Source organism: Camellia sinensis, chromosome 13 (assembly GCF_055761805.1).
Source record: "Camellia sinensis isolate YWXY chromosome 13, ASM5576180v1, whole genome shotgun sequence".
In the NCBI taxonomy this organism is placed as follows: Eukaryota; Viridiplantae; Streptophyta; class Magnoliopsida; order Ericales; family Theaceae; genus Camellia; species Camellia sinensis.
Window position 1 is genome coordinate 125,837,887 of NC_138973.1, and position 72,089 is coordinate 125,909,975.

A 72,089-nucleotide genomic window follows, 5' to 3' on the forward strand; every position below is an offset into this window, starting at 1 on the left:
GGACTGCAGAGTAAAGTACTGGGAGATGGAGAACCACGCTCGAGCGTAAAAACTCCCGCTCGAGCGGAGAAGCAACAACGAAAAGCCCGCTCGAGCGTTAAAACTTCCGCTCGAGCGTGATGGCAAAAACTTGGGCATCACCTTTTGGTTTCAAAGTGCAACCAACCTGTTTTAAACTTGCCCATCACAACCCAAGACTCAAATACAAAGAGTAAAGGCTAGAAGTGATAATGATACAAAACAAATCCACGAAACCAAGTCTAGAATACAGTATACAAAGGAAGGAAAAACCGGGATCGCTATAGATATCTCTGTAGACAGCTGGCAGCTGTCATTCCAGGCCATACCCCAGCCCATGCCTGGACGTGAGAGTTCTGAGGAGTTGCAAATTGATATATTTCTATATCAATCAAGCTCTCTTACAAAAGGAGGAAGAGATATACAACTTGGAGCAAAAAAAATCTCTCTCTCTCCTTGCATTTTTAGCCTCTCTCTCTAAGGTTTAGGGCTTGTTTGTGCTTAAAAGTGCATTTTCTTTGCACTTTTGCACACAAACACCTAGTTCTCTACTCCCTTTACTGAGCTGAAGTCCTTGGAGGTGATTCTTGGGGTGATTTGAAGCCCTTTTTGGTCCAAAAGTTGCTGATTTGCTCCTGAGCTTCAAGGGTAAGACTTTTGTCCCCTTTTTACCCCTTTTTTGCAAAGCTTTTTAGACTATCTTGCATTTGTTTTTGAGCTTAGCATATAAAATATAAAAGTCTTGTTTTTGAATGCTCTAAATAGTTGGTTAAGGGTGTTTTGAGCTTTGGGGTTGTTTGACCCCTCTTAAGGCTTGTTTGGCCTTTGTTTTGTGCCATTTTGGTTGAGCTCCGGGGCCATTGTGTTTGGGCCTCCTCACCACTGAAATCTTGAGGGATTTTAGAGGTGAGGATGGTGCCTTGAGATCCTAGGAAGGAGAGGGCCACCCCCTCTCCTTGTTGTCCTTAAAAAGGGGCATTTTTGCCTCTTGAGGGAGCATCTTGTTTAAGTGTATGTTGGCCATGCTTTAACTGATTTTTGTGCTTATTATGTCGTAATATAGCTCTGTTTTCAGTTGGTTTGGACACACCTTGCATGCCTTGCATACATGTCTTGTAATGCCACATTTTTGCCTTAACATGCTTTAGGTGTAGACCCTTGTTCTAGCATGATTTAGGCTTAGCTTTGTGAAGCTTACATGCATATTTTGATGTGCTAAGGGACTTTTTTAGGTCATTTGAGCCATTCATGTCTTGCTTTGTATAGCTACCATGCAATCCCTCTTGAATGCCTTAAGTTTTGGCCTCTCTAGCATGCATTACTTGCATTATTTCAGTGGTTTGGAACCACTTGCCATGTTATTTTAGTCCTTATAACATGCTTGCATACTTGCATTTGATACTCCTTTGTTGCTTTAAAAGGTTGTTGCCTCATGCTCTATGAATGTGCTCCTTTGTATGCTTGCATGTTTGAGCCACTTAGATGCCATCTAGGTGTTCACTTAGCATTGTTTAGGTCTGCCTTAAACCTATTTTAAGTCCTCTTGGCCTTGAGAGGCTAGGTTGACCTAGCCATGGTTTAAGTCTCCTTGGCTTGCCTCAAGTACTTGGACCAATTGCATGCCCTGTTTGTCTTGATTAGATTGGTTTGGCACCATCATTAACATGATTTCCAGAGTTTACATTGAATGCTAATTGCCCATGTTTAGGCTCTTTTAAGTGTGCTTAAAGGTTGCTTGTTTGATGCTTAAGTGTTGGCCCATCAACATGTACATGTGTGTGTGTGTGTTGGCCCTCATTTCCATAGCATTGGCCACTGTTTTAGGCTTGTTTAAGGGCTGCCTAATTTAGTTTAAGTCCACCCTTTGGCATGTTGTTGCATGCTTAGCTTATGACATGTTGTTGCATGTTCAAATGATGTTGCATTTGGCCAGTATTCTCCTCCTTGTTTTGGGTTGCTTAACATGCCATATGTTTTACATGCTTGTGTGTTGACATTGTACCTTGTATGCTCATTTAACTTGCATGCTTGTTATATGCCTCGCATGCTTCCCATATGCTCATGTTGCATGCCTAGTTAACATACTTAGGTTGCATTGCATTTACATGCATCTTTCACCTCTTGATCAAGCCATGATAGAGGTTGAAAGCCCCTTTGTTTGCTTATTTGCATTGCATTTCAATTAAAATCAAAGTGCATACTTGGTTTCTTGAGCCATCATGCATTGAAATGTGTGATTGATGGTCCGAGAATCGAGAACCATGTCCCTTTGAGTCATAAACATGATAGCGGATATGTTGGTGCATACATTTGCTCAAAATACATTGCCATGCCTTGCTTGCCCTCCGCTGCTGTCAAAAACAGATTCAGCAGGAAGATTTGGCCGGCCGGCAGTATTTAGTGCCGACCGGCAAAGAATGTTTGGCCGAGAGCTCAATGGATGGTCGAGGACCACTTAAAAATGGCCGGTGATGATCCCACTCAGCCGGTGGTGTTCTGCAACACTCAAAGAAGCAATCTTGGGAGTTGTGCAATTTTCAGAGAAGCAGAACAGTCAAAGCAGAGGCAAACTTGTGCATGGCAGTGACTTTTCGAGCACAGCCGATCGCGCATTGCATCGGCCCCTCTTCCCGAGGCTGTTTACTGCTTTCATTAGATTAGTTAATTTGTTAATTAATTAATTAGTCTGTAATATTTAATTAGCTTGTAGGTCAATTAATTTGTATTATTCTTTTGGTCCCTCCGAGCGAGGGTGAATTTGTAATAAGTGTGGGTGCGTGTGTGCATGTCTTCCAACCCCCACTTCTTTCTCCCTTTTACTTACCTGCTTTGATGGTTATTATTAGGACATGTTTACTTTAGCATACCTTATGCTATACATGCGTGCATCATTCATCGGTATTGCATGCACCAGGCTCAGCGCATCATACTAACTGCATAAGTATTTCAAATCTAACTTGAATAAATGCTACTTGTGCATTTTCACATGTCATTTATAGACTAGCCGAGCCTACACTAGTGACATTCCGTATGCGTTGCATTAGGCATTTAAACATGGACTTGGATCATGCATGATTGCTAACACGTTCTTGTTTTGGCACGGAGTACTAGGTGAGCTCTTTATGCTTTAGCGTCTCACATGAGTGTGAATGTTGCCATGACAACATGCTTACCATGAGACTACTTGCTTATGTGATATAACTGCTTGAATGCCTGTGGGTGAAGGTTGGATTGTTTGAGTTGGGATAACTCATTGAAATCCGTATTTTAGCCTACTTGTGAGTAGCAAATTCCAAAGCATTTTTCCAAACAAACGGATATGCAATGTTTTGTTCCAATTTAGGCGATTTGGTCTATACTTGTTTGCTGTGCGCATAACATAGTAATTCTAGGCTAATAAATGGAATAAGAACACATAACGTTTTCAAAACTGGATATCATGGTTAGTAGAGGCTGATCTTCGGATCGGGCGAGTGGGGGTGCTCATAGCTGACCTTCCCCAATCGTACCCAAGTTCCCCAACCGAGGCAACTTTGGTGATGATGGACACGTGGCCTTTGGCACCGAGTCAAGGTTTCCTAAATTCCCCCATAAAAAATATTTAGGTGGCGACTCTGTATCTGGCAAAGCAGTCCATGTTTGGCACTTCTTTTCTAAAAATCTATTTTTCTCAAAACGATTTGCCGGATTTGGATTCTTTGGTTCAGATTAAGAACTGTGACAATTTGAGAGTCCTGAACTGTAGTAGACCCACAAACGAACAGAACGGGAGAACGGGACTCATCCTCCCGGGGCGTTCGGGGACGTCTACAGTTTCTGGCGACTTTGCTGGGGATTTAGAGAGCTTGACTCGAACTCGTGATATCCTATTTTGATTTCATTTCTGTGTCTCTTTGCATTGCATGTGCATTGGTGCGCCTAGGACACCGTATTTGCCATCTGCCATTCCTGAACGGTTTGCCGGAGGCTTGACTTTGTCAAAGCATGCCATAAGGCTGACCGGTTGTGGGCTCTGATAGTATGGGAACACAAACCCCGGTTTTACCGGGGCACCCTTTTCGACCATTCGACCTAGTGTATATCGAAATCCATAGTGACCATTCCAAGCTAGGACAGGTTGCTTACCCGATTATAGGTTGTTTGAAACCGCTGCGTGCGTAGTGAAACCCTAGCTCCTGACAAAATAGGACAGGGAAATCCTACCCCAACATAGGGGTGTTTTGGCTCCTATTTGCTTGCTATATGCTGTCAGAGTGTGTCTCTACAGGTTGTGTGTATTAGTTTGCAAGTCTGAGTATCAGGCCTATGGGCATCAGTATTTTGGGGCAATCAGTTTTACCTAAGGGTATCGGTTTACAGGTAGAATTTGGAGCAGAATTTAGTAAAGAGTCAAATCTGTTTTGGCGAAATCAGGCTGAGATGCTGTCTATTTTCTCTTTTGCTAGGTAGTCTAGGAACCATAGCTTCAGAAGGCTCCGATATCCCCCAGGTACATTGGACTAGTGCTGATAGACTTTTTTAGGTCAGAAATTCAATTCAAGGGCAACCAGTGTTCTTTCGCTGAGGCAATGCAAGGCCAGTCGGGGCTCACCAGTCCATCTGATCCGTCAATCGCCAGTCACATCACCTTTGTTCAGACTCAGCAGACCGTGATGGCACAGGGTTCGGAAGAATTTGTGGCCGTGATAGCAGCATTAAATTAGGGAACTACCATGCAGAATGAGACCAGTGTTGAAACGCAATGCCCATCTGGGGCATTTGCCTCACATCCAGCTTTGGGACCCCAGCCGAACTTTGACCCACTTCCGCCAGTTGAAGATTTGCAGTGTCCAAATCCTCGAGAAAGGTTGACTCAAGCTTAGGTGCTCAGATCCCTGGTGCAGCCTAATGAGAGACTTTATTCCTTTGATGTTAATGAGCTCAATCCGACTGCAGTGAAAATTGCGAACCTTGAGAGGCAATTCAAAAAGGCACAGGGCCTTAACTCCATTCCCGACATTGAGGATGGGCACACTGCGGCTGCCGTTCGGCTCCCAGACAAATTCAAAATGCCATATATTGACCGTTTTGACGGTCTGGAGATCCAATGGTACATATCCGACTTTTCTTGGATGTCCTGAAGTCGATGGGTCTGACCAAGCCACAGAAACTCTCCCTCTATGGAAGAACCCTGTCGGGTGTAGCAGCCACTTCGTACGCTAAGTTGGAAGATAAAGTGAAGCAAAACTGGGAAGAATTGGCTGAGGCATTTGTTGATCAGTATTCTTACAATACCCAAGTTGAAATGACCATCCAAGAGCTTGAAGCAACCCTCCAGAATCCAACAGAGCCTTTTGTGGAATTTGTTGCGAGGTGGAGAGCAAAGGCAGCACAGATGATAGATCGCCGTCCTTTTGAGAGGGATCAAGTACAGATGATGGTGTGAAACCTCGAGCATGATATGTTGCAAAAGTTGATAGTCGCTCCACTATTCACTTTCAAAGGTTTGCATGATCTGGGGGTTCAGATCGAGAATGCGTTCAACAGTGGGATCATTCCCAGAACAAGTGAACCGACGAGGAAGGTTTTTGCAGGGAGTACCAATACTGGTAGTAGCGTCATTCCCAAACCCACCGAGATCAATGTAGTCGCCACAGCCAACCCTTTTGCCAAACCAAGCCTACAAACAGCCGGCCCTACCCGAGCTCAGGGCAGAACTTTCACTCCCCTCTATATGAGCCTGACTAGTGCACTAAAAGTCTTGATGGAAAAAGGGCATCTCAAACCCCTTGATCCTCAACCTCTGCCTGACCCACTTCTAGCCAGACATAACCCCTCCAAGTACTATATGTACCATCAGCAGCGCGGTCATAGCACCGACCGTTGCTACCGCCTTCGTCATGAGGTCCAAAATCTCATCGACAACCGGACGATAGCTCCACCTTCAGCCCTCAATGACCAAGTACCTCATCCACATCTCAATCTGATCCACACACTGGCTGTCCCTTATGACCCCAGCGTATACATCACCCCGGCCCATCTACCCAAGCATGAGGTGTTTATCCCGGAAAGCATGGACTTATGCATGATGAGTGCATCTGAACCCCAATCATCTCAAACCCACGAACCCACTACTTCTGAGCTGATGAAAATGATTGAAGACCTTCAGAGAATTGTGGCAGATCTGGCCTTTGGGGTTTTGGCCCCATCATCGACCACATCACGTACCAGGGAGTTCATGTCTAAAGGCTCCCCAACCTTGGGACAAGTTGCATTGGAAGAAGGCCACTCCCTTGGCAAAGTGGAGGCAAGTGGTAAGAACAAGGTAGGGGCAGGCATTGGTCTCCATGAACACCTTTAGTGGGATATTGAGGCTTTGAAAGCCGAAGGGCTGAACAAACAGCAAGTACTCGCAGTTGTTGCAAAAACTGTGGATGACACTTTCGCCACTCAGAATGAGAACAGTTCAAATCAAGGGGCAAGTCGGGAGAAGGGCCGTTGTACCAGGAATGTTCCTTTCAGCTCTAAACCCTCGCTCGGAAGAGATCAGCAAACCCAGTCAGCGCCTACCAATCCCTTTGCCGGTGCATCCAGCAAAACTCCACAAACCTCAAAACACCCACCTCGAGGCCAGAGGGTGTTCACGCCACTGTACATGTCTCTATCAGCGGCCTTAAGGGTTCTGATTAAAGAGGGGGATCTGAAACCCCTGGAGCCGCGACCACTGCCAGATAGACTTCCTCCCTCCCATGATCCGGCCAAGTACTGTGCCTTTCATCAGCAAGTCGGCCATGTCACTGATAGTTGTTTCCGTCTTTGCCACGAAATACAAGATCTGATTGACGATAAGGTCATCGTCGCACCAACTCAGCAAAGTCTATCGTCATTGAATCAGTGAACCTGGGGGATAATGTGATGCAATCAGGGGATGAACCACCTACGGGCGGCGCTCAGTTTACTTCAGATGTGGCGTATGGCACGCACAATTTTGAGCAATGTGCGAACACTAGTTTTTTTACTTTCTGACTTGGGTATTGGGTCAGTTTTGTTGTTTTGTATATGGTCAGTCTTTTTGTACTGAGTCGGTTAGGTCTGTCTTGTTGTATCGAGTCAGTCCTGTTTGTTAGAGTCAGGTGATTCCGGGGGTGTTACCTCGGGCATCACTGTTTTGTTTTGTGTTTGTCTTTTCGTTTTCTTTTGAGTCTGTTTCTGCCATGAAGCCAGTTACACCAACAGTTATGAATGAAACAACAGTGGTTTTTCATGCTTTTGTGCTTACTTCTGCCTTGTGCCAGTTGTGCCAGAAAGTCGAATGGAAGGACAGTGCATTTCACCTGCTTCTCTGTGCTTTTAAGTCATTGCGTTGACCTAAGTTTTTCAAAGCTATTTTTGAACATTGTGATGAAAACGAAGAGGAAGGAATTCCTCGAGTTTTTGCAAAAATTTGATCATTTGAGAGAAAGAGAGGCATGCTAAGCCTTTAATGATCGAGATCATGCTTGTTAATGTGAGTACTGAGAAGGATCTTGGCTTGATCCAGATTGATCTCATACTGTCTTCAGCGCGAGCGACTAGTCGCTTTCTTAAAAGATTTCAAAGAAAAAGTGTTTTGCGCTGTCCTGCGAAGACCTGTGTGGAATCACTCTTGAGATTGTGCAGCCTAGGATCGCTCTCAGCCTCAAGACTCGACCCCATTGTCAAACCTTGGGCTTAAATTTAGAATGTTCAATGGTCAACTACAACATGAGGCCTGTGTGGTCAGATTCAAAGCAGCCCTCGAACAAGAGGCAGGAAAGTCAGATCAAGAAGATCAGATGTCATCAAAAGAAGCTCGCAAAGCTAGATCAGAAGCACCCTTGGAACTAGGGGAAAAGAATTTCAAATGTGCTCGAAGAGCCGAAGATGGATCATTCCATAAATCAAAGAAGGTCGGCAAGAATGCCAAATCCCAGAACGGAAGAAAGAAGACAGTTTCTACTGAAAAACAACTGAGTTCCTATCCGCAACACTAGGGGCAAAATTAGCCCCCGATTGGATGGACTCCTGCATTGTCAGCGAACAACAGCCATTCTCCTGGATTCAGATGACTTCAGGATCCTAAAACTATTTGACATGGACAAAGCTACACTTTTACCCTTGAGAGGCTCGCTGGGTTGAAAACCCGGAAGGGCGACCCAGGCAAAAGTTAGAGCAAGAAAAAAAAAGGAAAAGAAAAAAAAAGAAGAAGAAGAAAAATGCAAAGAATAAAAAAGAAATGAAGAAAAGATGAAAAAAAAAGAAAAGAAAAGATGAAAAAAATGAAAAGAATTGAAAAGAAAAGAAGAACAAAGCTCGCAAGGTTGAAAACCCAGAAGGGCGGCCTTGGCAAAAGTTAGAGCGCAAAAGGAGAGGTTAAATACCCGAGTGTACCTTAACCCTGAACTACGTATGGCTTGATTCCCATGTTTGGGATACGTAGGCAACTTCATCTTGAAGTCCAGCCACATACACTTCGAATTCGATTATGTCCATGTGATGGTTCTGGTCATCTTTGTCTTCTCTGTATCCGAGAATTTGGTTGTGTTCGTCACTCTGAGGACTGACTACAATGTGCTGCGGTGCCATTCAAAAAAGGGGCAACTTTCCATTGCCATTCAATGCGCTGCGGTGCTATTCAAACAAGGGGCAACTTTCCGTTGCCGTGCAGCTCTCTTCAAGCAAGGGGCAATTTTCCTTCGGATCTGAGGTTGTGCATCTCAAGAGTAGGTTCCGTGCTTGTTTAGCATTGGCCGTTTGCAAAAATAGTTTTTGAGAATTTTTACAGAGGTTGACTGATTTTCTCGAAAAGTATTCCATTTTTTTCAAAACTGGACCATTTCTTGGATCCAAAAAAGAAAAATTTTCAGTGCTCATAGCCTGACTTGCATGATTTTTAAATCAAAAATCGAACAAGTATGTTAATCTAACTCTCATATCGGTCAAAATTGTTTTAGCAGAAAGTAAAAACAAAAAAATGGTCAAAATGATGAAATAGGGGCACGGTTGAGTCAGGTGTTCTGTCTTTCTTCCATTGTCAACATACTTGCCAGAAAGGGCACTCTACTTACCGAAAGGGGCACCATATTCGCCAGAAATGGACACCACTGAAGCTGACCGCAAAAGAGTTGAAAGTTCTCTCATCCTCCAAGCAACGAGGTATCAAGCCAAGTGCGAAGCACGAACCGCAATGGGACAAGATATCCCATTCCCTTATCTGGGCAGATCTGATCACGTCCAAACTCCCTAGAAGAGCATCGTCAACCGATGTCAACTGCAGATTTGCTACACACCCAATTGTAGCACAGCCCCTCTGTGGAAGAAACTCACTGTTGTGAACGAGAAGAAGAATCTAGCAGAATACTAGGGGCAAGACCCCGCAACTTTCTGTTTATCCACCAACCACCCAGGGGAGGGATAAAAAAATGAGAGATTGAAGAATAAAGAGATGTGCATTGAGAGAAAAAGTGAGAAAATGGCTTTTATTTTTTATTTTTTTTCTAGAAAAACAGAGATTGAGTGCCAGAGTGATGTGAGAATCACAAATGAGAAAAGGGCGGGAAACACTACCCGGAGAAACTGGCTCCTCGCGAACTGAGAGGTCTCTTGTCTTTGTAACACGTTTGTGTGTCGTGTCTTTTGTTTTGTTTACCTCAACTTTTGTTTTGAGTCTTTTTCGAGTGTTACCCGATGTGTTTAGGTCGTGTACCTTTTGTTGAGTCATAGTATGCTGTGTTCAGTTGTAGGCTCAATACCCGGTTAAGAACCCTTTTCTCACTTTCAAAAAAATCGTTTTGTGCTCAGAGTGCTGTGCCATTCTGCACATTTATGCAAAACAGGATTCTTTCTTTCATAAACCACAAGGTTCAACCCAGGTTATGTGAGAACAGTAGAACAAGGACTTATCTGAAGCTATATAGGTTCTGGACTGCAAAGCAAAAGAAAAGAGGGAAAGTTTGGAGCATCTTAGTCTGTTTCAACTTCTGCAAATTCTGAGACTGCACTCCAGGTGCACCTTCTCAGGCCTCGCCATTTCTCTGGAGTACGAGTGTATCTCGACCCCAAGTGTAAGTCTGCTTCAAGTCAGAATAGCAGTCCAAGCAGCACCGGAGGGTTTCACATACAGATGTTATCTCTTGCCAATATAAACAGGGTGTCCTCTTTTGAGCTGAGCGTATTGCCAAGCCCTCCGAGAGATAAATCGGAGGCACCAGAGTACATGTTTGATGCCCTTCCATTGCATAGAATGTGCACTTTCATATACACTTCTGTTACATGCGTGCCGCGCATCGTTATGATTCATTCATAGAATATGCCTTCTTTCGATTCTGCATAGAATATGCTTTCAATATTGCATAGAATATGCTCCTGGTTTTTGCATAGAAAATGCTCGTATCTTTTGCATAGAAAATGCACTCTTCCATACTTGCGTAGAAAATACACTTCATTTGCATAGAACATGCATTCACTCGCACTGTCTTGTGCACTTACACTTTGTATCTCACTAGCACTGTCTTGTGCATCTTGTGGTTGTATCTCACTCGCACTATTTTGTGCATTGCATATCAATCGCGCTATTTAGCGTATCGCACTGTCTTGTGCATTTCAAATCACTCGCGCTGTTTAGCGTATCGCACTGTCTTGTGCATTTCAAATCAATCGCGCTGTTTAGCGTATCGCACTGTCTTGTGCATTTCAAAATCAATCGCGCTGTTTAGCGTATCGCACTTTCTTGTGCATTTCAAATCACTCGCGCTTTCTTGCGCATCGCACTATTTTGTGCAGCTTATCACTCGCGCTGTTTAGCGTATCGCACTTTCTTGTGCATTTCAAATCACTCGCGCTTTCTTGCGCATCGCACTATTTTGTGCAGTTTATCACTCGCGCTATTTAGCGTATCGCACTTTCTTGTGCGTTTCAAATCACTCGCGCTTTCTTGCGCATCGCACTATTTTGTGCAGTTTATCACTCGCGCTGTTTAGCATATCGCACTTTCTTGTGCATTTCAAATCACTCGTGCTTTCTTGCGCATCGCACTATTTTGTGCAGTTTATCACTCGCGCTGTTTAGCGTATCGCACTTTCTTGTGCGTTTCAAATCACTCGCGCTTTCTTGCGCATCGCACTATTTTGTGCAGTTTATCACTCGCGCTGTTTAGCGTATCGCACTGTCTTGTGCATTTCAAATCACTCGCACTGTTTAGCGTATCACACTATTTTGTGCAGTTTATCACTCGCGCTGTTTAGCGTATCGCACTGTCTTGTGCATTTCAAATCACTCGCGCTTTCTTGCGCATCGCACTATTTTGTGCAATTTATCACTCACGTTTTCTTGCTCATCGCACTGTTTTGTGCAGTTTATCACTCGCGCTCTCTTGCGCATCGCACTATTTTGTGCAGTTTACACTCGCGCTCTCTTGCGCATCGCACTATCTTGTGTATTTCATTACATGCTCTCTCTCATCTTGCATAGAAAATGCTTGTAGCATTTGTCACTACATTGCGTCGCACTGTTTTGTGCACCTTACTTGCATTTTGCATGCATTCTATCACGCTTTCTTGCGCACCTAACTTGTACTTGTTAGTACGTTGCATCGCACTGTTTCGTGCATCTTCTTAGCATTGTTTTGTGCATTCACTCTTCACTCGTACTTTCTTGTGCACTCTCCGGTCTAGGAGACCTTAAATCCTCTAAATGTGCAATTCCTTTGGTGTTTGTCATGCCCGAACGACTTCCGGTGGTCTGGTATAGCCACCTGCCTGTGTTTGCGGTGAGTTCCTAAGAGACCAACTGAGACGGTGGAAATTAGAGTTCGAATGGCTCATACCTAGAACACAAAGGTTCGGGATTTCCGAGACTAAAGTCTGGTTTAAATACCTAGGGGTATATCCTCGGCTTGAAATCTATATGGCAGCCCCATAGATTGAGATAGCATCTGTGTGCACCTCAATTCTGGATACTAAACCAACCTAGTCTGTCACCCTGTTGGAGAATAGGGAAAGTTGCGGCCACAGCCAGGGAGAAAAGTAGTACCTGCAGTTTAACCAAAAGAAGCGGAAGGTCCTCAGCAGCATGAGGTAGGTCATTGCCAATTGCCCCTGTAAGGTACCTTCACTTTCTAGCTATTACATTACATTCTTGCATTGCATCGCATGGCGTAAATCCCCAATTTTCAAACCGGCTTCGCGTAGCGTATAAGTCCAATTTTCAGACCGGCTTCGCGTAGCGTATAAGTCCAATTATCAAAGTCTTCCTGCATATCATTTGCATCCTGCCCCTTGAACTACGCTGGTTTGATTCCTTGCAAAGGGATACATAGGCAGCCTGTGGGTTCAACTAATTACATTTGTATTTTGTTTGTTTGTCCAAGTCTTCGGCCTCGTCAAAAATGGGTCGTCTCTGGGCTTTGACATTCACTTACGTCACTTCTTGACTTTCGAGTTCTGTCAAAGAGGGGCAACTGTAGACGTCCTATTTTTGACCGCCCTCAAGACTTGGGCATTACTGATTGTTTACTTGGTGGAGAAAGGTGTTCAGGGGAAATGTTCAGTTTCTTCGGCAAGGAGAGAGACAAATTCCAACTTCACACCCCATTTTGCACCAAGAGCTTGTGGATGTGTTCCTGAGGGAAGGGGGTAGCCTGTCGACCAAGTCTCTTGCCCACCGGCCACCTTGATTTTCAATCGGCCAAATGTGATGACCGGCCGGCCAATTTGACTGTCGGTCGATCACTTTGATAGCCGGCCGGCCATGTGTGATTTTCAACAGATATCTCTGTAGACAGCTGGCAGCTGTCATTCCAGGCCATACCCCAGCCCATGCCTGGACGTGGGAGTTCTGAGGAGCTGCAGATTGATATATTTCTATATCAATCAAGCTCTCTTACAAAAGGAGGAAGAGATATACAACTTGGAGCAAAAAAATCTCTCTCTCTCTACATTTTCAGCCTCTCTCTCTAAGGTTTAGGGCTTGTTTGTGCTTAAAAGTGCATTTTCTTTGTACTTTTGCACACAAACACCTAGTTCTCTACTCCCTTTATTGAGCTGAAGTCCTTGGAGGTGATTCTTGGGGTGATTTGAAGCCCTTTTTGGTCCAAAATTGCTGATTTGCTGCTGCGCTTCAAGGGTAAGACTTTTGTCCCTTTTTACCCATTTTTTGCAAAGCTTTTTAGCCTATCTTGCATTTGTTTTTGAGCTTAGCATATAACATATAAAAGTCTTGTTTTTGAGTACTCTAAATAGTTGGTTAAGGGTGTTTTGAGCTTTGGCGTTGTTTGACCCTTCTTAAGGCTTGTTTGGCCTTTGTTTTGTGCCATTTTGGTTGAGCTCCGGGACCATTGTGTTTGGGCCTCCTCACCACTGAAATCTTGAGGGATTTCAGAGGTGAGGATGGTGCCTTGAGGTCCTAGGAAGGAGAGGGCCACCCCCTCTCCTTGTTGTCCTTGAAAAGGGGCATTTTTGCCTCTTGAGGGAGCATTTTGTTTAAGTGTATGTTGGCCATGCTTTAACTGATTTTTGTGCTTATTATGTCATAATATAGCTCTGTTTTCAGTTGGTTTGGACACACCTTGCATGCCTTGCATACATGTCTTGTAATGCTACATTTTTGCCTTAACATGCTTTGGGTATAGACCCTTGTTCTAGCATGATTTAGGCTTAGCTTTGTGAAGCTTACATGCATATTTTGATGTGCTAAGGGACTGTTTTAGGTCATTTGAGCCATTCATGTCTTGCTTTGTATAGCTACCATGCAATCCCTCTTGAATGCCTTAAGTTTTGGCCTCTCTAGCATGCATTACTTGCATTATTTCAGTGGTTTGGAACCACTTGCCATGTTGTTTTAGTCCTTATAACATGCTTGCGTACTTGCATTTGATACTCCTTAGTTGCTTTAAAAGGTTGTTGCCTCATGCTCTATGAATGTGCTCCTTTGTATGCTTGCATGTTTGAGCCACTTAGATGCCATCTAGGTGTTCACTTAGCATTGTTTAGGTCTGCCTTAAACCTGTTTTAAGTCCTCTTGGCCTTGAGAGGCTAGGTTGACCTAGCCATGGTTTAAGTCTCCTTGGCTTGCCTCAAGTACTTGGTCCAATTGCATGCCCTGTTTGTCTTGATTAAATTGGTTTGGCACCATCATTAACATGATTTCCAGAGTTTACATTGCATGCTAATTGCCCATGTTTAGGATTTTTTAAATGTGCTTAAAGGTTGCTTGTTTGATGCTTAAGTGTTGGCTCATCAACATGTACATGTGTGTGTGTGTTGGCCCTCATTTTCATAGCATTGACCACTGTTTTAGGCTTGTTTAAAGGCTGCCTAATTTAGTTTAAGTCCACCCTTTGGCATGTTGTTGCATGCTTAGCTTATGACATGTTGTTGCATGTTGAAATGATGTTGCATTTGGCACATATTCTCCTCCTTGTTTTGGGTTGCTTAACATGCCATATGTTTTGCATGCTTGTGTGTTGACATTGTGCCTTCTATGCTCATTTAACTTGCATGCTTGTTATATGCCTCGCATGCTTCCCATATGCTCATGTTGCATGCCTAGTTAACATACTTATGTTGCATTGCATTTGCATGCATCTTTCACCTCTTGATCAAGCCATGATAGAGGTTGAAAGCCCCTTTGTTTGCTTATTTGCATTGCATTTCATTTAAAATCAAAGTGCATACTTGCTTTCTTGGGCCATCATGCATTGAAATGTGCGATTAATGGTCCGAGAATTGAGAACTGTGTCCCTTTAAGTCATAAACATGATAGGGGATATGTTGGTGCATACATTTGCTTGAAATACATTGCCATGCCTTGCTTGCCCTCTGCTGCTGTCAAAAACAGATTCAGCAGGAAGATTTGGCCGGCCAGCAGTGTTTAGTGCTGACCGGCAAAGAATGTTTGGCCGAGAGCTCAATGGATGGTCGAGGACCACTTCAAAATGGCCAGTGATGATCCCACTCAGCCGGTGGTGTTCTGCAACACTCAGAGAAGCAATCTTGGGAGTTGTGCAACTTTCAGAGAAGCAGAACAGTCAAAGCAGAGGCAAACTTGTGCATGGTAGTGACTTTCCGAGCGGAGCCGAGCACGCATTGCTTCGGGCCCTCTTCCCGAGGCTGTTTACTGCTTTCATTAGATTAGTTAATTTGTTAATTAATTAATTAGTCTGTAATATTTAATTAGCTTGTCGGTCAATTAATTAGTATTATTCTTTCGGTCCCTCTGAGCGAGGGTGGATTTGTAATAAGTGTGGGTGCGTGTGTGCATGTCTTCCAACCCCCACTTCTTTCTCCCTTTTACTTACCTGCTTTGATGGTTAGTATTAGGACATGTTTACTTTAGCATACCTTATGCTATACATGCGTGCATTATTCATCGGTATTGCATGCACCAGGCTCGGCGCATCATACTAACTGCATAAGTATTTCAAATCTAACTTGAATACATGCTACTTGTGCATTTTCACATGTCATTTATAGACTAGCCGAGCCTACTCTAGTGACATTCCGTATGCGTTGCATTAGGCATTTAAACATGGAGTTGGATCATGCATGATTGCTACCACGTTCTTGTTTTGGCACGGAGTACTAGGTGAGCTCTTTATGCTTTAGCATCTCACATGAGTGTGAATGTTGCCATGGCAGCATGCTTACCATAAGACTACTTGCTTATGTGATATAACTACTTGAATGCCTATGGGTGAAGGTTGGATTGTTTGAGTTGGGATAACTCGTTGAAATCCGTATTTTAGCCTACTTGTGAGTAGCAAATTCCAAAGCGTTTTTCCAAACAAATGGATATGCAATGTTTTGTTCCAATTTGGGCGATTTGGTCTATACTTGTTTGCTGCGCGCATAACATAGTAATTCTAGGCTAATAAATGGAATAAGAACACATAACATTTTCAAAACTGGATATCATGGTTAGTAGAGGCCGATCTTCGGATCGGGCGAGAGGGGGTGCTCATAGCTGACCTTCCCCAATCATACCCAAGTTCCCGAGCCGAGGCAACTTTGGTGATGACGGACACGTGGCCTCTGGCACCGAGTCAGGGTTTCCTAAATTCCCCCATAAAAAATATTTAGGTGGCGACTCTGTATCTGGCAAAGCAGTCCATGTTTGGCACTTCTTTTCTAAAAATCTATTTTTCTCAAAATGATTTGCCGGATTTGGACTCTTTGGTTCAGATTAAAAACCGTGACAATTTGAGAGTCCTGAATTGTAGTAGACCCACAAACGAACAGAACGGGAGAACGGAACTCGTCCTCTCGGGGCGTTCGGGGACATCTACACGGACACATCTCTTGCCCGCTGAAACTAAAGACATGTGTTACCGGGTTCCAAAACCTCGCCGCAGCATGGAGGAAAGGAAGGTGCAGCGAAGTACGGCTCAGCGTGAATAGTGCATTCAAGCCGAAGCCCCGGAAGTTCAACTTTTCCGAGCCATTTAAAGTAGCAATCCAAGCTATGAGATTTTCGACGAGAAACGCCTCCATTTTGGTGCAAAACTGAGGTGAAATGAATGAGCCACGGAGCTAGGACTTTTAAAGAGGACAAGACACTGTTCGGGGGACACGTGTCAAGAATCTGGTGGTAGCCAAGCTAGGTGGTCGGCCGGTCACCTTTTCTGGTAGGCCGACCACCCCTCTCCCCTCCAATGCAAAAAACTGGTCGGCCAGCTCCCTTAGGTGGTCGGCCATAGAGAGGAAGGTGGCTTTGGTCTTGTTCTAGCTTCTAGAAGTAAGTTCCTAGCATTTCCACGCATTGGGGGTGTTAAAAGTGCGAGTTTTCTTTTGTTTTGGATGCGTTCCGTCACCCAGATCGTCTGAAATGTACTTGCTTATCGAGTTGTTGTTTTGCTTATCGAGTTGTTGTTTTGTTTGTCGAGTTGTCAAGTTTATCGAGTTGTTAAGTTTTGTCGAGTTGACGAGTTGTGTATATTGAGTTGTTACTCTCTATTTAATCAACGTTGTTGTGTCTTGTTTATCGAGTTGTAAACTTGCTAAGGTTTTGTTGTTTCTTAGTAAGTTAAGTTGTTTAGTTTGTTGTGTCGGTTCACTACCTGACTTGGCAAATTTTCAAATGCACAATTCCATTTAATCTCATTTTGTGCAAAATGATGCGATGCGATGCAAGAACATGAAATGTAACACTTTTTGAATAAAAGCTGTTTCATTCCATCATGTTTCCTTTGTTACAACATTTTACAACAAGGGTACAAGTTTTTCAGAAAATAAAACTGCCTAATAATGTATAATGTGCTACAACTGCTAGTAAAAAGGTAAATAAAGCAGGGAACAGCTGCATCAATGCTCTTAAGCACAAGAGTAAGAGGCCCTCTTCGTCCTCTTCTGCGGAACAGCCTTAGCACCATCATCGCCATCTGAGTCAGAGCTGTTATCCTCGGGATCCTCCTCAGCCACATCTCTGGAACCGGAACCGGAACCACCCTCTCTGTCAGCAGATGTCTCTGAGTGGGGATGCGCAGGCTCCTCCTCCTCGCTGGACTCCTCCTCTATGATATGTGCTCTGCGCCCACCTTGTCTGCGAGACGACTCCCCTCTCCCAGCTCCTCGAGAAGGCCTAGATGGCCCAGCTCCTCGGGAAAGCCCAGATGGCCCAGTATATACTGGAGGCATCTGAAAAGAAAGAGTGCAATTTGAATACATCAGCCAAAGTATGTATATCAGGTGCAGATGCAAGAAAACTACGTGAAGTGGGTGCACGCAGATACAGTACATGAATGTGGTGTGTGTCAGATGTGCTCTATACATGTAGTCAATCAATGCAGTAAGATGTTCAAGTTCAACATGTCATCAGAAGTATGATAAATGCAAGAAAACTAAAGAGTACCGAGACACCCATGATGGACAGCTGCGCCTCTCTCCGCAAGACCATGCCCTCTAGTGAGGCCACCAATCCGAGCATCCCCTCCATGTATTCTCTGGGTGGCTGTAGATGCAAGCTCAAATCATCAATGAATAAATGAATGTCTAAATATCCGAGTGATAGATGAAAAGCAGTGGAGCATACCGGCGGTGAGTCAGGATCAGTGACATATCGATGATCAGGCATAGGAGGCTCTGTCGGAATCAGGTAGGAAGTCCCGCATCGCCATCCCATCAACTCAGTTGGGATATCTGGCCATCCAGCGTGGGGATAAGTCGGGGGAATCGGGGGGACCAGTCCAGCCCCGCCTCTAGATGTACCAGCCCTGCTGCTCGAAGGAATGTCTCTAGCTCAGGTGCGACTTGAGGATGGCATGCCAATAGACCTCCTCGTGGGAGTACGGACACCTGCCAACGGGGGCATCAAGTATGTGTGACGGTAGGTCGCGTACTCCCCCTCCTCCAAATATAGCAATATGTCAGTACCCAGCATGGCACTGATAACCTCCTGGAGACTGAGCCTCCCGGTAGTCCGCATATCGACTGGAGGTGCTGAGGGGATATCCTGATGAGGGTAACCCATCGTCTGGGGCATGAAGCGTTCCCCCAGGAACCAGGCCCTCCCAACGGGCCCCACAAATAGGACCCTGTACCGAGAGGTGGCCCATCCTCCGGCAAGCTAAAATCAGAGGTCCCCGCCTAAAGGCACCCAAGGCTGCCAGGTGATCTGCAGATAACCAATGCATAAGCCGATTAGAAATCGTAGATGTGCAAAATAAACCAAAGATGAAAACATGGAGGACTGAGAGTTCTGAATGACCTCTGTCGGCCGTACCGTGTCGAAATACTGCCGCAGGTAGGGGAGAGTCTCTTGAGATCTCGGCCGGTACTGGCCCTCGAAAACGAGTGAGTAGGGGGTCATGAGGGGCGCCTCCACCTCGAGCTCTGGGGCTAGCGTCGGGAAGTACGCAAAAATCCATAACTGCGGAAAACAGGGCAAAAGCCATCAGAATACAGAATGCTGAGTGCGGAATCTGAATACCGAATGCTGAATGCAGAATGTAAGTACAGAATGTAAAGTGTGCCATGCGTGCAATGTACAGATAATGAAAAGTAGAAATGTAATTCAAAAGGGCAGAAGGTACCTCCCAGGCTCTCCAGTAGCCGCCGACTATGTTCCCCCATCCGCGGGAGGTCGCGCTCATGTAGCAATAGAGGGTGGCCAAGCTAGCGCCACCCTAGTCATACTGACCAACTTGCGAGAGGTCTACCATGGCACTCAGCAGATATAGCCCAACGGTGTTCCCCTATCGGCGAACAGAGTGGTCCCGAAGAGGAACATCAAAAACCCCCGGGTGTACTGCGCTACCTCCTCGGGAGTCTCGGGCTCAGTCCCCCTGAAATGTGAGAAAACCAGGTGTACCGGACTCGGCCCGAGGATCGGTCGACCGGTGGGCGAGCTCCCAATAGGTAAATCCAGGCGGCCTCCTACTCACCCATGTCCTCATCATAAGGGATTGTCCAACCTCCTACGTCGAGGCCTGTCAATACATCAAAGTCGAATGGGGTCATAGTCATGTCCCCGGCAGCTGAGAAGTGAAAGGAATTGGTGGTGTCCCACCACCTCTCCACAAGGGCGCCCATCAGCATCCTACTGGCAGGATAATGGGATATCCCTGTACAGAAAGGTCCAAACCCCGCCTGGTCAACCCACTCGCGGACAGCCTTCGGGAGCTCTGCGTACTACTCCCTCGCGACAATGGAGCCATACCCTCGCGTGATACGAGAGGACACCTGCATTCATAATAAACATATGTATTCAGTTTCAGAATGAAATGAATAAAGCTACGTACAAATGACATGTATAAGCTGTGTGCAAACCAAATCAGATTTCAAAATCAGTGGGCTGTGTGTTCACCTCAAAGTTCGAGCTGTGTGTTCAATATCAAGTGTTTGGGCTGTGTGTTCAGGTTTCAAAATCAGTGGGCTGTGTGTTCACCTCAAAGTTTGGGCCGTGTGTTCAACATCAAGTATTTGGGCTGTGTGTTCAGGTTTCAAAATCAGTGGACCGTGTGTTCATCTCAAAGTTCGAGCTGTGTGTTCAACATCAAGTGTTTGGGCTGGGTGTTCAGATTTCAAAATCAGTGGGTTGTGTGTTCACCTCAAAGTTTGAGCTGTGTGTTCAACATCAAGTGTTTGAGCTGTGTGTTCAGATTTCGAGATCAGTGGGTTGTGTGTTCACCTCAAAGTTTGAGCCGTGCGTTCAACATCAAGTATTTGGGCTGTGTGTTCAGATTTCAAAATCAGTGGGCTGTGTGTTCACCTCAAAGTTTGAACCGTGTGTTCAACATCAAGTACTTAGGCTGTATGTTCAGATTTCAAAAGCATTGGGCTGCGTGTTCAACTTTCAACAAATGTGTGCTGCGTGTTCACATTCAAAATATGAGCTGCGTGTTCAGAAATTCAAAAGTTTGGGCTGCGTGTTCAACTTCTTTCAACAACTGTGTGCTACGTGTTCACAATCAAAATGGGCTGCGTGTTCAAAAATTCAAAAGTTTGGGCTGCGTGTTCGACTTTCAACAAGTGTGTGCTGCGTGTTCACATTCAAAATATGAGTTGCGTGTTCAGAGATTCAAAAGTTTGGGCTGTGTGTTCAACTTCTTTCAACAAGTGTGTGTTGCGTGTTCACAATCGAAAATGAGTTGTGTGTTCAAATTTCAAAAAGTGTGAGCTGCGTGTTCACGACAAAAGTTTGAGCTGCGTGTTCAGATTTCAGAAAAGGTGGGTTGCGTGTTCATGACAATAAGTATGAGCTGCGTGTTCAGAAATTCAAGTGCTTGAGCTGTGTGTTCAAAATGCAAACCAAATGCTGCGTTATGGACTGAGTGTTCAGATTGAGCAGTGTTACGAGCTGTGTGCCCGAAAAGGAGCTGCGTGCCCGAAGAATGAGTTGTGCCCAAAAAAAGAGCTACGTGCCCAGATTAAACAAAGTGTTGTGTTTCGAGCTGCGTGCCAAACGAACAGAATATTGTGTTGTGAGCTGCGTGCTAAACGAATAAAGTGTTGTGTTGTGAGCTGTGTGCCAAATGAATGGAATGCTATGTCGTAAGTTGTGTACCAGGTCCTGCATTGTGCATGCATTTCATTGCGCTATTTTGCGCTGTGACCATTACTTGCATAGAAGGTGCATTTTATCGCACTATCATGTGCACTTACGCTTTGTATCTCACTAGCACTGTCTCTGTGCATCTTGTGGTTGTATCTCACTCACACTATCTTGTGCATTGCATATCACTCACGCTGTTTAGCGTATCGCACTGTTTAGTGCATTTCAAATAACTCGCGCTATTTTGCGCATCGTACTGTTTTGTGCAGTTTACATTCGTGCTATTTTGCGCATCGCACTGTTTTGTGCAGTTTATCATTCGCGCTATTTTTGCGCACCTTACCTGCATTTGTTAGTGCATTGCATCGCGCCATCTTGCGCACCCTATCTATATCGCACTGTTTTGTACCTTCACCCTACTCGTACTGTTTTGTACACCTTTAGCATCGTACTATTTTGTGCATCTGTTTAGCACTGCTTTGTGCATTCACACTGCATCGCACTGTCTTGTTCACATTGTATTTTTGTATCATTCGCACTGTCTTGTGCACTTTCTGGTCTAGGAGACCTTAAATCTTCTGGTCTAGGAGACCTTAAATCCTCTAAAGGTGCAATTCCTTTGGTGTTTGTCGTGCCCGAATGACTTCCGGTGGTCTGGTATAGCCACCTGCCTGTGTTTGCGGTGAGTTCCTAGGAGACCAACTGAGACGGTGGAAACTAGAGTTCGAATGGCTTATGCCAAGAACGCAAAGGTTTGGGATTTCCGAGACTAAAGTCTGGTCTAAATACCTAGGGGTATATCCTCGGCTTGAAATCTGTATGGCAGCCCCATAGATTGAGATAGCATGTGTATGCACCTCAATTTTGGATACTGAACCAACCTAGTCTGTCACCCTGTTGGAGAATAGGGAAAGCTGCGACCATAGTCAGGGAGAAAAGTAGTACCTGTGGTTCAACTAAGAAGAAGCAAAACACCCCCAGCAGCATGAGGCACGATATTATATGTACGGCTCATTTGAGGCTGGCACGACCAGACGAGCCGGACATGTATTATGTTCTCCGTGTGAGACGTAGCGAGAATTGAATAAGTCTCTTACATCCTTTCTGCATGAATTGTAGTTAGATTTGTATTTGCTTGCTTAAAACTATTGCGTGTGCGCTTCATTACAGCTTGCTGCTTTGCATGATCATGAGCTACGTCCGGCTTTGTGCATATCATTTTGCATCTTGCCCCCTGCCTGCGGGCACATCCTTGTTACCTTGCCTGTCTGTCTAAGTCTTCAGCCTTTTCAAAAATGGGTCGTCTCTGGGCTTTGACATTCACTCCTGTCAATTACGACTTTGGAGTTTTGTCAAAGAGGGGCAACTGTAGACACCCAATTTTTGACTGACCTTAAGACTCAGACGTCACCGTGTAGACGTCCCCGAACGCCCCAGGGAGGAACGAGCCCCCTGTTCCGTTCAATATTGGGCTCACTACAGTTCAGCACTCTAAAATTGTCACGGTTCTAAGTCTGAATCAAAGAGTCCAAGTCCGGCAAATCGTTTTGAGAAAATAGATTTTTGAAAGAAGTGCCAAACATGGACTGCTTTGCCAGATACAGAGTCGCCACCTAAATATTTTATTTTGGGGAAATTTAGGAAACCCTGACTTGTTTGCCTAAGGCCACGTGTCCATCATCACCAAAGTTGCCTCGGCTCGGGAACAGGGTACGATTGGGGAAGGTCACTTCGTGAGCACCCCCGCTCGCCCGATCAAAGATCGGTCTCTACTAACCATGATATCTATTTTTGAAAACATTATGCGTTCTTATTCCGGTTATTAGCCTAGATTTATTATGTGATGCGCACAGCATACAAGTATAGACTGGATTGCCTGAATTGGAACAAAACATTTCATGTTTGTTTGTTTGAAAATGGTTTGATGGTGCTACTCGCAAGTAGGCTAAGACGTGGATTTGCCACCCTCAGGTGGACTTAGAAAACATGATTTTGCCACTATCTAGTGGGCTTAAAACACACAGTGAATGAATTGTTCCAATCCAAATAACCCAACCTTCACCCACAGGCATTCAGACAGTTATATCACATAAGCAATTAGCCTCATGGTAAGCATGCTATCATGGCAGTCACTCACACGCATGCAAGGATGCTAAAGCATAAAACTTACCGAGTACTCCAAGCCAAAACAGAAGCTAATTAGAAATCCATGCATGATCCAAATTATACGGAAATGCCTAATGCAACACATGCAAAAATGCAACTATAGCAGGCTCGGCTATTCTAAACATGGCATATGAAATGCTACAGCTAACATGCATTCAACTTGGAATTGAAAACACAATGCAGTTAGTATGATGCGCCGAGCCCGGTGTATGCAAAACAGATGAATGAATGCAAACATGCTATCATACTGTATGCTAATTAAAATATGCCCTAATCTAACCATCATAAGCTGGTAAATAAAATGGAGAAAGACGTGGGGTTGGAAGACATACATCACACACACGCACACTTATTACAGTTGTGCCCTCGCGTAGAGGGTCCGAAAGAATAATACAGTCCCAAATGAATAAATAATACAGTCCCGAATAAATACAAAATCCTAATTAATTTACAAATTTAACTAAGAAAGCTGTAAACTAGCATGCAAGCTAGGGACTGCCTCGACTCCGCTCCGGATGATGAATGATGCATGCTCGGGTTGCTTGGCACGGAAATCCACTGCGATGCCCCAATTAGCCTCTGTTTGCGATTGATGCCAGAATGCTGTGCAAGGCTTTTGAAAGGCTACTGATTCTTGATTTGCTGCAACAGAGAGTAGGAAAAGGGCATGGCAATGTATTTTCACAAATGTATGCATGCCTCGATCCTCGTACCACCAATCACGCATATTGATGCATAATGGCCGAGGAGTCAAATTGCACGACTTAATATGAAATGAATACACATATAAACACAACAGGGCCTAGACTTCATCATGGATAATCCGGAGTGTCGGCGACCAGGAATTGAGATACGTTCCGTCACTCGGAGTACGAAACGTACCTCGTTTCTCGTGCTCGGGCTAACTCCTATCCCAAACACAATGCAATATGCATGACATGCATGAATGCAACTAATATACAACCTAGCACGCACAATGCTATGAAATAGCATACACGATGCACGAGGTAACATGGCATACACAATGCGCTAACATACAACCTAGCATACACAATGCTATGAAATGAAATGGCATACACAATGCACAATGGACTTATACCAACATGAGTGAACCTCAGCCACACTCACGTCAGTAGCCATTAGATGAAAATGAGACACTCGAGATGCGTGCACACATGCACGCAAACCGAGGACCGACCCTAAGGCACAAATGCCACTCTAACAAAGCATGGCAAGGTATGAAACATGATATGCAAACATGAAAATTTCAGTACCAAAATATGATGCAAAACAGACACGAAACATGGAAGCATGGCACCCGATGCATGGAATGAGACCCGAAACATGAAATTAAGTACATGGAATGACCTATGGCTATGCAAAGCATGCATTATTTGAACATGAAGTGTGAAGACAGAATCAAGACAGTCAAAAAACAAGCATATTTACAGTTTTAAGCAAGGCCAAACAATTGACACAAATAGGACTAAGCTAGCATGCAAAAATGGCCCCAAAAGAGAGATAATGAAGCAAGTAGCAGCTTCTGGCCCTAAATGGCCAAGAGCCTTTCAAAAAAGTTGAAGAGGGGCTCAAAATGAAGCACTTTACAGTTTACAACAAGCCACGGATCTAAATACAAACAGGCCTAAAACATTGTGCAAGAAATGGGCCAAAAGGGAGACAAAGAAGCAAGTGATGGTTTCTGGCCTCAAACAGAAGAGGTCTCTTCAACAAAGTTGAAGAGGGGCCCAAAACATGGTGTTTTACAGTTAGTGACCAAACCCAAAACAGTGCACATGCAAGCTTAAAATACTATGCAAACTAAGGCCTAAAAAGAGATTTAAACACAAAGAGTAAAAAGGGAGCCTCAAAAAGCAAAAGACCCCTAATAAAACATGAAGAGGGGGTTAAAATAAGGCTATTTACAGTTCGAACTAGAGCCCAAAAACACAAGCACTAACAAAACATGCGAAAATAAGACCAAAAGAGCGATAAAGAGGAAAGTAACAAAAGGAAGCCTCAAACTGTGAAGAGCCCTTCAACAATGTTGAAGAAGGGATCAAAATAAGCCACTTTTCAGTTTATAACCAAGCTCAAAACAGTTTAAAAATAGGCCTAAAATACTATGCAAGAAAGAGGCATACAAGAGAGGTAAAGAAGCAAGTGCAAAACGGAAGCCTCAAACAGGGAGAGGCCCTGAAACAAACATGAAAACGACCTCAAAATAATGCTATTTTCAGTTAGGGTCGGAGCCCAAATATGCAAGAAAGTATGGCTAATATATTGACCAAAATAGGGCAAGAAAAAGGAAGGAGAGGACTTACCCTTGAAGACCAAGTCTTTGACAACTCTTGGCTTGATTTTGGTGGCTCCTTAGCTCTGGAAAACAGCTCCAAGTGGCTGGAATGGATGGTGGTGGTGTGGTGCTAGGTGGTGGTGTAGAAATGGTGTAGGGTTTGGGAGGTTTTGAGGGTTGGAGTGTAGAGAGAGGGAGATACAATGTGGGAGCCTCAAAGCAAATTTTTGTAACCCCTAAAATGGGAGCTGGAGGGCCTGATATATAGGCAAAAGTGTGGGAAAAAATGGGGGAAAAAATGGGGGAAAATGAATTCAAGTTTCCCCCCAAAAGTGCAGCCCCCCGGATACACAATCTGAGGGGAAACAAAATACATATTTGTAATGTACCAGAGGAGGGGATCACGGCCGGCCGGTTATTGAAGTTGCAGCTGGCCGGCCGGCCCTTCCCACGGCCGGCCGGCCAAGGGTCAAAAGGGTCAAGAGGTATTAGTGGCCGGCCACCCCAGATTGGTGGCCTCCCATGTGTGCACAACACAACCATGTGGTCAAAAACTGGAGAAAGTGAACCAGGAGAGAGAAAAGGCCACTTTTAGGAGGGGTTCAAAAGAGTCAGACACAATTACTGGCCGGCCATGTGCTATTGGTGGCCTCCCAGGTGTGTACAACACAAATATGTGGTTTAGGGCTGGAAAAAGTGGCCTTAGGGTGGTCAACATTGGCTTTCGAGTGAGAAAAGCGGGCGACGGAGGGCGATGGAGGAATAAAACTGGTTGTCAGAACAATTACTGGCCTCCCACCCTTCTACAACCTTTCTAACAATGAAACGGAGGTCCCTGCCAAAAATGAACTCAAACCGATGCAAAATGAAGGTTCGAGGGCCGAAGCGCGCAGCCTGGGGCCCCGAAAACTGACTGTTAGGCACCGGAAGTGGTGTTCAACCACGAAGTTGGTCTCTCGAGCCACAGTGTGTCACGACCCCAAACCGCCCCTAGTAGTTTGGTGCCGTGATGGCTTGTAATCCGTAATTACCGAAGGCCAACTTTCAAAAAACTAAACACAATCAGAGTATGGATATAGGGGGCTCACAAATGCGGAAGCAATAAATCAAATACAAGTGGTCCATAAGAGCTATGCATAGATCAAATGAAATGTCATTCATCTTACAACTTGAATACAACAAAGCAAGATATGTGTTACATCTTGATCAAAAGGCTTCTCGAGCCGATATACACAAAATACAGTAAATACAAGTTAAGAAGCATGATTTTCAAGATTCGCCGACATGAATGCAAAATAAAGCCGACATAAGCACGGATCCAAAACAAGCTTTCAAAACAGTCTAGGCGTCGCCGACGTCCTGCTCATCACCTACATATATATAGAGAGGGTGAGCTTGGATACTCAGTGAATGGTACTAGAAATAAAGGTTTTGCATGAATATAGCCGAAGTCTTTCACAACAAAACTCGTCAAAACTTTATCGAACAAGGGATGAACCGTATTCATCTGTTAAATCTTACAAGTCTCAGGGGATGCTTACTGACATCGGCAAAACGAGGGATGAACCGTATTCATCAGTCAAGTATTACAACATTGGCGAAGCAAGGGATGAACCGTATTCATCAATCAAGTATTACAACATCGGCAAAGCAAGGGATGAACCGTATTCATCAATCAAGTATTACAACATCGGCGAAGCAAGGGATGAACCGTATTCATCAATCAAGTATTTCAAGTATCAAGGGTTGTACGATCCGTAATCGTTTAGTCAAAGGTACTGCGAAAGTTTATAGTCCTCCAGCACAAGGGACTGGTGTTACTTAGGCCCGTAGCCCGATTTAACATAGTAATCTTTTCAAGAAAGGACCGTATCCTTTTTGCACTTAGTACTGCGAAAGTTTAGAGTCCTTCAGTACAAGGGACTTGTGCACTTGGTACCGCGAAAGTTTAGAGTCCTTCAGTACAAGGGACTTGTGTTACTTAGGCCCGTAGCCCAATTTAACAAGGGCCGTATCCTTTTATGCTTAGTGCTGCGAAAGTTTAAAGTCCTCCAGCACAAGGGACTTTCCAAGAGATGACACCAAAACCAGGATTATACTTGATACATCAAAACAAGAGCCATTCATTCATGCTTAACAAAACACTTTCGTCAAAACGAAGCAAGCAAGATTTATCAAAACCAGTATAACATAGCTTTATCAATAATACCACTCACCTAGTTCTTCAGGTGTAGACTCAAAGCAAGGATCAAGGTCCTACAATCACATGGCAAATCACATTCTCAAAACGAGCCATACCTATATACGAATGATCTCGACATTCTTAACAGATCCAAGTAAACATCAAAGCAAAACATGCTGGGAGTTTAAACACTGCTCCCGTCTCACGAAAACACACTGGGTACCAACCAGGTCTTTGCCGAGGTCCCACACATCCTTGCCGAGGTGTGGTCCCGTTGGCCTCAACCAAAAGCAAAGTCGGGAAAACCTGGGTTTCCCTTCGAAGCACATGAAGAATATGATGGACATGATCATGAGAAAGATGAATGTAAGATCAAAACTTGTTACAAAATCTGAGATTTCGTGCTATGAGTTCAAAACATGGACCTGGGTACCCATACAAGAAGGTCATGCAAGAACAAACACAAAAAACGTAGCTTTCGTTCCAAACTTTTCGTTCAAAACGAGACTTTCTTCAAGAACACATGAAAAACCATTTTCTCTTTTCAAAACCAACTTTAAATCGACGCATGACATGCAAAACGAGTCCGATCATGTAATGCAGCTAGATGATCAATAACAACAATCAAAGTAGATCAAGATTCTAACCTCAAAACTCGAATCCAACGGTTCAAACCACAAAGATCAAGCTTGGAAGACTTACTTTCACTCAAGAACTTCTCTTCCTTCTCTCTAGAGCTTCTCTCTCTAAAGGCAAAGATTTGAGACAAGAAAATGATTTGTTTCAAGGTCTGCCGGCTGTCTTAACAATCAGCTCGGACACGTGGCGCTATAGGGTTGGTTCAGCTCAAAAAGGTGATTGATTGATAAGACAAGTCTCTGACAAAGCGTATGCAGCAAGCTCGGCAAGATACATCGGCAAGAAATGACATCGGCTCAAATCAAGGATCCGGCAACAGGATTACAAAAACACCGGCTAGGGAGGACGACACTGGACTAAGCTGTGCCACACCTTGGCCGGGGTGTGCCACATCTCGGCCTAGGCCATACCTGCCTGCAGACAAGGTTCACTGGGTGCAAAACATCTCGGCAATAAATGCCCGAGGTGAAGGTGGGGGTCGACCAAGGTCTCAAAACAGTTCTAAGTATGAGGGTTCAAAGGCGAACTAAGCTCAAGAGGACCCCGGCCACACACACACCATGCAAGGATCAAAATCATGCAAGCAACTTTAAGCAAATCAAGGCAAGATAAAACCTTCAAAACAAAATAACAAGGCAGGATCATGCAGGAATGTATGCAAGTATGAAAAGAGTAAGGTGAGGGTTGTTACACAGTGTCCCTCAAAAGGGAGCAAATAAGATGCATGCCAAAAACCGGAGCAAACGGAGGTGGTTAAGCGGTCCCGAACCGAGGCACATGGCCAACGATTCTGAAAAACCGGAAACCGGAAACCGGACTCCAAACGGGCAAAATAGCCTACGACCATGAAACGTTGCCTACGGCCACTGAAAGATGATCTACGAGACATCTCCCTCCCTTCGGGAAGAGAAAACAGAGAAAATAGAGCCTAGTTCGCAAACCGAGTCAAAGCATGAAAGAGTCCGGAAGTCTGGAGGCAAGGCTCGCAGCCGAAACTCTGAAACTTCTGAACGAGCACAATATGCACCATCATCGAGCGCTCAATCGGTGACGTCTGAGTCTTAAGGTCGGTCGAAAATGGGGTGTCTACAGTTGCCCCTCTTTGACAGAACTTGGAAGTCAAGAAGTGACGGGAGTGAATGTCAAAGCCCAGAGACGACCCATTTTTGACAAGGCCGAAGACTTAGACAAACATACAAAATAACAAAGATGTGCCCACAGGCATGGCCGCAGGCAGGGGCAAAATGCAAAATGATATGCAGAAATATTTTCAAGATTGGACTTATACGCTACGCGAAGCCGGTTTGATAATTGGACTTATACGCTACGCGAAGCCGGTTTTGAAAGTTGGACTTATACGCTACGCGAAGCCGGTTTGATAATTGGACTTATACGCTACGCGAAGCCGATTTTGAAAGTTGGACTTATACGCTACGTGAAGCTGGTTTGATAATTGGACTTATATGCTACGCGAAGCCGGTTTTGAAAGTTGGACTTATACGCTACGTGAAGCCAGTTTGATAATTGGACTTATACGCTACGCGAAGCCGGTTTGATAATTGGACTTATATGCTACGCGAAGCCGGTTTTGAAAGTTGGACTTATACGCTACGCGAAGCCGGTTTGATAATTGGACTTATACGCTACGCGAAGCTGGTTTTGAAAGTTGGACTTATACGCTACGCGAAGCCGGTTTGATAATTGGACTTATACACTACGCGAAGCCGGTATGATAATTGGACTTATACGCTACACGAAGCCGGTTTTGAAAGTTGGACTTATACGCTACGCGAAGCCGGTTTGATAATTGGACTTTACGCTACGCGAAGCCGGTTTTGAAAGTTGGACTTATACGCTACGCGAAGCCGGTTTGATAATTGGACTTATACGCTACGCGAAGCCGGTTTTGAAAGTTGGACTTATACGCTATGCGAAGCCGGTTTGATAATTGGACTTATACGCTACGCGAAGCCGGTTTGATAATTGGACTTATACGCTACGCGAAGCTGGTTTTGAAAGTTGGACTTATACGCTACGCGAAGCCGGACATCACTCATGATCATGCAAAGAGAGCTGTAATAAAGCAATTATGCGAAATAAATGCAACATTTTAAGCGAATGCTAGGCAAGCAAGTAAACTCGAGCCAAACTACACCTCATGCAGAAAGGATGTAAGAAAATTATGGAATTCTCACTGCGAATACAGTGTGCATGTGTGATAGATACACAGAGCGAACAAGTGATTGATACACAAAAAGGTGAGCACAAAGTGTGATAGATGCACTAAGTGAACAAGTATGATAGATACACAAAGCGAGAGTGTGTGATTGATATACGGTGTGAACGCGTGTGATTGATACACAAAAAGGTGAGCACAAAGTGTGATAGATGCACTAAGTGAACAAGTATGATAGATACACAAAGCGGGAGTGTGTGATTGATACACAGTGCGAACGCGTGTGATTGATACACAAAAGGGTGAGCACAAAGTGTGATAGATGCACTAAGTGAACAAGTATGATAGATACACAAAGCGGGAGTGCGTGATTGATATACAGTGCGAACGCGTGTGATTGATACACAAAAAGGTGAGCACAAAGTGTGATAGATGCACTAAGTGAACAAGTATGATAGATACACAAAGCGGTAGTGTGTGATTGATACACAGTGCGAACGCGTGTGATTGATACACAAAAGGGTGAGCACAAAGTGTGATAGATGCACTAAGTGAACAAGTATGATAGATACACAAAGCGCGAGTGCGTGATTGATACACAGAGCGAACACGTGTGATTGATACCCAAAGTAGGCATAGTGTGAGCGTGTGTGATTGATACACAAAGTGGGCAAAGCGAGTGTGTGATAGATACACTATTTGAGCAAAGTGTAATTGATATACAAAGGGTGAAGTGAGCAAAGTGTGATGGATACACTAAAGGTGAACACAAAGTGTGACAGATGCACTTAGTGAACAAAGTATGATTGATATACTAAATGTGAACACGAAGTGTGATAGATGCACTTAGTGAACAAGTATGATGGACATACTAAAAGGGAACACAAAGTGTGATAGATGCACTTAGTGAACAAGTATGATGGATATACTAAAAGCGAACACAAAGTGTGATAGATGCACTATGTGAACAGGTATGATGGATATACTAAAAGCGAACACAAAGTGTGATAGATGCACTATGTGAACAGAGTGTGATTGATACACTAAAAGCGAACACAAAGTGTGATAGATGCACTATGTGAACAAAGTATGATTGATATACTAAATGTGAACACGAAGTGTGATAGATGCACTTAGTGAACAAGGTATGATTGATATACTAAAAGCGAACACAAAGTGTGATAGATACACTATGTGAACAGAGTGTGATTGATACACTAAAAGTGGACACAAAGTGTGATAGATGCACTATGTGAACAGAGTGTGATTGATACACTAAAAGTGAACACAAAGTGTGATAGATGCACTTAGTGAACAGAGTGTGATTGATACACTAAAAGTGGACACAAAGTGTGATAGATGCACTATGTGAACAGAGTGTGATTGATACACTAAAAGTGAACACAAAGTATGAGAGATGCACTTAGTGAACAGAGTGTGATTGATACACTAAAAATGGACACAGAGTGTGATAGATGCACTATGTGAACAGAGTGTGATTGATACACTAAAAGTGAACACAAAGTGTGATAGTTGCACTATGTGAACAGAGTGTGATTGATATACTGAAAATGAACACAAAGTGTGATAGATGCACTTAGTGAATAGAGTATGATAGATATACTGAAAGTGAACACAAAGTGTGATAGATGCACAATGTGAGCAGAGTATGATTGATATACTAAATGTGAACACGAAGTGTGATAGATGCACTTAGTGAACATAGTGTGATTGATACACTAAAAGTGGACACAAAGTGTGATAGATTCACTTAGTGAATAGAGTATGATAGATATACTGAAAATGAACACAAAGTGTGATAGATGCACAATGTGAGCAGAGTATGATTGATATACAAAATGTGAACACGAAGTGTGATAGATGCACTTAGTGAACAGAGTATGATTGATATACTGAACGAATGAAGTGTGACTGATACACTAAATGAATGAAGTGTGATTGATACACTAAAAGTGAACATAAAGTGTGATAGATGCACTATGTGAACAGAGTGTGATTGATACACTAAAAGCGAACACAAAGTGTGATAGATGCACTATGTGAATAGAGTGTGATTGATACACTAAAAGTGAAAAGTGTGATTGATACACTAAATAAATGAAGTGTGATTGATACACTAAATAAATGATCTTAAAACGGAACTTCTTTGAATGTGCCGTACATACAATATCGTGCATGATTGAGGAAGAAACTTGATAGGTACAATGCATTACAATGCATGATGCTTAAGGAAAGCAATAAATGGACAAAGCGGCGCTTTAGAAAGCACCTCATGAGGTGAGTGGCGATGAACCGCTCTACTCTGACGGGGATCTCCCCTCGTGCTCTTCGAACACTCACCTTCAACTTACAGTACAAAGGCTCTGAAATGCTAACAAGGGTCCTTCACGTAGAACACTTGGGATGCCACTTTTCTTCCTGACCACATTCACAACTTTCCCTATTCTCCAACAGGGTGACAGACTAGGTTGGTTCAGTATCTAGAATTGAGGTGCATACACGCTATCTCAACCTATGGGGCTTCCATACAGATTTCAAGCCGGGGATACACCCCTGGGTATTTAAACCAGACTTCAGTCCCGAAAATCCCGAACCTTTATGTTCTAGGCGTCAGCCATTCGAACTCTAGTTTCCACCGTCGCAGCTGGTCTCTTAGGAACTCATTGCAAACACGGCCAAGATGTCCCTGGCACGAAACGGTCCTCAAGGAGAGCACTTCTGATTGCCTATTCTGGCTTGAAGCAGACTTGATCTTGAGCTTGAGGTAAAGGTACATTCATACTTCGGAGCTTTGGCAAGACTTGAAGAGGTACACACGGAATGTAGTCTCAGAACTTACTGAAGTTGAAACAAACTCAGATACCCGACATTTCCTCTTTTCTTTTGCTTTGCAGTCTGGAACCCATATAGCTTCAGATAGGTCCTGGTTCTACTGTTCTCACATGACCTGGGTTGAATCCTGCGATTTTATGAAAGAACAAATTCTGTTTTGTACAAATGTGGAGAACGGCACGGCACACGGAGCACAAAACGATTTTATTTTTGAAATTGAGAGATGAGTTTTCGACCAAGTATTGAGCCTACGACTGAACACAGCAAAACGACTCAACAAGGAAATAAAAGGCACACAACCTAGACACATCGAGTAACACTCGAAACGACTCAAAACAAGAATCGAGATAAAACAAAAGGACGCGACACTCAGACGTGCACAGGGAGCCTGTTTCACCGGGTAGTGTTTTCCACCCTTTCTCATTTGTGGTTCTCACATCACTCGGCCCTCAAGCTTTGTTTTTCTGAAAAAGCCCTCTTCTCACTTTTCCTCTCATCGCACATCTCTCTATTCTTCAATCTCTCATTTTTCATCCCTTCCCTGGGTCGTTGATGGATAAACAGCAAATTGTGGGCTCGTGCCCCTAGCATTCTGCTAGATTCTCTTTCTTCCGCTCACAGCTATTGAATTCCTCCCATAGAAAGGTTGCGCTACAACTGGGTGTGTAGCAAATCTGTAGCTAACATCAGTTGATGATGCTTTGCGGGGGAGTTTGGACGTGATAAGATCTGTCCAGATGATGGAGTGGAATATCTTGCCCCATTCAAGTTCGTACTTCGCACTTTGCTTGATACCTCATTGCTTGGAGGATGTGAGAGCTTTCTGCCATTTGTTGTGCCCTTTTTTGGCGAATACGGTGCCCTTTCCGACAAGTAGAGTGCCTTTTCTGGCAAGTATTTTGACAAAGGGGAAAAGACAGAACACTTGACTCAACTGTGCCCCTAGTTCATCATTTTGACCATTTTTTGTTTTTGCTTTCTACTAAAACAGTTTTGACCAACATGAGAGTTAGATTAACGCGCTTGTTCGATTTTCTAATTTAAAATCATGCAAGTTAGGCTATGAGCACTGAGAGTTTTCCTTTTTTGGGTCCAAGAAATGGTCCAGTTTTGAAAAATGGAGTACTTTTCGAGAAGATTAGTCAACCTTAGTAAAAATTCTCAAAAACTATTTTTGCAAACGACCACTGCTCAACGAGCACGGAACCTACTCTTGAGATGCACAACCTCGGACCCATAGCAATGGAAAATTGCCCCTTGTCTGAAGGACACTACATGGTAACGGAAAGTTGCCCCTTGTTTGAAATGACACTGCGGCGTTTTGAATGGCAACGAAAAGTTGCCCCTTGTTTGAATAGCACCGCAGCGCATTGTAGTCAGTCCTCAGAGCGACGAACACAACCAGACTCTCAGATACAGAGAAGACAAAGATGACCAAAACCATCGCATGGACACAATCGAATTTGAAGTGTTTTACAGCTGGACTTCAGAATGAAGTTGCCTACGTATCCCAAAGATGGGAATCAAGCCTCACGTAGTTCGGGGTTAAGGTACACTCGGGTATTTAACCTCTCATTTTGCGCTCTAACTTTTGCCAAGGCGCCCGTTGCGGGTTTTCGACCTTGCGAGCTTTGTTCTTCTTTCCTTTTTCAATTCTTTTCTTTTCTTTTTTCTATTTTTTTTTATTATTTTTCTCTTTTCATTTCTTTTGTATTTTTTTTCTATTTTCTCTTGCTCTAACTTTTGCCTAGGTCGGCCTTCCGGGTTTTCGGCCCAGCGAGCCTCTCAAAGAGTAAAAATGTAACAAGTCCATGCCAAATGGTTTTGAGATCCTGAAGTCATCTGAGTCTAGGAAAATGACTGCTGTATTGATTTGCTGAAGGACCCATCTTCGGCTCTTCGAGCACATCGGACATTTTTGCCCCTAGTTAGAGAGGTGCTTCTGTTCTAGCTTTACTAGCTTCTTCTGATGAGATCTGATCTTCTTGATCTGACTTTGGTGCCTCTTGCTCGAGGGCTGCTTCCAATCTGGCCACACAGGCCTCCCTTGATGGTCGATTGTTGAACACTTCGAATTGTGGTTCAAGGTTTTAAAGCAAGGGCTTAAGTCTTGAGGCTGAGAGCGATCCTAGGCTGCACAATCTCAAGAGTGATTCCACACAGGTCTTCGCAAGACTGCGCAAAACATTTTTTGAAATCTTTTAAGAAAGCGACTAGTCGCTTGCGCTGAAGACAATGTAGAACCAATCCGGATCAAGCCAGGATCCTTCTCAGTACTCACATTAACAAGCATGATCTCATTCATTAAGGGCTTAGCACACCTCTCTTTCTCTCAGTTGATCAAATTTTTGCAAATCCCGAGGAATTCCTTCCTCTTTGTTTTCACCACAGTGTTAGAAAAAGTTTTGAAAAGCTTAGGTCAATACAACGATTCAAGGCACAGAAGAGCAGGCAAAAGGTATTGCTGTTTCATTCAAACTTTTTGGCACAACTGGCGCAAGGCAGAAACAAACACAAGAGTGTGAAAATCACTGCTGTTTCATTCAAATCTGTTGGCACAACTGGCTCCCCGACAGAAACAGACTCAAAAGAAAACAAAAGGACAAACACAAAACAAAATAGTGATATCCGAAGTAACACCCCCGGAATCACCCGACTCTAACAAAACATGACTGACAAGACAGACCCTTAATCAAAAAGACCGACTCAAAACAAAGAGACAGACTCAAAACAAAACCACAGAACTGACTCAACACCCAAGTCAGAAGCTACAAAAAGCTAGCATTGGCAAACGCTCAAAACAGTGCATGCCATACACCATATCTGAAATAAACTGAACGCCGCCCGCAGGTGGTTCATCCCTCGATCACATCACATTATCCCCCACAGGTTCACTGGTTGAGTGCCGATAGACTTTGCTGGACTGGCGCAAGGATGACTCTGCTGTCAAACAGATCTTGTACATCATGGCGCAGACGAAAGCAACTGTCAGTGTCATGACCGGTTTGTTGATGGTTCGCACAGTACCTAGTATGGTCATGCTTTGGAGGGAGAGGATCAGGTAAAGGCCGTTGTTCCAATGGTTTCAGATGTCCTTTCCGAATTAAGGCCTCTAGAGCCTTTGACAAAGGCATATAAAGTGGGGTGAAAACCCTCTTGACTCGGGGTGGATATTTGGCCGTCTGTGAGCTACTTCCGGACGCACTGATGAATGGGGTAGCTTTTTTTGATGTGGTGGTGGTGACCATGCCCACTTCAGAAGATCTTGCAGCTGTATCACCACTGGTGGTCGCATTCGAACTGCGGGTAAACGCCCTCCTGGGCTGCTCCTTCTCCTAATCAATGAGGCCCTGCTTCATAGCATCCTCGATCTGTACTCCCATCTCATGCAAATCTGAAAAGGTAGGGAAGGGGAGCACGATCATTTTCTGCATTAGTTTGGGCTGGAGGTTTGCGCACAACCATTCGTATTTGATCTTTATCCGTTAGCCTAATGGTCATCATTGAGGCTTTGGCCCTTCAGCGGGCCACGAATTCTGAGAAGCTCTCCTTAGGCTCCTGTCTCGTCGTCTCAAGATCACGGGTCGTAATCTCGATTTGGGTATTGTATGAATATTGTGCGACGAAGGCCTCAGCCATCTCCTCCCAGCTTCGTTTCACTGAATCCTCCAATTTGGCGTACCAGATGGCCGCAATACCCGACAGGGTCCTGCCAAAAAGGGAAAGCTTCTGTAATCTTGTCAAGCCCATCGGGCGCAGAACATCTGAAAACAAACTCAAGTGGACCATGGGATCTCCTGACCCATCAAAACGGTTGATGTGAGGCATCTTGAACCTGTCCGGCAGTGTCACAGCAGCGTCGGTGTACCCATCCTCAATGTTCGGGATGAACTTTACCCCCTGGGATTTCTTGAATAACTTTTCAAGCTTGCTTAACTTCAACGCTGTATGGTCTACCTCGAACTCAAAGGGAGAGTCCGATGGGTTTATTGGTGCTTTAGACAGTTGGGGTAAGATTGGGGCGGAGCTGGCCCTATCGGAATGTCCGTACCTTCTTGGACATTTGGCGTCTCCCCGGGTATTGGATCTACTGGTGGGGGGGAGCTTGATGCGAAGCAGATGCTCCATTTTGCTGTTGCAATCTGGTGATTAGCTCTGCCTGTTGGGCCACGACCGCAGCCTGCTGTTTGGCGAATTCAGCTTGGCGGACAGCATCTTGCTGCATGAGTTTCATACTTTCTTGCATCCGGCGCATCATTGCCTCCATCCCTGATGTGTTCTGCTGATCCATCTAACTGACTGGTATTTATCCCTGCAGTAGAAACTGAGACCTCAGCCTGACTGTTCACTGGTGGGGTGGATAAGGGCCACTGATCTGGTAACTGCTGAACTGGTGATTTGTGCCTGACTGGCCCTTTTACCTTGCCTCTGGCAAAGGAACACTGATTGCCCTTGAATTGAATCTCTGACCTGACAAAGTCTATCAGCACAAGTTCGATGAACCTCGGGGGATATCGGAGCCTTCTGAAGCTATGGTTCCCAGACTACCTAGCAAAAGAGAAAACATGCAGCATCTCAGCCTAACTTCACCAAAACAGATACGAGCATAGTAGGATAACTGTGCCCTCTACTGAATTCTGCCCCCAAAATTCTGCCTCAAATCTGATACCCTCGGGTAAAACTGATTCTTCACATTCTGATATCCGCAGGCCTGATATCCAGACTTGCAAACTGATACATGCATTCCTATAGAGATGCACTCTAAAAGCACATAGCAAGCAAGTGAGAGCCAAAACAACCCTATGTTGGGGTAGGGTTTCCCTGTCCTATTTTGTCAGGAGCTAGGGTTTCACTACGCACGCAGCGGTTTCAAACAACCTATCGGGTAAGCAACCTGTCCTAGTTTGGAGTGGTCACTATGGATTCCGAATATGCACTAGGTCGAATGGTCAAAAGGGTGCCCCGGTAAAATCGGGGTTTGTGTTCCCATACTGGCAGAGCCCACAATCGGTCAGCCTTATGGTCATGTCTTGACAAGACAAGCCTCCGGCAAACCGTTGAAGAATAGCAGATGGCAAACACGGTGTCCTAGGCGCACCAATGCAAATGCAATGCAAAGAAACACATAAGTGTAGTCAAAACCAGATATCATGAGTTCGAGTCAAGTTCTCTAACTCCCCAGCAGAGTCGCCAGAAACTGTAGACGTCCCCGAATGCCGCAGGGAGGAACGAGTCCCCCGTTCCGTTCGATATTGGGCTCACTACAGTTCAGGACTCTAAAATTGTCACGGTTCTAAGTCTGAACCAAAGAGTCCAAATCCGGCAAATTGTTTTGAAAAAACAGATTTTTGAAAGAAGTGCCAAACATGGACTGCTTTGCCAGATACAGAGTTGCCACCTAAATATTTTATTTTCGGGAAATTTAGGAATCCCTGACTAGTTTGCCTAAGGCCATGTGTCCGTTATCACCAAAGTTACCTCGGCTTGGGAACTTAGGTACGATTGGGGAAGGTCACTTCGTGAGCACCCCCGCTTGCCCGATCAAAGATCGGCCTCTACTAACCATGATATCTATTTTTGAAAACATTATGCGTTCTTATTCCGGTTATTAGCCTAGATTTATTATGTGATGCGCACAGCATACAAGTATAGACTGGATCGCCTGAATTGGAACAAAACATTTCATGTTTGTTTGTTTGAAAATAGTTTGATGGTGCTACTCGCAAGTAGGCTAAGACGTGGATTTGCCACCCTCAGGTGGGCTTAGAAAACATGATTTTGCCACTATCTAGTGGGCTTAAAACACACAGTGAATGAATTGTTCCAATCCAAATAACCCAACCTTCACCCACAGGCATTCAGGCAGTTATACAACATAAGCAATTAGCCTCATGGTAAGCATGCTATCATGGCAGTCACTCACACGCATGCAAGGATGCTAAAGCATAAAACTTACCGAGTACTCCAAGCCAAAACAGAAGCTAATTAGAAATCCATGCATGATCCTAATTATACGGAAATGCCTAATGAAACACATGCAAAAATGCAACTATAGCAGGCTCGGCTATTCTAAACATTGCATATGAAATGCTACAGCTAACTTGTATTCAACTTGGAATAGAAAACACAATGCAGTTAGTATGATGCGCCGAGCCCGGTGTATGCAAAACAGATGAATGAATGCAAACATGCTATCATACTGTATGCTAATTGAAATATGCCCTAATCTAACCATTATAAGCTGGTAAATAAAAGGGAGAAAGACGTGGGGTTGGAAGACATACATCACACACACGCACAATTATAACAGTTGTGCCCTCGCGCAGAGGGTCTGAAAGAATAATACAGTCCCAAATGAATAAATAATACAGTCCCGAATAAATACAAAATCCTAATTAATTTACAAATTTAACTAAGAAAGCTGTAAACTAGTATGCAAGCTAAGGACTGCCTCGACTCCACTCCGGATGATGAATGATGCATGCTCGGGTTGCTTGGCACGGAAATCCACTGCGATGCCCCAATTAGCCTCTATTTGCGATTGATGCCAGAATGCTGTGCAAGGCTTTTGAAAGGCTACTGATTCTTGATTTGCTGCAACAGAGAGCGGGAAAAGGGCATGGCAATGTATTTTCACAAATGTGTGCATGCCTCGATTCTCGTACCACCAATCACGCATATTGATGCATAATGGCCGAGGAGTCAAATTGCACGACTCAATATGAAATGAATGCACATATAAACACAACAGGGCATAGACTCCATCATGGATAATCCGGAGTGTCGGCGACTTGGAATTGAGATACGTTCCGTCACTCAGAGTATGAAACGTACCTCGTTTCCCGTGCTCGGGCTAACTCCTATCCCAAACACAATGCAATATGCATGACATGCATGAATGAAACTAATATACAACCTAGCATGCACAATGCTATGAAATGGCATACACGATGCACGAGGTAACATGGCATACACAATGCGCTAACATACAACCTAGCATACATAATGCTATGAAATGAAATGGCATACACAATGCACAATGGACTTATACCAACATGAGTGAACCTCAGCCACACTCACGTCAGTAGCCATTAGATGAAAATGAGACACTCGAGATGCGTGCACACATGCACGCAAACCGAGGACCGACCCTAAGGCACAAATGCCACTCTAACAAAGCATGGCAAGGTATGAAACATGATATGCAAACATGCAAATTTCAGTACCAAAATATGATGCAAAACAGCCCCGAAACATGGAAGCCTGGCACCCGATGTATGGAATGAGACCCGAAACATGAAATTAAGTACATGGAATGACCTATGGCTATGCAAAGCATGCATTATTTGAACATGACATGTGAAGACAGAATCAAGACAGTCCAAAAACAAGCATATTTGCATTTTTAATGAAGGCCAAACAATGGACAAAAATAGGACTAAGCTAGCATGCAAAAATGGCCCCAAAAGAGAGATAATGAAGCAAGTAGCAGCTGCTGGCCCTAAATGGCCAAGATCCCTTCAACAAAGTTTAAGAGGGGCTCAAAATGAATCACTTTACAGTTTACAACAAGCCACGTATCTAAACACAAACAGGCCTAAAACATTGTGCAAGAAATGGGCCAAAAGGGAGACAAAGAAGCAAGTGATGGTTTTTGGCCTCAAACAGAAGAGGGCCCTTCAACAAAGTTGAAGAGGGGCCAAAAACATGGTGTTTTACAGTTAGTGACCAAACCCAAAACAGTGCACATGCAAGCTTAAAATACTATGCAAACTAAGGCCTAAAAAGAGATTTAAACACAAAGAGTAAAAAGGGAGCCTCAAAAAGCAAAAGACCCCTGATAAAACATGAAGAGGGGGTTAAAATAAGGCTATTTACAGTTCGGACCAGAGCCCAAAAACACAAGCACAAGGGGCTAACAAAACATGCAAAAATAAGGCCAAAAGAGGGATAAAGAGGCAAGTAACAAAAGGAAGCCTCAAACTGTGAAGATACCTTCAATAATGTTGAAGATGGGATCAAAATAAGCCACTTTTAAGTTTATAACCAAGCTCAAAACAGTTTACAAATAGGCCTAAAATACTATGCAAGAAAGAGGCATACAAGAGAGGTAAAGAAGCAAGTGCAAAAAGGAAGCCTCAAACAGGGAGAGGCCCTTAAACAAACATGAAAAAGACCTCAAAATAATGCTATTTTATGTTATGGTTGGAGCCCAAATATGCAAGAAAGTATGGCTAATATATTGAGCGAAATAGGGCAAGAAAGAGGGAGGAGAGGACTTACCCTTGAAGACCAAGTCTTTGACAACTCTTGGCTTGCGTTTGGTGGCTCCTTAGCTCTAGAAAACAGCTCCAAGTGGCTGGAATGGATGGTGGTGGTGTGGTGCTAGGTGGTGGTGTAGAAATGGTGTAGGGTTTGGGAGGTTTTGAGGGTTGGAGTGTAGAGAGAGGGAGATACAATGTGGGAGCCTCAAAGCAAATTTTTGTAACCCCTAAAATGGGAGCTGGAGGGCCTGATATATAGGCAAAAGTGTGGGAAAAAATGGGGGAAAAAATGGGGGGAAATGAATTCAAGTTTCCCCCCAAAAGTGCAGCCCCCCGGATACACAATCTGGGGGGAAACAAAATAGATATTTGTAATGTACCAGAGGAGGGGATCATGGCCGGCCGGTTATTGAAGTTGCAGGTGGCCGGCCGGCCCTTCCCATGGCCGGCCGGCCAAGGGTCAAAAGGGTCAAGAGGTATTAGTGGCCGGCCACCCCAGATTGGTGGTCTCCCATGTGTGCACAACACAACCATGTGGTCAAAAACTGGAGAAAGTGAACCAGGAGAGAGAAAAGGCCAGTTTTAGGAGGGGTTCAAAAGAGTTAGACACAATTACTGGTCGGCCATGTGATATTGGTGGCCTCCCAGGTGTGTACAACAAAAATATGTGGTTTAGGGCTGGAAAAAGTGGCCTTAGGGTGGTCAACATTGGCTTTCGAGTGAGAAAAACGGACGACGGAGGGCGATGGAGGAATGAAACTGGTTGTCAGAACAATAACTAACCTCCCACCCTTCTATGACCTTTCTAACAATGAAACAGAGGTCCCTGCCAAAAATGAACTCAAACCGATGCAAAATGAAGGTTCGGGGGCCGAAGCGCGCAGCCCGGGGCCCCGAAAACTGACTGTTAGGCACTGGAAGTGGTGTTCGACCACGAAGTTGGTCTCTCCAGCCACAGTGTCCCTCAAAAGGGAGAAAATAAGATGCATGCCAAAAATCGGAGCAAACGGAGGTGGTTAAGCGGTCCCGAACCGAGGCACACGGCCAACGGTTCGGAAAAATCGGAAACCAGACTCCAAACGGGCAAAATGGCCTACGACCACGAAAACTGTAGACACCCCATTTTTTACCGTCCTCAAGACTTGGACGTCACCATTGGAACACTCAGTGATCCTCTTTGTTTGTGTTTCGTCTTGAGTTCCCGAAAGTCTTGGCTGCGCGCCTTGCCTCAGGATCTCTCGACTCGACTGTTCCGTGTTTGGCTTTGGCACCAAACACTTGTGTTTTTGCCTTGAAGGGAGGGGAATAGCTTGTTGGCCATCCCCACATTCCACCGGCCTTCCCCTAGCATCACCGGCTGTTTATGGGTGCCATCGGCTATGGTTTCTTAATATCAATGGCCGGTCGGCACTATATTTGGCCGGCCCGCACTTTATTTTGCCGACGACCTCTTTTGCTGGCTGGTGTGACTCCTTTGCACCCTTGAGGCATGGTGCATGCCAGCTGTGCCAGCTGGAATGCACCGTCACTCCTCTCCATGTAGTTTTTGGCTGGTGTGAACCTTTGACCCCCCTTTCCTTCTAGAAGCTTGAACCCTTTGGCCAAGCTTCTTGGGGAAGCTTGGCCAGCTGTATTAGCTCCTCCAAGAAGCCAAGACTTCTTTGCACCCTTTGCCCCTTTCATCTAGCTTCTTGGAGAAGCCTAGAACCTTGGCCTTTGCCTATATAAGCACTCATCCTCTCCCTTTGTTGAGGGTTGGAGCTTTTGAATCAAAAAACCAGAGCTTCTATATCTATATATCTGATATATCATTCTCTCTCTCTATATCTCCCTCTCTCTCATCCTTAGGGTGTGTTTGGAAGCCTAAAAGTGCATTTTGACCTTACTTTTGCACTAAAATACACACCATTACACCTTGCTCCGAGATTGAGAGGCATTGAGGGTTGTTTGTTGAGGTTTTGGACTGATTTTGATCAGTAGAGAGTGGCTGGATCATCTGTTCTTCAAGGTTTCTTCAAGGGTGAGACACTTGCTTTAGTTTCCCCAATCTTACACTAGTTTTCTACCTATCTTGCATGCTGATTTAAGCTTTGTGTATAACATGAAAAAGTCTTGTATTTTTGTGCTTAACATCTTTCATTAAGGGTGTTTTGGCATTGGGGGTCGAACTCCTCCCCTTAGGCCTCTTTTGGCCAATTTTGGTGCGCTTTTCTTTAAGTTTTGTTTGCTTTGTTGTGTTGGTCTTCTCACCACTGAAATCCAGTGGATTTTCAGTGGTGATGGAGTGATTTTGAAGTCTTGTGTAGGAGAGGGACACCCCTCTCCCCTTTGTCCTTCCTTTACCTTTGTTTTGGCTTAAAAGGGCAATATGCATACTTGGTTGTTTTTGGTCCCATCTTAGAGGTTTTTGGGTGCCTATTAGTCATGTTATATCTCTGCCTTTGGTCGGATTTGTAGCCCTTAGCATGCATCTTGTACTTGCTTTGTAATTCCTTATCTTGCCTAGAAATGTGTCATGTGTTTAGCCTAGTATATCTTCATGATTTGGCTTAGCTTATTGAAGCTTTTGGTCATGATTTGTCATGCTTTAGGTCTGTTGGCCACTGTTTTTGTCATGTTTGTCGTGTTTTACATAGCTCCTTTGCATTCTAGAATTTTGCCCTTGAGCGAATGAGTCATTAGCATGCTTTGGTTAGGTTGTTTAAATGATTTGGAGTCACTTTTTATGCTATTTCAGTCCCTATATCATGCTTGTATGATAACATTTATCATCCTTTTATGCCTTGAGGTGTTGTAGTTTTTGTGCCATGAAATGGGCATTGTGCATGCTTGTATGTTTAAGTCACTTGGGCTGCCATATCAGTGGGTTTTGAGGGCCCTTTTGCATACTAGAACTCTGTTTTGCATTGAAAAATTCATGCCATGTTTGCTTGGGATAGGTATTGAGTGATGCTCCCTTTTGGTGGCCTTGAATGCCCTTGTTTTAGACTCATTCCTTGGCATGTTTTGACCATGATCTATGCATGCTTTAATCCTATTTTGGAGTTCTTTGGGACTGTTTTAGTTCATTTTGGTCCTTTAAGGTTTGGTTGACATAGCTTTGGTTTGACCCCCTTTATTGGCTTCAAGTGTTGGTCATTGTTGCATGCCTTACTTGCATGTTTTGTTTGATTTGGCATTATCCTCTATTCATTTTCAGAGCTTAGCATGTTGGTTTAATGCCCATTTATATCGCCTTTAAGTATGCTTAGAGTTGCCCCCTTTCATGCTTAGGTGATGGACCTTGACGTGCGCACACTTGCATGCATCATTTGTGCTCTTGTACATCATTTTGGCCTCTGTTTATGGCAAGGTTGAGGTCTGCCATTTATGGTTTAAGTCCACCATTGCATGCTTATCATATGCTTGTTGCTTATTTGGCTCATTACGTGTTGTCCCATGCTAGCCTTAGGGCATATTTGTCCATGTTTGCATTACATTTGCATCTCATATGATTAGCACTTTGCATACTTAACATGATAGGTTGCATCACGTTTGACATGTTTTGCATCTTAGCCTCATGTTGCATAACTTGAATCACAAGTGCATACATGCATTACATTGTTTGGTTTGGGGTGTCAAACCAAACTTGAGGGATGAGGGGTGTTTGTACTTCGAGTGACAAAACACACCTCAACCCTCGGTCACCGAGGCCCTTGACTTAGGCATGATAGGATCTTGCTCTTCATTTATGTGTTGTATGCATTTTTACATTGAATTGTAACCTTGGCTCCTTAGGCTATCATGCATCAAATGCACAATCGATAGCCCGAGGGTCAAGGGCCATACTCCCTTGAGTCTGTTAGATGATTGGGAGAGTAGCCATACATACACTTGCTTGAAATTCCATGCCATACACTGTCTGTCCTTGTTGCTGTCAAAAACCAGATTCTGCAGGGATTTTTGGCCGACCGGCAGTATAGAGTGCCGACCGGCCATTGGTGAATGGCCGATGACTTCATCAGCAGCCGATGGATATTTTCAATGGCCAGTGGACATTTCCTCCAGCCGATGGTGTTCCACAATGTTCAGGGGACCTCTCCCAGAACTTTGGCAATTTTCAGAGAAGCAGGGCAGTGTAAACAGAGGCAACAGTGGTATGGTACGGACTTTCCGGGCAAGACGAGTTCGAGCATGCATCATTCGCGCATCCCGAGGTGGGGCTGTGGCCACCTTTCTTTTTGCATTCATTCTGGTAATTAATTAGAAATTCTATAATAATTAATGTGTTTATTATTTGGACTGTAATATTTATTTGGACCCTCCGAGTGAGGGCAATTGTGTAATAAGTGTGCGTGAGTGTGTGTATGTCTTCCAACCCCACGTCTTTATTCCCTTTTATTTAGCCGCTTATCATGGTAGACTAGGGCATATTTAAATTAGCATACCTTATGTTATGCATGCATGCATTCATACATTTGTCTTGCATGCACCGGGCTCGGCGCATCATTCTAACTGCATTTGTATTTCAATTCTAAATTGAATATGTGTTAGTTGTAGCATTTCACATGTCATTATAGATTAGCCGAGCCTACTCTAGTGGCATTCCGTATGTGTTGCATTAGACATTTAAACATGGACTTGGATCATGCATTGATTGCTAACAAGTTTTTTGTTTTGGCACGGAGTACGATGTAAGTATTTATGCTTTAGCATCCTTGCATGCGTGTGGGTGTTGCCATGATAGCATGATTACCATGAGGCTAGCTGCTTATGTGATATAAACTGCTTGAATGCCTGTGGGTGAAGGTTGGATTGCCTGAGTTGGAATAGCTCATTGAAATCCGTGTTTTAGCCTACTTGCAAGTAGCAAATTCCAAAACATTTTCCAAAACAAACGGATATGCAATGCTTATTCCCAAATTAGGCAATCTAGTCTATACTTGTTTGCTGTGCGCATAACATAGTAATTCTAGGCTAATAATCGGGATAAGAACACATAACGTTTTCAAAAACGGATATCATGGTTATTAGAGGCCGATCTTCGGATCGGGCGAGAGGGGGTGCTCATAGCTGACCTTCCCCAATCGTACCCAAGTTCCCGAGCCGAGGCAACTTTGGTGATGACGGACACATGGCCTTTGGCACCGAGTCAGGGTTTCCTAAATTCCCCCAAAATAAAATATTTAGGTGGCGACTCTATATCTGGAAAAGCAGTCCATGTTTGGCACTCCTTTTCAAAAATCTGTTTCTCAAAACGATTTTCTGGATTTGGACTCTTTGGTTCAGATTAAGAACCGTGACACAAATCGAGTCCGAACTGTAGCGAGGGCCCCACGCGGGCGCGTGCTATAGTAGCCTACGGCCACTGAGAGATGATCTACGAGATATCTCCCTCCTTTCGGGAAGAGAAAACAGAGAAAACAGAGCCTAGTTCGCAAACCGAGGCAAAGCATGAAAGAGTCCGAAAGTCCGGAGACAAGGCTCGCAGCCGAAACTCTGAAACTTCTGAACGAGCACAATATGCACCATTACCGAGCGCGCAATCGGTGACGTCTGAGTCTTAAGGTCGGTCAAAAATGGGGTGTCTACACACCGGTTGAGCGCTCGGTGATGATGCATATTGTGCTCGTTCTAAGGTTGCGGAGTCTCGGCTGCGAGACTTGCCTCCGGACTTCGGGGCTCTTTTGTGCTTTGTCTCGGTTTACGAATCAGGTCCTGTTTTCTCTATTTTCTCTTTCTGAAGGGAGGGAGAGGTCTCGTAGACCATCTCTCAGTGGCCGTAGGCTACGTTTCATGGTCGTAGGCCATTTTTCCCGTTTGGAGACCAGTTTCCAGTTTTCGGAGCCGTCGGTCGTGTGCCTCTGTTCGGGACCACTTAACTACCTCCGTTTGCTCCGATTTTTGGTGCACACCTTGCTTCCTCCCTTTTGAGGGAAACTGTGGCCCGGGAGACCACCTTCGTGGTCATACGCCACTTCCGGTGCCTAACAGCCTTTTTCGGGGCCTCGGACTGCGCGTTTTAGCCCTCGAACCTTCGTTTTGTATCCGTCTTGGTCCATTTTTGGTGGGGACCCTATTTTCACTATTAGGGAGGGGGTAGTGTGGTGGCCGGCCACCTTTTCCCCTAAAAAAATAGTTTTCTCATTTTCTCTCTCCAAAAGCCGATTTTTCTGACAGAAAGCTGGTTTTTCTCACTTTTGAGCCACAATTTCTGGCTTTTCATACCACCATTGTGTTGTGCTCATCTGGGAGGTCACCAATATGGGTAGGCTGACCAGTAATTCGTCTTGACCCTTTTGAACCCCTCTAAAAAAGCTGGTTTTCCTCTCTCCTGGGTCACTTTTTTTCTGGTTTTTCACAACAGGGCTGTGTTCTACTCATCTGGGAGGCCACCTTTCTGGGTAGGCCGACAAGCAATTTTGGTTGACCCTTTTGACCCCTGGTCGGCCGACCAGGGAGAGTGGCCGGCCGGCCACCTTAGCTAGTCGGCCAGCTTTCTGCTTTTTGCTCTTCTCAAGTGCAACACAGCTGTGCCAGCTGTGAAGCACTTGACCCACTGTCCGAGGGTTTTGTCCTTGTTTTGGTCCTTAAAAGGGGGTTTTGACCCCTTTTCTTGGTTGGTAGGAGGAGTTTGACCCTTTTGGTCAAGCTTCTTGAGGAAGCTTGACCCTTTTGGTCTAGCTTCCTCAAGAAGCTTGACCCCTTTGGTCAAACTTCTTTTAGAAGCCTTGAACCTCCCTCTTGGCTTCCCCAAGAAGCCTCACCCTTCTCCCTCTATATAACACACACTTCACCTCCATTTACAATGGTTAGAAACTTTGGGCTGAGAAATAGACATACAACCCTCCATCTCTCTACTTTGAGCCTCCAAACCCTAGTTTTCTTGCACCATTTGCACACCAACCCTTGGTATAACACCTCCATCATCCATTCCAGCATCTTGGAGCTGATTTAAAGGGGTTGAAGGTTCACCAACTTGGTCCAGAAGCTGTTGGAAATCTGCTCTTCAAGGGTGAGTCCCTATTTCCCCTTTTCTTGCCTTATTTTTCATGATTGATTAGCCTTATTTGCAAGCATTTCTAGGCTTCAACCCAAACTGTAAAGTATCTTATTTTGACTCCCTCTTCAACTTTGTTTAAGGACAATTTTCTGTTTGAGATCATCTACTTCCCCTTATCCTCTATCTCTCTTTTTGGGCTATTTTTGCATCATATTTTAGGCTTACTTGTGAACATTTTCGAGATTTGTCATAAAATGGAAAATTTCTTATTTTGAGCCTCTCTTCAAGTTTTATTAAGGGAATTTTTCTGTTTGGGGTCATTTTTCCCTATGCATGCTTCATTCCTTCATGATTAGGGCCATGCATTAGAGCACTTGCATTGGCCATGGTTTGGCCTCTAAGCCATTGAAATCCAGTGGAATTTCAGTGGCTTAGATGTATTTTTGAGGGCCAAAATTAGAGGTGGGTGACCCCCTCTCTCCTTGTCTTGTTTGGTGGTCTTTTGGGCCTTCCAAAGGGACCCTATTTTGCATGCATCCAAGTCATGTTTTAGGCCTCATTCTGTGAGTTTTGGGGTCTGCCTTGGCTCTGTCCACGGCCCTTTTGGCCATATTTTATGTCTACAATGCATGTGTAGAGCAATCCCATCCAAAGCCTTTCAAAGGGGCCTTCTTTTGCATGTTTCCTAGACCCATTTCAGGGCCAATTTGGTGAGTTTTAGGGCTGTCATAACTCATTTCCAGAGGTGGTTTTGCCATGTTACATGTCTATCTTGTATGTGCTTAATAACCCCTTGTATGGCCCTCTAAAGGAGCTCATCATTTTTGCATGCATTGGTTGCATTTCAGTGGTTATTTGGGCATCTTTTGACATGCTTTATTCACTGTTTTTGGCTGGTTTGATGAGTTCTTATACGCTTCATATACATGCCGTGTAAACCATGCTTGCAAGCCGAATGCGCATGCTATTTTTGTCCATCATGTTAGCACTTTTCGGCCATGCTTTAAACTAGAAATGTACATGTTTTGGGAAAGCCTTGGCTCTGTCTTTGTACTTCATGGCCAAATAATGCTTGCTTTGCATAGTTATAATTCAATGCATATGCCTAGCTTTGAGTTTCGGGGCTTATTTCATGCACCGGGTGCCATATTTCCATGTTTCGGGACCATTTATGTAACGCCCTCAAAATAACAACATTAAACCCATCTGATAAGACATGCATTTACATATAAACTAACCACATTCCTTTATTCCTTAGAGTTCCATTACATAAATATTACATGTTAGCATCATAACAAAATGCCCTACGGGCTTACAGCTTTCCAAGTTAACACTTGGTTACAACAAAAGAGTACTAACTCGTTTACACATAAAGCCCTTGGCTTGAAGTTACATGTAATACATCAAAAGTAAAACAACAAAACATGTCCGCCTCTAGCCTCCCAAGCTATGACCTTGGAGGTGGCATGCTTCCTGCACCTGAAAATGATATTCCCATATAGGGTGAGCCACAGCCCAGTAGAAATACACTAAACCAACCATGAACAATGACTAAAATATTAGCAATTGATTATGGTCAACACTGATACAATCACATAAATCACATATTTATGTCATACGACTTATGAGTCCATGTTTCCTTTCGTTTTCTCATTTTCAACAGATAAGCATGCTAGCTCTATCATCTTTTCCACAGATATGTATAAAAACTATATCCCACATTCAGATAAGCATATAAGCTATATCCACATTCTCAACAGATATGTATAACCACAATATCCACATTCTCAGATGAGGAAATAAGCTATATCCATATTCTACAACAGATATGTATAACAACAATATCCACAGATAAGCATAAAAGCTATATCCACATATCACAAAGATAAGCGTATAAGCTCTATCTTCACTTCTTTAGACAAGCATATGAGCTGTATCTACGGAGTTCATCCCCTATCTTCTCCCAACACTATCCGGTTTAGAGGTACATCCCCTATCTTCCCCTAAACCGCGGAGTACATCCCCTTTCTCCTCCTCTACACATAACGTATACAAACACAATGGTTCTATATACAATCACTCAATACATATAATTAATGTATTCTATCAACCGTCAAGTTCCATGACACATTTCATTGATTAGTTTCAGTTTGCCTAATCATCATGCATTGTCTACAACAATCACGACTATCCTCCACTGATAGCCCAAAGCAGTTATTTCTAAACAGAAAATAAATGCACAAATGGATATTCAATCAACATTTCATTTCCTCATTTCTCGCCATTAATTATCCCAATTAATCAATAATGTAATTAGGTCATTATCCATAATTACCATTCCAACCCTTAGGTCCCATTTTCATCAATGATTTAACATTCATTCAATTTCTCTATGCCAAACATGCATCCAGGTTTATTATGAATAAAACCCCAACTTTTGTAAAATTACACAAAAGCCCCAAACTTTCACAAAATTACCAAACCAACCCCAACATCTCAAAATACCAAAATTTAAAGACAAAATCCATAGAGAGGAGTAGGATATCCCTACCTCAAAGTTTAAGCCCAAAAGGAGATGAAGACTCGAAGATCAACTTGCTCCAAATCCAAACTTTTTCAGATTAAATCGAAGCTCTCAACACCCTCTATCTTTTTAACAAAGGCCCTAGGCTAGATTCACACTCTAGGGAGATCACATCTTAGAGAGAGTGCAAGTGTAGAGAGAGAGAGGCTCGAATTTAGGGTTTAATCAAAGAAAGGAAGTGAAAAAGTGATGTTTAAGACGCTGCTGTCCGCTGATATAAAACACGCTCGCTCGAGCGAAGGCTTGGTCGCTCGAGCGACCAGACACAGAAAACTCTCGCTCGAGCCAAGAAGTTCTCGATCGAGCGAAGAAAAACCCAGACCGCTCGAGCGAAGGAAGCTCGCTCGAGCCAAGAAAGACAGCTCTCAGGTCCAGAACCAGGTGCAACCGCTCGCTCGAGCGAGCCACTCTGGCTCGACCCACCAAACACGAACCCCACTCTCGCTCGAGCGACCAACTCCTCGCTCGAGCGAAGGTCCAAAATTCTGGGCAGCAACACTAGGCTCCCGAACACAACCAACCTGTAACAAACCTGCCTAACACATCCTATAACTCAAATATGAAGAAAAAAGAATGTAAACACGATAATAACCAACTACCAACATCCACGGACACATGTCCGGATCACTGTACAACAAGGGTAAACCTGGGATCGCTATAACCTCCCCCCCTTAAAGAATTTCGCCCCCGAAATTAAGCACAAGTTTTCAAAAACAGGTTTTCCTCCATTTTAAACAATGTTACACTTGAACATTCAACAATTCGACCCATTACCGGTCATCCCATCCCTTTAACAAGAGACATATCACAATATGTAAACAACATATGTATTTTCAACATGCATCAACCTTATGCACTATCTTTCCAATTTCAACAATATATTCAACATATACAATGTTACATTCAACTCCCATATGAGGCAAGTTCCCAAACATAATTCCACTAAACCAAACATTTTCAATGTTTCACAACTTAAGACATATATAAAAGCTCTTAAGTTCAACAAAATGTAAAATGTAAATACAAGATTACATATCAACAAACAAGTCCGGATATTTCTCTCGAACTTCCAACTCACGTTCCCAAGTGGCTTCCTCCACTCCGTGATGTTTCCACAAGACTTTCACCAAAGGAATGGTCTTGCCACGCAGGACCTGATCCCGCCTATCCAAGACCCGAACCGGTCTCTCCTCATACGAGGCATCCTCATCTACCTCTAAATCGGTCCAATCCAACACATGTGATGGATCTGGCTCATACTTCCGAAGCATACTCACATGAAACACGTCATGCACTCCGGACAACTGCGGCGGTAAGGCTAACCGATAAGCAACCTCGCCAATCCTCTCAAGGATCTCAAAAGGACCAATAAACCGAGGGGATAACTTTCCACTCTTCCCAAACCTCATCAGACCTCGCCTAGGTGATATCTTCAGAAAGACATGATCACCTACCTCAAACGCCAAAGGTCTCCTCCTACGGTCGGCATAACTCTTTTGTCGACTCTGGGCTGTAACAAGCCTCCTACGGATAAGCTCAACTTTCTCCGTCGTCTCCCTAACCAACTCCGGACCCAACAAAGGTGTATCACCCACCTCGGCCCAACAAACTGGAGACCTACACGGTTGGCCATACAAGGCCTCAAACGGTGCCATACCGATGCTAGACTGAAAACTGTTGTTATAGGCAAACTCTACCAAAGGTAAGTGCCTCTCCCACGTCCCACTGAAGTCCAGGACACAACCCCGAAGCATATCCTCGAGGATCTGAATAGTACGCTCGGACTGCCCGTCAGTCTGAGGATGATAGGCCGTACTAAAGGTCAACTTAGTGCCCAAGGCACTCTGCAAACTCTGCCACAACCTAGCAGTAAAACGAGGATCTCTATCTGAGACGATCGTTACTGGGACCCCGTGCAATCTCACTACGTCCCGAATATACAAGTCGGCAAGATGATCTACCGAATCTCTCACGCGCATAGGAATAAAGTGCGCCGACTTAGTCAACCGGTCTACAACCACCCAAATAGCATCACTACCCCGCTGAGTCCTCGGAAGACCTACAACGAAGTCCATAGTGACATGCTCCCACTTCCACTCGGCAATAGGCAAGGGTTGCAACAAACCCGCTGGCCTCTGATGCTCGGCCTTCACTTGCTGGCAAGTAAGGCACTTCGATACGAAAACAGCCACATCTCTCTTCATACCCCGCCACCAAAACTGGCGACCCAAATCCTGATACATCTTAGTACCTCCCGGATGCATCGCAAGGCGCGAATGATGAAACTCTCGGAGTACTTCCTCTCGGCAAGACTCCGGTACAAACAAACGGTCTCGGTATCTCACACTCAGGTCGGGATACACCGTCAAACCCTTCTCAACTTTCCCACTGGAGATCTTCTCTCGGAGGGATTCTACCTCAAGGTCACCTCTCTGTGCCTCTAACACTCTAATCACAAGTGTAGGCTGCGCAACAACAGAAAACAAGGCTGCAGCCTCAACAGATTCGCCCAGTAGCAAATCAAACTCGCCAAGTGCTCCCAACATCTCCCATTCCCGGATGGCTATACAAGCTACCTCACCAATGGATTTCCTACTAAGGGCATCGGCCACAACATTGGCCTTTCCCGTATGATAATGCAACTCAAAATCATAATCCTCGATGAACTCCATCCACCTCCTCTGCCTCAGATTCAAGTCTCTCTGTGTAAACAGATACTTCAAACTCTTGTGGTCCGAGAACACCTCGAACTTCTCACCATAAAGGTAGTGCCTCCAGATTTTCAAGGCAAAGATCACAGCCGCTAACTCTAGGTCGTGTGTGGGGTAATTCTTCTCGTGTATTTTCAACTGACGTGAGCCATAAGCTACCACTTTTCCCTCTTGCATCAACACACAACCCAAACCCTCTCGTGAGGCATCACAATAAACCGCATAACCCAACCCTCTCTCCGGAATAATCAACACCGGAGCGGTGGTCAATCTAACTTTCAGTTCTTGGAACGACTTTTCACAAGTCTCACTCCACACAAACTTGACTCCCTTCCGAGTCAGTCTAGTCAACGGTGACGCTAACCTGGAGAAATCTTTCACAAACCGACGGTAATACCCAGCTAATCCCAGAAAACTGCGGATCTCAAACACACTCTTAGGCTGTGCCCAATCTTGCATTGCCTCAACCTTGGATGTATCAACAGACACCCCTTCCCCGGATACCACGTGGCCTAAGAATTTGACTTCCCTCAGCCAGAACTCACACTTCCCAAACTTGGCATACAGCCTATGGGCTCTAAGCAACTCAAGCACCACTCTCAAGTGTTCCTCGTGCTCCTCCTCTGAAGGTGAAAAGATAAGGACGTCGTCCACAAAGACGACCACAAATCGGTCTAAGAACTCCCGGAAAATCCGGTTCATCAAGTCCATAAAGACTGCCGGTGCATTGGTAAGCCCAAATGGCATCACCAGAAACTCGTAATGGCCATACCGCGTACGGAATGCCGTCTTCGGAATATCCTCTTCCCTGACCCTCAACTGGTGGTAACCCGATCTCAAGTCTATCTTAGAGAAACAACGGGAACCCTTCAACTGGTCAAACAAATCATCTATACGAGGCATAGGATACTTATTCTTAACAGTAGCCCGATTCAACTTCCAGTAGTCAATACACAATCTCAAGGCACCATCTTTCTTTTTAACAAAGAGGGCCGGCGCTCCCCACGGTGAAACACTAGGGCGAACAAAACCCTTATCTAGCAATTCCTGGAGCTGAATTTTCAACTCAACCAACTCTGCTGGAGCAAAACAGTAAGGTACCATAGAAATCGGCGCCGTGCCGGGCACTAAATCAATAGAGAACTCTATCTCTCGGTGAGGTGGTAAACTAACAAGATCTTCGGGAAAGACATCCGAATACTCACAAACCACCCTCGGCAATACAAGCTGGGTCTCACCACTCTCACCACTCTCAAAGATGGCAAGTAGACTACTAAGCTCACTCCGCCCTCGCGAATCATACCCCGGTGGCAAAACACTACCAACCCGGTCTCCCAAGAAATGGAACCACTCCCCGCTCAAGGTACATAACGTGACCCTCTGGCGGTAGCAATCGATAACAGCCCGGTATGACGATAACCAGTCCATACCCAAAATAACATCAAAACCCTTCATGGGCATGACAACAAACAGAAAAGGAAGCCTATAGTCGGCGACCTCTATATCACATCCTCTAACACCCTGTTTCAGGATCAACTCACCACCCAAAGGCGATACCACACAAATAGGAGATACTAACTGTGCTAACTCCAATTCCAAAACAGATGCAAATGCAGCAGATACAAAAGAATGAGATGCACCCGTGTCTATCAACACACTAGCAACCGAGTTGCAAAACAGAAAAGTACCTCTCACTACTGATGGAGCCGGTACTAAATCCTGCGCGGTAACAGCATACACGCGCCCCGTAGGCCCCTGGTCTACCTGCTCACCTCTCGGAGCAAAAGACTGCTGCACAGACTGGGATGACGAAACTCCCGGATTGGCCCTCGAGGCCTGCACAGACTGAGCTGGCTGAAAACCCTGCGTCTGCCTAGAACCAGACGCTCCCGAAGTGGCACTCAACTGCGGGCAAAACCTTTTCAGGTGCCCAGGCTGTCCACACTGATAACAAGTCAAGGGCTGCCCCCTGCCCAAACTCTGACTCTGCGGTCTAGCTGAAGAAGAAGCAGCTTTCTGACCCCCACCCTTCTGCGGGCAAACTGAAACCTTGTGACCCAGCTGGCCACACTTGTAACAAGTGAATTCCCCCTGACCACCTCTCCCGGAGCCTACACTCGGCACTGGGAAGGTCGATCTAGCAACACCACCCTGCGACTGCTGAGGGTTAGAACCCCTCTGCCTCCTGCCATCACTCTGACTATCCTGGCTCCTCTTGGAGCCCCTCTGTCCCTCATCCTCCTCCTGCATGATAAGCTCCATATGAGCTGCAGCATCTACCAGGTGTCTATACTCTCGGATGTAAGACCCACCAACCCTCAACTTGAGGCCCCGCCTCAACTTCCGCTCAAACTCATAGCAACGGCGTTCCTCAGACGCCACCAGTTCCGGTGCGAACCTGGACAGACTGGTAAAAGTAGCCTCAAACTCGGCCACTGACAAGCCCTGCTGATTAAGCCGGCTAAACTGATCCCTCAGCTTCTCTCTAGCTACTGCAGACAAAAACCTCTCCTGAAAAGCATTTATAAACGCCTCCCAAGTACCACCAACACGAGCCTTCTCGTACTTCCACCATTGACCCGCATCTCCCTTCAGTTGGAAGGATGCCAAGGTCACTTTCAGTGCTCCGTCCTCGATGCCAAGCATCTCGAACGTCTTACTCATTTGCTCTAGCCACTCATCAGCCTTCAGTGGCTCCTTCGGATCCCCGACAAACTCATCCGGATTAGACCGGAAGAACTCCCTCTTTAAGAAAGAAGGCCCTGCCTCAGCTGCCTGATTCCCAGCTCTAAGAATACCCAAAGCTCCTACTATCTCTCTGGCCAAGGCACCCATGGCCTGCTGACCCACTGGCTCGGCCACATTGGCCTACCCAACTCCCTCTTGCACTGCCGGAATCTCACCCGGTAACGGTACTTCCTGCCTCGCATGTCTACCACGCCTAGCTCCTCTTCCTCGTCCTGACATCCTAATAAAGGCAACACAGAACGTTAGCACATTCATAAATGTGCCGAAACTAAACACTCACGTCCTAATGCATGGACAACTGTAATTCACTCCACATAAGCACATAAACACATAAGCACTTACGAATTTCATTTCCGGATAATGATAGTCCTGAGGCGTTACTAGAGTTCTGGTTAGAAACAGCATTGATCAAGTGCTTTTCCAACAAGACTCCCAGAAACTCAAGGATCCAATCAACATCCTAGAAATTAAATCCCATACCCACATAGTCACATAAGCATGTTAGCATTTAAGCACATAGCATATGATACTACATCTAAGTCTCTATCAAGCGAGACGAACCCATTGTGATACTAATCACTTCCCACGTACCCAAAGTATTCGAACCCGGTACGCTCTGATACCAAGTTGTAACGACCTCAAAATAACAACATTAAACCCATCTGATAAGACATGCATTTACATATAAACTAACCACATTCCTTTATTCCTTAGAGTTCCATTACATGAGTATTACATGTTAACATCATAACAAAATGCCCTACGGGCTTACAGCTTTCCAAGTTAACACTTGGTTACAACAAAAGAGTACTAACTCGTTTACACATAAAGCCCTTGGCTTGAAGTTACATGTAATACATCAAAAGTAAAACAACAAAACATGTCCGCCTCTAGCCTCCCAAGCTATGACCTTGGAGGTGGCATGCTTCCTGCACCTGAAAATGATATTCCCATATAGGGTGAGCCACAGCCCAGTAGAAATACACTAAACCAACCATGAACAATGACTAAAATATTAGCAATTGATAGATGGTCAACACTGATACAATCACATAAATCACATATTTATGTCATACGACTTATGAGTCCAAGTTTCCTTTCGTTTTCTCATTTTCAACAGATAAGCATGCTAGCTCTATCATCTTTTCCACAGATATGTATAAAAACTATATCCCACATTCAGATAAGCATATAAGCTATATCCACATTCTCAACAGATATGTATAACCACAATATCCACATTCTCAGATGAGCAAATAAGCTATATCCACATTCTACAACAGATATGTATAACAACAATATCCACAGATAAGCATAAAAGCTATATCCACATATCACAAAGATAAGCGTATAAGCTCTATCTTCACTTCTTTAGACAAGCATATGAGCTGTATCTACGGAGTTCATCCCCTATCTTCTCCCAACACTATCCGGTTTAGAGGTACATCCCCTATCTTCCCCTAAACCGCGGAGTACATCCCCTTTCTCCTCCTCTACACATAACGTATACAAACACAATGGTTCTATATACAATCACTCAATACATATAATTAATGTATTCTATCAACCGTCAAGTTCCATGACACATTTCATTGATTAGTTTCAGTTTGCCTAATCATCATGCATTGTCTACAACAATCACGACTATCCTCCACCGATAGCCCAAAGCAGTTATTTCTAAACAGAAAATAAATGCACAAATGGATATTCAATCAACATTTCATTTCCTCATTTCTCGCCATTAATTATCCCAATTAATCAATAATGTAATTAGGTCATTATCCATAATTACCATTCCAACCCTTAGGTCCCATTTTCATCAATGATTTAACATTCATTCAATTTCTCTATGCCAAACATGCATCCAGGTTTATTATGAATAAAACCCCAACTTTTGTAAAATTACACAAAAGCCCCAAACTTTCACAAAATTACCAAACCAACCCCAACATCTCAAAATACCAAAATTTAAAGACAAAATCCATAGAGAGGAGTAGGATATCCCTACCTCAAAGTTTAAGCCCAAAAGGAGATGAAGACTCGAAGATCAACTTGCTCCAAATCCAAACTTTTTCAGATTAAATCGAAGCTCTCAACACCCTCTATCTTTTTAACAAAGGCCCTAGGCTAGATTCACACTCTAGGGAGATCACATCTTAGAGAGAGTGCAAGTGTAGAGAGAGAGAGGCTCGAATTTAGGGTTTAATCAAAGAAAGGAAGTGAAAAAGTGATGTTTAAGACGCTGCTGTCCGCTGATATAAAACACGCTCGCTCGAGCGAAGGCTTGGTCGCTCGAGCGACCAGACACAGAAAACTCTCGCTCGAGCCAAGAAGTTCTCGATCGAGCGAAGAAAAACCCAGACCGCTCGAGCGAAGGAAGCTCGCTCGAGCCAAGAAAGACAGCTCTCAGGTCCAGAACCAGGTGCAACCGCTCGCTCGAGCGAGCCACTCTGGCTCGACCCACCAAACACGAACCCCACTCTCGCTCGAGCGACCAACTCCTCGCTCGAGCGAAGGTCCAAAATTCTGGGCAGCAACACTAGGCTCCCGAACACAACCAACCTGTAACAAACCTGCCTAACACATCCTATAACTCAAATATGAAGAAAAAAGAATGTAAACACGATAATAACCAACTACCAACATCCACGGACACATGTCCGGATCACTGTACAACAAGGGTAAACCTGGGATCGCTATAACCTCCCCCCCTTAAAGAATTTCGCCCCCGAAATTAAGCACAAGTTTTCAAAAACAGGTTTTCCTCCATTTTAAACAATGTTACACTTGAACATTCAACAATTCGACCCATTACCGGTCATCCCATCCCTTTAACAAGAGACATATCACAATATGTAAACAACATATGTATTTTCAACATGCATCAACCTTATGCACTATCTTTCCAATTTCAACAATATATTCAACATATACAATGTTACATTCAACTCCCATATGAGGCAAGTTCCCAAACATAATTCCACTAAACCAAACATTTTCAATGTTTCACAACTTAAGACATATATAAAAGCTCTTAAGTTCAACAAAATGTAAAATGTAAATACAAGATTACATATCAACAAACAAGTCCGGATATTTCTCTCGAACTTCCAACTCACGTTCCCAAGTGGCTTCCTCCACTCCGTGATGTTTCCACAAGACTTTCACCAAAGGAATGGTCTTGCCACGCAGGACCTGATCCCGCCTATCCAAGACCCGAACCGGTCTCTCCTCATACGAGGCATCCTCATCTACCTCTAAATCGGTCCAATCCAACACATGTGATGGATCTGGCTCATACTTCCGAAGCATACTCACATGAAACACGTCATGCACTCCGGACAACTGCGGCGGTAAGGCTAACCGATAAGCAACCTCGCCAATCCTCTCAAGGATCTCAAAAGGACCAATAAACCGAGGGGATAACTTTCCACTCTTCCCAAACCTCATCAGACCTCGCCTAGGTGATATCTTCAGAAAGACATGATCACCTACCTCAAACGCCAAAGGTCTCCTCCTACGGTCGGCATAACTCTTTTGTCGACTCTGGGCTGTAACAAGCCTCCTACGGATAAGCTCAACTTTCTCCGTCGTCTCCCTAACCAACTCCGGACCCAACAAAGGTGTATCACCCACCTCGGCCCAACAAACTGGAGACCTACACGGTTGGCCATACAAGGCCTCAAACGGTGCCATACCGATGCTAGACTGAAAACTGTTGTTATAGGCAAACTCTACCAAAGGTAAGTGCCTCTCCCACGTCCCACTGAAGTCCAGGACACAACCCCGAAGCATATCCTCGAGGATCTGAATAGTACGCTCGGACTGCCCGTCAGTCTGAGGATGATAGGCCGTACTAAAGGTCAACTTAGTGCCCAAGGCACTCTGCAAACTCTGCCACAACCTAGCAGTAAAACGAGGATCTCTATCTGAGACGATCGTCACTGGGACCCCGTGCAATCTCACTACGTCCCGAATATACAAGTCGGCAAGATGATCTACCGAATCTCTCACGCGCATAGGAATAAAGTGTGCCGACTTAGTCAACCGGTCTACAACCACCCAAATAGCATCACTACCCCGCTGAGTCCTCGGAAGACCTACAACGAAGTCCATAGTGACATGCTCCCACTTCCACTCGGCAATAGGCAAGGGTTGCAACAAACCCGCTGGCCTCTGATGCTCGGCCTTCACTTGCTGGCAAGTAATGTAACGCCCTCAAAATTAACCCATTATATATCATTGACATGCATTATTTAAAGAAGACATTTTATTAATTCATTCATCAGAGTATTACTAAATAATCGAATAAAATGCCCTACAGGCTTACATCTTTCCAAGCCAACACTTGGATACAAAAATACGAGTTCTAACTCAATACAAGAAAAGCCCTAGGCTTGAGTGTTTACATGTACTAACAAATAAAAGCAAACAACAGAAAAAAATAGTCTTCAGAATCCAAGTCCTTCCAAGCTAAGTCCTTGGAGGTAGCTTATCCCCTGAACCTGAAAATGATGTTCCCATAAAGGGTGAGCCACAACCCAGTAGAAATATACTAAACCACATATAAGCAATGAATAAAGCAATAGCATTCAACAGATGGTTAACCAGGATAATCAATTACTTCATTTTACAGTCTCATGACACTATTGTCTAAGATACGTTTTACTTCCCTGTTTTATTAACATGGCTCAGAACCTGGCCAAACTTACAACAGTGAATTAAATATATCGTATTCACATCCTTCCAATATCAACAAACAAATGAGACTCAAGCTCAAATAAATCAAAACACTTCATACTTCCAGATTGATACACATTTTAGTGCTGTATCAATAAAACACTTCTATATAAATAAGCACACATAAAAGTGATGCTAATGGAGTCCATCCCCTATCTCCTCCCAAACAAAATCCGGTTTAGAGGTCCATCCCCTATCTTCCCCTAAACCGTGGAGTACATCCCCTATCTCCTCCCACACACAAAACAATGTATGCAAATGCAATGCTCAATCAATACACGTAATTTCTATCAATGCAATAGTCAAAATTTATGACTTAACCAATGTGATTAGTTTCAGTTAATCCTAATCCACATGCATTGTCTACAACAATCACGACTATTCTCCACTGATAGCCCAAAACAGTTATTTCTAAACTGAAAATAACTATGTCCACAATTCAATAGAAAAATGATTTCAAATTATCCAATTACGCCATTTAATCAATGAATTCCCCAATTCCATGAATTTAACCATCTTTTCCTAATTCCATGAATTACTTATACAAATCAATTCAATAATTCAACTAGGGTTTTTCCCAAAATTTACCAAAGTATTCCCAACATATTAAAATACCAAAACTTAGAACATAACCTATAAATTGGAGTAGGAAATCCCTACCTCAGAGAAAACAACCCAAATGGTGAAGACAGAGATGAGTGCCCAAAGACTAAAATGCTCCAAATTGCCAAATGTTCAGATTAAATGAAAGCTCTTGACTCCCTCTATCTTTTTAATAAAGCAACTAGGGTTGAAACACTCTCTAAACAGATCAAACCTAAGAGAGAAGGTGAGTAGGGAGAGAGAGAGGTCGAACCTAGGGTTTGGAATCAAAAGAATATGAAAAAGACTGATCAAATCCCGCTGCTGTGTATTTAAACTGGACAGGCTCGCTCGAGCGAATACTTTGTCGCTCGAGCGACCAGACACAGAGAATCTACACTCGAGCCAAGGAAGCCTTGCTCGAGCCAACAACCCAAAAGCTCGCTCGAGCGAAAGAAAGCTCGATCGAGCGAAGAACTCAAACCCTCAGGTCTGAAACCAGACTCACGCTCGAGCGAAGGAACTATTGCTCGAGCGAAGAACAAACTAACTCGCTCGAGCGAAGAAAAGCTCGCTCGAGCCAAGAATGCAAAGCTTCAGGTCCAACCTAGACGCAAACTCTCGCTCGAGCTACCAAACCCCGGCTCGAGCGAAGAACCAAAACAACATCTCGCTCGAGCGACAAACTCCTCGCTCGAGCGAATAACCAAAATTCTGGACAACAACACTTGGTTTCTAAACCCAACCAACCTGAACAAAGCTGCCCAACACATCCTATAATTCCAAATGAGAAAATAAGAAACAACAACAACAACAATTATACAATGACAGAATCTACGGAACAGACCAGATACAATAATCAAATGGGAAAAGACCGGGGTCGCTATAACCTCCCCCCCTTCAAAGAATTTCGTCCCCGAAATTAGGCACAAATTTGAAAACAGGTTTTTTTCTCAATACCCAAAGATAGTATATAACAATAATAAACAACTTGACCCAATACTGGTCACTTCATCTCTTTATCAAGAGGCATCCCACAATATATATAAAACAACATATATTTCAACCTGCACCACTATTATGCATTATTCCTTTCAATGTTAACAATTTCCATATCATATTCAATTGCATGATATATATAACACATCCAATAATGTAATCAACATATACAATGTTACACTAATCTTCTATAATGAAACAAGTTTCAAGATACACCCATTTACCAAAACATACTCAATGTTTTACAACTTAAGACATATGTAAAGCTCTTAAGTTCAACAATATAACAGAATCTAATTATAAGATTACAAATCAACAAACATGTCCGGATATTTCTCGCGGACTTCCAATTCACGTTCCCAAGTGGCTTCCTCCACTCCGTGGTGTTTCAACAAAACTTTGACCAAAGGGATGGTCTTGCCTCGCAAAACTTGATCCCGCCTATCCAAGACTCGAATCGGTCTCTCCTCATATGAAACATCCTCATCAACTACTAAATCGGTCCAATCCAACACATGTGATGGATCCGGCTCATACTTCCGAAGGATACTCACATGAAACACGTCATGTACTCCGGACAACTGCGGCGGCAAAGCTAAACGATAAGCAGCCTCGCCAATCCTCTCAAGGATCTCAAACGGACCAATGAACCGAGGGGACAACTTCCCACTCTTCCCAAACCTCATCAAACCCCGTCTAGGTGATATCTTCAGAAAGACATGATCACCCACCTCAAACACCAAAGGTCTCCTCCTACGGTCGGCATACGATTTCTGACGACTCTGTGCTGTAACAAGCCTCTTACGGATAAGCTCAACTTTCTCCGTCGTTTCCCTCACCAACTCTGGACCCAACAGAGGTGCATCACCCACCTCAGCCCAACACACAGGAGATCTACACGGTCGGCCATACAAGGCCTCAAATGGTGCCATACCGATGCTAGACTGGAAACTGTTGTTGTAGGCAAACTCCACCAACGGCAAGTGCCTCTCCCACGACCCACTAAAGTCTAGAACACAACCCCGAAGCATATCCTCAAGTATCTGAATAGTACGCTCGGACTGTCCGTCAGTCTGAGGATGATAAGCCGTGCTAAAGGTCAACTTAGTGCCTAAGGCACTCTGCAAACTCTGCCACAACCTGGCAGTAAAACGAGGATCTCTATCTGAGACGATCGTCACTGGGACCCCGTGCAATCTCACTATGTCCCGAATATACAAGTCGGCAAGATGATCTACCGAATCACTCACGCGCATAGAAATAAAGTGCGCCGACTTAGTCAACCGGTCTACAACCACCCAAATAGCATCACTACCCCGCTGAGTCCTCGAAAGACCTACAACGAAGTCCATAGTGACATGCTCCCACTTCCACTCGGCAATAGGCAGGGGTTGCAATAAACCCGCTGGCCTCTGATGCTCGGCCTTCACTTGCTGGCAAGTAAGGCACTTAGATACGAAAGCTGCCACATCTCTCTTCATACCCCGCCACCAAAACTGGCGACCCAAATCCCCATACATCTTAGTGCCTCCCGGATGCACCGCAAGGCGTGAATGATGAAACTCTCGGAGTACCTCCTCTCGGCAAGACTCCGGCACAAACAGACGGTCTCGGTATCTCACACTCAGGTCGGAATACACCGTCAAACCCTTCTCAACCTTCCCACCGGAAATCTTCTCACGGAGAGATTCTACCTCAAAGTCACCTCTCTGAGCCTCTAACACTCGAATCACAAGTGAAGGCTGTGCAATAACAGAAAACAAGGCCGCAGCCTCAACGGATTCGCCCAGAAGTAAATCAAACTCCCCAAGTGCACCCAACATCTCCCATTCTCGGATGGCAATACTAGCTATGTCACCAACAGGTTTCCTGCTAAGGGCATCGGCCACCACATTGGCCTTTCCCGGATGATAATGCAACTCAAAGTCATAATCCTCTATAAATTCCATCCACCTCCTCTGCCTCAAGTTCAAGTCTTTCTGTGTAAACAAATACTTCAGACTCTTATGATCCGAGAACACCTCGAACCTCTCACCATAAAGATAATGCCTCCAAATCTTCAAGGCAAATATCACAGCTGCTAACTCTAGATCATGCGTAGGGTAATTCTGCTCGTGAATTTTCAACTGACGTGAGCCATAGGCAACTACTTTCCCCTCTTGCATTAACACACAACCCAGACCCTCTCGTGAGGCGTCACAATAGACTGCATAACCCAACCCTCTCTCTGGAATAATCAATACTGGAGCGGTAGTCAGTCTAACTTTCAACTCCTGAAACGACTTTTCACAAGTCTCACTCCATACAAATTTGACTCCCTACCGAGTCAGCCTAGTCAACGGTGATGCTAACCTGGAGAAATCTTTCACAAACCGACGGTAATACCCAGCTAATCCCAGAAAACTGCGGATCTCAAATACACTCTTAGGCTGTGCCCAATCCTGCACTGCCTCTACCTTGGATGTATCAACATACACTCCTTCACCGGATACCACGTGGCCTAAGAATTTGACTTCTCTCAGCCAGAACTCACACTTCCCAAACTTGGCATACAGCCTATGGGCTCTAAGTAACTCAAGCACCACCCTCAAGTGTGCCTCGTGCTCCTCCTCAGAAGGCGAATAGATAAGGATGTCGTCCACAAAAACGACTACAAACCGATCCAAGAATTTCCGGAAAATCCGGTTCATCAAGTCCATAAAGACTGCCGGTGCATTGGTGAGTCCGAATGGCATCACCAGAAACTCATAATGGCCATACCGCGTACGGAATGCCGTCTTCGAAATATCCTCTTCCCTGACCCTCAACTGGTGGTAACCCGATCTCAAGTCTATCTTAGAGAAACAACGGGAACCCTTCAACTAGTCAAACAGGTCATCTATACGGGGCATAGGGTACTTATTCTTGACCGTAGCCCGATTCAACTTCCGGTAATCTATACAAAGTCTCAAAGCACCTCCTTTCTTTTTAACAAAGAGGGCCGGTGCTCCCCACGGCGAAACACTAGGATGTATAAAACCCTTGTCTAATAACTCCTGGAGCTGAATCTTCAACTCAACTAACTCAGCTGGGGCAAAACGATAAGGTGCCATAGAAATCGGTGCTGTGCCTGGCACTAGGTCAATGGAGAACTCAATCTCCCGATGCGGTGGCAAACCAACAAGATCCTTAGGAAAGACGTCCGAGTACTCACAAACCACCCTTGGCAACACAATCTGTGTCTCCTCATCCTCACTAATCGAAAGGTTAGCAAGTAAACTACTAAGTTCACTCCGTCTTCGTGGAACATACCCCGGTGGCAACACATCACCAACCCGGTCCCCCAGAAAATGAAAATACTCTCCGCTCAAGGTACAACAAGTGACCCTCTGGCGGTAGCAATCAATAACTGCCCGGTATGACGATAACCAGTCCATACCCAAAATAACATCGAAACCCCTCATAGGCATAACGACAAAGGAAAATGGGATTCTATGATAATCAACCTCTATATCACAACACCTAACACCTTGTTTCAAAATCAATTCACCCCCAAGAAGTGACACTACACATATAGGAGATGCTAACTGTGCTAACTCCAATTCCAAAACAGATGCAAATGCAGCAGACACAAAGGAATGAGATGCACCCGTATCAATCAAAACATTAGCAACCGAGTTGCAAAACAAGAAGGTACCTCTCACAACTGATGGAGTCGGTACAAGATCCTGCGCGGTAACAGCGTACACGCGCCCAGACGACCTCTGATCAACCTGCTCACCCCTAGGAGCATAAGATTGCTGCACTGACTGGGACGATGAAGCCCCCTGATTAGCCCTCGAGGCCTGACCCGACTGAGCTGGCTGCTGACCCTGAATCGGCCTCAAACCAGATGCACCAGGTGTGCCACCCAACTGTGGGCAATACCTCTTCATGTGCCCTGGCTGACCACACTGATAACACGAGAGTGGCTGACCTCTACCCTGACTCTGGCTCTGAGATCGAGCCGAAGATGATGCTGCTCTCTGCACTCCTCCCCTCTGAGGACAAACTGGAGACTTGTGGCCCAGCAGGCCACACTTGAAACAGGTAATGTCTCCCTGACTGCCTTTCCCCGAACTAGCACTCGGTACAGGAAAAGTCGATCTAGAAAAGCTACCCTGAGACTGCTGGGGATTAAAACCCTTCTGTCTCCTACTATCACTCTGACTATCCTGACTCCTCTTGGAGCCCTTCTGCCCTTCCTCCTCCTCCTGCATCATGATCTCCATATGGGCTGCAGCATCAACCATACGCCCATAATCCCGAATCATAGTTCCCCCAACTCTCAGCTTGAGGCCACGCCTCAACTTCTTCTCAAACTCAATACAACGGCGTTCCTCAGACGCCACCAACTCAGGTGCAAACCTGGACAAACTAGTAAATGCAGCCTCAAACTCGGCCACTGAAGAACTCGCCTGCTTAAGTTGACAAAACTGGTCTCGCAGCTTCTCCCTGACTGCCGGAGATAAAAACTTCTCCTGGAAAGCATTCACAAAAGCCTCCCACGTACCTCCTATACGCCCCTTAGTAAACTTCCACCACTGACCCGCATCCCCCTTCAACTGGAAAGATGCCAAGGTCACTTTCAACCCCTCGTCTTCGATGCCAAGCATCTCAAACGTCTTCGTTGTCTGTTCGAGCCATTCATCTGCCTTAAGTGGCTCTTTAGGATCACCCACAAATTCATCCGGATTAGACCGGAAGAACTCCCTCTTCAGAAAGGAAGGTCCTACATCCGCAATAACAGCCTGAGCTTGATTCTCAGCTCTGAGAATGCCTACTGACTCCCTGAATGCCCCTGCTATCTCTTGGGCTAGAGCGCCCATAGCCTGCTGGCCTACTGGCTCGGCCACATTGGTCTGGCCAATTCCCTCTTGAACTGCCGGAATCTCTTCTGGCACAGGCAACTCCTGCCTACCCGGCCTACCACGCCTACCACGTCCTCGTCCTCGTCCTGACATCCTAATAAAGGAAACAAAGACATTAGCACATTAATAAATGTGCCGAAGTTAAACACTCGCGTCCTAATACAATGGACAACAATAATTCATTCCACGTAAGCACATAATCACATAAGCACCTACGAATTTCATTCTCGGATAATGATAGTCCCAATGCATTACTATAGTTCCGGTTGGAAGCAGCAGTGATCAAGTGCCTTTCCAACAAGACTACTAGAAACTCAAGGGTACAATCAACATCCTAGAAACTACATTCCATACCCACATAATCACATAAACATGTTATCACATAAGCATATAACATTACACTAAGTCTCTATCAAACGAGACGAACCCAATGTGATACTAATCACTTTCCACGTACCCAAAGTATTCAAACCCGGTACGCTCTGATACCAAGTTGTAACGCCCTCAAAATTAACCCATTATATATCATTGACATGCATTATTTAAAGAAGACATTTTATTAATTCATTCATCAGAGTATTACTAAATAATCGAATAAAATGCCCTACAGGCTTACATCTTTCCAAGCCAACACTTGGATACAAAAATACGAGTTCTAACTCAATACAAGAAAAGCCCTAGGCTTGAGTGTTTACATGTACTAACAAATAAAAGCAAACAACAGAAAAAAATAATCTTCAGAATCCAAGTCCTTCCAAGCTAAGTCCTTGGAGGTAGCTTATCCCCTGAACCTGAAAATGATGTTCCCATAAAGGGTGAGCCACAGCCCAGTAGAAATATACTAAACCACATATAAGCAATGAATAAAGCAATAGCATTCAACAGATGGTTAACCAGGATAATCAATTACTTCATTTTACAGTCTCATGACACTATTGTCTAAGATACGTTTTACTTCCCTGTTTTATTAACATGGCTCAGAACCTGGCCAAACTTACAACAGTGAATTAAATATATCGTATTCACATCCTTCCAATATCAACAAACAAATGAGACTCAAGCTCAAATAAATCAAAACACTTCATACTTCCAGATTGATACACATTTTAGTGTTGTATCAATAAAACACTTCTATATAAATAAGCACACATAAAAGTGATGCTAATGGAGTCCATCCCCTATCTCCTCCCAAACAAAATCCGGTTTAGAGGTCCATCCCCTATCTTCCCCTAAACCGTGGAGTACATCCCCTATCTCCTCCCACACACAAAACAATGTATGCAAATGCAATGCTCAATCAATACACGTAATTTCTATCAATGCAATAGTCAAAATTTATGACTTAACCAATGTGATTAGTTTCAGTTAATCCTAATCCACATGCATTGTCTACAACAATCACGACTATCCTCCACCGATAGCCCAAAACAGTTATTTCTAAACTGAAAATAACTATGTCCACAATTCAATAGACAAATGATTTCAAATTATCCAATTACGCCATTTAATCAATGAATTCCCCAATTCCATGAATTTAACCATCTTTTCCCAATTCCATGAATTACTTATACAAATCAATTCAATAATTCAACTAGGGTTTTTCCCAAAATTTACCAAAGTATTCCCAACATATTAAAATACCAAAACTTAGAACATAACCTATAAATTGGAGTAGGAAATCCCTACCTCAGAGAAAACAACCCAAATGGTGAAGACAGAGATGAGTGCCCAAAGACTAAAATGCCCCAAATTGCCAAATGTTCAGATTAAATGAAAGCTCTTGACTCCCTCTATCTTTTTAATAAAGCAACTAGGGTTGAAACACTCTCTAAACAGATCAAACCTAAGAGAGAAGGTGAGTAGGGAGAGAGAGAGGTCGAACCTAGGGTTTGGAATCAAAAGAATATGAAAAAGACTGATCAAATCCCGCTGCTGTGTATTTAAACTGGACAGGCTCGCTCGAGCGAATACTTTGTCGCTCGAGCGACCAAACACAGAGAATCTACGCTCGAGCCAAGGAAGCCTTGCTCGAGCCAACAACCCAAAAGCTCGCTCGAGCGAAAGAAAGCTCGATCGAGCGAAGAACTCAAACCCTCAGGTCTGAAACCAGACTCACGCTCAAGCGAAGGAACTATTGCTCGAGCGAAGAACAAACTAACTCGCTCGAGCGAAGAAAAGTTTGCTCGAGCCAAGAATGCAAAGCTTCAGGTCCAACCCAGACGCAAACTCTCGCTCGAGCTACCAAACCCCGGCTCGAGCGAAGAACCAAAACAACATCTCGCTCGAGCGACAAACTCCTCGCTCGAGCGAATAACCAAAATTCTGGACAACAACACTTGGTTTCTAAACCCAACCAACCTGAACAAAGCTGCCCAACACATCCTATAATTCCAAATGAGAAAATAAGAAACAACAACAACAACAATTATACAATGACAGAATCTACGGAACAGACCGGATACAATAATCAAATAGGAAAAGACCGGGGTCGCTATAAGTAAGGCACTTCGATACGAAAACAGCCACATCTCTCTTCATACCCCGCCACCAAAACTGGCGACCCAAATCCTGATACATCTTAGTACCTCTCGGATGCATCGCAAGGCGCGAATGATGAAACTCTCGGAGTACTTCCTCTCGGCAAGACTCCGGTACAAACAAACGGTCTCGGTATCTCACACTCAGGTCGGGATACACCGTCAAACCCTTCTCAACTTTCCCACTGGAGATCTTCTCTCGGAGGGATTCTACCTCAAGGTCACCTCTCTGTGCCTCTAACACTCTAATCACAAGTGTAGGCTGCGCAACAACAGAAAACAAGGCTGCAGCCTCAACAGATGCACCCAGTAGCAAATCAAACTCGCCAAGTGCTCCCAACATCTCCCATTCCCGGATGGCTATACAAGCTACCTCACCAATGGATTTCCTACTAAGGGCATCGGCCACAACATTGGCCTTTCCCGGATGATAATGCAACTCAAAATCATAATCCTCGATGAACTCCATCCACCTCCTCTGCCTCAGATTCAAGTCTCTCTGTGTAAACAGATACTTCAAACTCTTGTGGTCCGAGAACACCTCGAACTTCTCACCATAAAGGTAGTGCCTCCAGATTTTCAAGGCAAAGATCACAGCCGCTAACTCTAGGTCGTGTGTGGGGTAATTCTTCTCGTGTATTTTCAACTGACGTGAGCCATAAGCTACCACTTTTCCCTCTTGCATCAACACACAACCCAAACCCTCTCGTGAGGCATCACAATAAACCGCATAACCCAACCCTCTCTCCGGAATAATCAACACCGGAGCGGTTGTCAATCTAACTTTCAGTTCTTGGAACGACTTTTCACAAGTCTCACTCCACACAAACTTGACTCCCTTCCGAGTCAGTCTAGTCAACGGTGACGCTAACCTGGAGAAATCTTTCACAAACCGACGGTAATACCCAGCTAATCCCAGAAAACTGCGGATCTCAAACACACTCTTAGGCTGTGCCCAATCTTGCATTGCCTCAACCTTGGATGTATCAACAGACACCCCTTCCCCGGATACGACGTGGCCTAAGAATTTGACTTCCCTCAGCCAGAACTCACACTTCCCAAACTTGGCATACAGCCTATGGGCTCTAAGCAACTCAAGCACCACTCTCAAGTGTTCCTCGTGCTCCTCCTCTGAAGGTGAAAAGATAAGGACGTCGTCCACAAAGACGACCACAAATCGGTCTAAGAACTCCCGGAAAATCCGGTTCATCAAGTCCATAAAGACTGTCGGTGCATTGGTAAGCCCAAATGGCATCACCAGAAACTCGTAATGGCCATACCGCATACGGAATGCCGTCTTCGGAATATCCTCTTCCCTGACCCTCAACTGGTGCTAACCCGATCTCAAGTCTATCTTAGAGAAACAACGGGAACCCTTCAACTGGTCAAACAAATCATCTATACGAGGCATAGGATACTTATTCTTAACCGTAGCCCGATTCAACTTCCGGTAGTCAATACACAATCTCAAGGCACCATCTTTCTTTTTAACAAAGAGGGCTGGCGCTCCCCACGGTGAAACACTAGGGCGAACAAAACCCTTATCTAGCAATTCCTGGAGCTGAATTTTCAACTCAACCAACTCTGCTGGAGCAAAACGGTAAGGTACCATAGAAATCGGCGCCGTGCCGGGCACTAAATCAATAGAGAACTCTATCTCTCGGTGAGGTGGTAAACTAACAAGATCTTCGGGAAAGACATCCGAATACTCACAAACCACCCTCGCCAATACAAGCTGGGT